This window comes from Ursus arctos, unplaced genomic scaffold (assembly GCF_023065955.2).
Source record: "Ursus arctos isolate Adak ecotype North America unplaced genomic scaffold, UrsArc2.0 scaffold_33, whole genome shotgun sequence".
Classification (NCBI taxonomy): domain Eukaryota; kingdom Metazoa; phylum Chordata; class Mammalia; order Carnivora; family Ursidae; genus Ursus; species Ursus arctos.
In genome coordinates, this window is record NW_026623019.1 from 22684639 (window position 1) to 22755722 (window position 71084).

Below are 71084 nucleotides of genomic sequence, written 5' to 3' on the forward strand. Positions count from 1 at the left end.
AGGGGCAGAGGGAGAGGGAGAAGCCGACCCTCCGCTGAGCAGGGAGCCAGATGTGGAGCTCAATGTGGGGCTCAATCTCAGGACCCGGGATCATGATCTGAGCTGAAGGCAGACGCTCAACTGACTGAGCCACCCAGGCGCCCCAAGCTCTTTGCTTAAATATCCCACTGGCTGTTGAGCGGCGCCCCCCCCTCCCCGCCCCGGGCCTGGGTTAGGACACCCAAGGCCATTCCCTTCCTCTCTGTCCTGTACAAGTTTTAAGTCCTCCCTGTAGGAAGACTTAAAACTGGGACACTGAGTAAAGCCTAGAATAACAGGATGGGGTCTTTTTCCTTTTAAGTTTAGCTTCCTCTTAGGACGGGAGAGGGGGGAGCGGAAGGGGGGGGCTTGTCCCCGTCTCCCTTTCTTCCGACTATCCTTCATTACTAATGTTCCATCTCCGCCAGAAAACTGGTTTAGTGACGGTAATGAAGGATAGAGGAAACCACCCTTAAAGGATTGTATACCACCCTGGAAGGAGCCCTCTACCCTTTCCCACGTGATAGGTAGATGACAAAAATCTGATTGGGTGACTGGCTCATGGAGAGTTAATCAGATGAAAACAGCCTGCCAACAAGCCCATAAAAACCCCCAGACTTAGAAATGCCAGTGGCAGCCCTTACGGGTCCCCCCCCTCTTCGGGAGTTTTGTACTATCGCTCAATAAACTTTGCTCCGCACCACTCTTTGTCTGGTTTATCTCTTCATTCTTCCAAGTGGGGTGACCAAGAACCACAGGCTCTGGAGGAAAAGAAATCCTGTAACAGCAGTAAACCAAGGACCTCTCTGGATGGAGGGCTGTGATGAGAGGACTCCTGGAACTGTGCACATTTTCATTAACTGTTTTTTAGAGGGTGTGCGGAATGAATCAACACCACCAAAAAAAACCAAACCAAAACAAAACAAAACCCTTTCCAGATTCTATTTTAATATTCTCATCTTCCAGAATGCCAACGGCCAGCTCCATGTTCATTATGTTCCCCCAGACTACCCTGAAATCCATTGAGGGATTATCCTTGCACAGACCCACAAAACCAGCAATGTTAGGACCCGGGATCATGATCTGAGCTGAAGGCAGACGCTCAACTGACTGAGCCACCCAGGCGCCCCAAGCTCTTTGTTTAAATATCCCCAATGAGATAATAGGTCTGCAAAATGATCATCAGCTGTTAAAAGCATGAGGTGAAATGTTATTTAAATTCTTAGCCTGGGGGCGCCTGGCTGGCTCAGTTGGTTAAGCGTCTGCCTTTGGCTCAGGTCATGATCCTGGAGTCCCAGGATCAAGCCCCATGTCAGGCTCCCTGCTCATTGGGGATTCTGCTTCTCCCTCTGACCCTCCACCCTCTCGGGGTCTCTCTCTTTCTCTCAAATAAATGAAATCTTTAAAAAAGTCATAAATTCTTAGCTTGTTAACAGGTATGAAAATCATAAAATCCATGCATGGTGGTGAAAACTTGCCATTTGCCAGTATCCATCCATACTTCATACATAGTTTAGCTGGTTACCCAATGCCTGCAAGAGAGACTACTTTCCTGCCCTCCCTGACAGTTAGTTGTGGTCATGTGACTAAGTTCTAGTTAGTGACATGAAAGCAAAAACACATGTGGTAGCTGCTAGAACCTTCCTGGCAGCCCCTGCCCTCTTCAGCTTCATTGCTTCTTCAGTCCTGCTCCCCAGATTATAACTCCATTTGGGGTCATGAGTCCAAGCTATGCTCAGTGGCACAAGAGAAAAGACAGCTGTGTCTTGGACACAAAAGAGCACCACTGGACCAACTTCCCTGTCCTTCCATGATGGATTAGGAAAACAGGAAGCCCAGAGCTGGCTGAGACTGAAGGAGGAACGAGAGAGGGGAGAGAAGAGGGAGAAGTGGGAGGAGGAAGAAGAGAGAAAAAAGAGGAAGGGGAAGGAAGGGGACAGGAGTAGGCAGGAGTGGGAGAGAGGCAGGAGGGCGGCAGGAGTGTCCTGAGAGCAGATTAAATTGCAAACTATTAGTTTTGATGCTTTCTACTGTAAGTTACAGGAGACTCATTGAAAATGGTGGCAATCAGGTAATGTGTTTATCAGCCCAGGAATGAGGTCCGCAGCTGGGACAGGGGCAGCAGGACAGAACAGCCGGGCGCTGGCTCCACACAAGTGCTGCTAACAGCTTCAGGCATCACGTTCAGACAGAACACGGCTCAGAGGAAGAGGGACCTTCTCCTCTACCTCTCTCTTCAAAGTGAAGAAACCTTTTTCCAGAAGCTTCCCCCAGCCGACTTCCCCTCCAGTGTCACTGGCCAGGAGATTATATACCCATAACTAAAGCAATCACGGGTGGAGAATAGGATTATCACCATTAAACATATTAATTTGGTCTTTCACCAAGATGAAGGTGGATCACCTTCCCTGAGTCACAAAGGGGAGGGATAAATACAAAGCAGTACTTACGGTGGTGCTAGTTGTGCAGTGCACAAGGTGGGGGGGGGGGCAGAGGGCAAGGGAGAACGGGGGGGGGGGGGGGGCAGGAGCCTTCATGTTCAGTTATTGTCATTTGTAAGGTTAGTATGACAAATTATCAGCAGATGGCAGTAAAGTGCTTGGGGAAAGGATGCCTTTTCATTCGCGCAAAGTCACAGTGAGCTGACAAGGTGGTGGCTAACAAAAATCAAGATTATGTTAGAAGGAAGGTGGCGGTGAAGGTGGGAAATGAGTGCTTCGTAGGTAACGAAATTTCTGCAACATAAAGCAAATAATCAAATTCACTTAAAACTTTTTTTTTTTTTTCTAAGTAGGTTCTACACCCAGCGTGGAGCCCAACAGCAGGGCTTAAACTCAGAACCCTGAGATCAAGACCTGAGCTGAGATCAAGAGTTAGGATGCTTAACCGACTGAGCCACCCAGGTGCCCTTCACTGTAAATCTTTTTAAATTATATGTGGTAAATTCTATTTTAATAAAATAATCCATCCCAGGTTTAAGAAAAAAATTTAAAACCTTTATTCAATTTCAATACAGTTACACTGGAAAAAAAAAAAGGAATATTAGATAGGTTTCCTAAACTGAAAATCACGATGTACAAAACCTCTTGTCAATATCAATAAAAAGCTTAAAATAAGCTGTCAAGATTGATTTGTACAAAAGACGCAGCATTCATTCAGACCCTACCCCCCATATCAAAGGATTAAGGTATGTAAGAAATTACTACATCTTGAGAAAAGATACCAATTGAACTTATGAAATATTATCACTGATGACTAATCGCATTATAAGGCATGATTAATTTTAAGAGATGTGAGATTTAAAGAGAGCATTACAGTTCCTTCATTATTCCTGTCATGTGCCCGCAGAAAGGGAAAATCTAATCAAAAGTCAACAAGCAGACAAAGGACAAAGTCGGGGATACAGAGCGGTAGGTCAGGAGACAGTTTTTAAATGAGACTGGGTAATCACGTTCCTTGTTGCTGTGACGCCTACTACATTCTCTTACTATCAAGGCAAAACTGTACAAATGCTTATGTGAGACAAAAATGCAAGTTTTCTTCGGATCCGTTTGCACTTTGGATCAATAATATATGCAGCGCGTGTGATGAAAGGGAATTCCCTTCATATCTTCCCTGTGGTCGCGGGCGTAGTCCCACAAGTAATAATCCAGAAGAACGGAATTGATCTCCCCGCTAGTTTTTTCACCCTTTTTTTCAATAAGCTCCAGAAGACAATCCCGGATCAGTTCAACACACCAAAGTGAGCACCCTCTGATTTCCACCTCTTGCCTATCCCCGTATGAGAGCATTTCTCCTGCAAGGGGGAAGAAAACAGAGCAAGAAGTACCGAGCATCAGTGACATAAAATCGACTCAGACTTGATTTAAACCACTTCGAAACTCAGGCATGAATTTACAATCGCACCTTCCACAAGGGCAGGGGCCGTGTCTGGCCTGCGACAATGTTCCTGGGAGGTGGCAGAGCACCTTGCACATACCAGCTCCCCGATAAACAGCTGCTAAATGAACATGGGGTGACCGGAAATTTAAAAATATGACAGCAAGATTATTAAATTCTTGAAAACAAAGGATTTACAATTGGATCTGATGCCAGGAAAAAAAACATTGCAAAATTTGCAGGACTCCAAGGGGCCAAATAAACAATACCTCCCTTTCTCGCTTGAAAACTGAACACTGTCTTAGGTACATCCTAAGCGCATCAGGAGAACCTAGGAAATCAAAGTTGTTAACCTGAGCAAGGGAGGCCACCACTGTTCTTTGGATTCAGGATCCTTCGGTCAAGCCCTCCCTGAATCTGTAGCTGAGAGCGCCACAGGCCCCGCAGTCTCTTCAATGCCCACCTCCCCGGTGTAGCTGATCCTGCAAGATGGGCACTGGCTGTGCTTTGCCACTGAGCCTAGAATTGGGCTCTTCAACTCAACTGCCCATAAGGATCAGGGAGCCAGCGTAAGGGAGCGCCGCAGCCTTCGTCAGCAAGCTGTCGTCAGCTACAGAATGTGTGCTGCCTGGTCTAACGGTAGACCCAGTGTTCCCATATTTCTCCCCTTTTACAAGCCAAGTCAGAAAGTTTGATTTTTGGGGCGCCTGGCTGGCTCAGTTGGTAGAGCATGCGACTCTTGATTTCAGGGTTGTAAGTTCAAGCCCCATGTTGGGCGTGGAGCCTACTTTAAAAAAAAAAAGGTCTGGGGGCGCCTGGGTGGCACAGCAGTTAAGCGTCTGCCTTCGGCTCAGGGCGTGATCCCAGTGTTCTGGGATCGAGCCCCACATCAGGCTCCTCCGCTATGAGCCTGCTTCTTCCTCTCCCACTCCCCCTGCTTGTGTTCCCTCTCTCACTGGCTGTCTCTATCTCTGTCAAATAAATAAATAAAATCTTAAAAAAAAAAAAAAAAGGTCTGATTGTTATGTGAAATCTCATAATTGTCAAGGGTTAGTAAGTAACTAAAAGTGCTTAAAACACTAGCCAGGCCAAACAAAACACACCTGCAGGTTGTATTTGGCCTCTGGCCACCAATCTGCACCCTTTCACAGAGCTTCACAGTACCTAAGAGGCCCTGTGATCCACTGAAAAGTAGGGCAATGTCCCAGCCCCACTAGGTTCCGCTGTCACCTGGTATCTTAAATAGCATTACTTATGTCCCCTCCACCCAGTAAGTAACTGTAGTATTGAACTGTGTCCTCGAAAAAGTCACATTTAAGTCCTAACTCCTGGTACCTGCGAATGTGGCCTTACTTGTTAATAGGATCTTTGCAGATGTAATCAAGGTAAGATAAGGTCATACTGGATTAGGGTGGGCCTTAAATACCATGACTGGTGTCAGCCCTAGAATCACAGTGAAGAATCTAAATTTAGCCAAACTGTATTGGCAGTATTTATAATTGGCTAAAAAATACACCTTTGGTGAAGAGATGGGTTAAACATAAAATGGACAGAAAAAACAAGTAAATTCATACTAAAATAAAGTGAAAAGACTGTATTTACCACTGCACTAAAAAAAAGATAAAATGGACAGAAATCTGGGTAGGTCTTCCAAGGGCTAACCTGGAGATATTCAGAAGAGGAGAGAGGAAAAAATATATATATAAGTGTAGTGCATCAGTTAAGGAAGGTTCTAGCTCATCTAGTCGAGCTACCTGGTTCTAGATTTCACTTTAGAATTTTTTTTTTTTTTTTTGAGATTTTATTTATTTATGTGACAGAGAGAGACAGCCAGCGAGAGAGAGGGAACACAGCAGGCGAGTGAGAGAGGAAGAAGCAGGCTCCCAGCGGAGGAGCCCGATGTGGGACTCGATCCCAGAACGCCAGGATCACGCCCTGAACCGAAGGCAGACGCTTTAACGACTGTGCCATCCAGGCGCCTCACTTTAGAATTTTTTTTAAAGATTTTATTTTTGTTTATTTGTCAGAGAGAGAGCGCGAGCGAGCACGCACAAGCAGGGCGAGCAGCAAGCAGCGGGAGAAGCAGGCTCCCCACTGATCAAGGAGCCTGATGCGGGATTCGATCCTTGGGATCATGACCCGAGCTGAAGGCAGCCACTTAAGCAACTGAACCACCCAGGCGTCCCCACTTAAAATAGTTTTTAAAAATTAGTGTGCTATACTTGTGTGTACTACTTTACGTTTATACTTTCTGCTTCTCTAGTGTGCTAGTGAAGTACTTTCTGAAAAAAGAAAATCCAACTTTGCTTAAATAAACTAAGAGGCAAAGAAATGAGTTCACGCTCTGGACATAACAGAGGCAGTAACAACAGCTGCCGCTGGACATCTGGAAAGGGGCCTCTGCAGTTGCCATGGGCGGCAGGAGAAAACTCAGACCCCTCTGTACAGCTGGGCTGCAAGCTCCCTTCTCAGCAGGGTTTTCCTCACAGTAGCAGAGACAACTGGGCGCTACATTCAGAAGGAGAAGAGGCACAAATCATGGAAAGCTGGAAAAAAGCTGTGTGGAGGAGGTAGCATTTGCCAAGCCCTCGGGGACGTGTAGGATTTGAACTGGAAAAAAAGAAAATTTGGGTGAGGGAAGCCAGGCAAGAGAATGTTTACGGACAGGAACAAGCAGCGTACACCAGCCAAAAAAGATCGGCTGCATATGGCTATGTGGAAAAGAAGCCCCGGATGCTGAAATGTTTAAGGTATCCAACAATTAATGATCCGGGACATGAGCATTACAACAGAAGGCAGCTTGTTACTTTTCAAATGAAGAAACAGAGGGACAAAATGGATTGCCCAAGGCAGCATAAAAACGAGTTAGAAGCAACCACAGCAATAATGGTATCTTTATATTCTGTGTTATTCTTATTTGGGTGACCGAAACCTATTTCACAAGAGAAAACTATTCAGTCATAAAAACTACTTGTTTTGGGGGCACGTAGGTGGCTCAGTCGGTTAAGCGTCTGCGTTTGGCTCAGGTCATGGTCCCAGGGTCCTGGGATTGAGCCCCACATTGAGCCCCACATCGGGCTCCTGGCTCAGCGGGGAGACTGCTTCTCCCCCTTCCTCTGCCCCTTCCCTTGCTGTGTGCACACACTCACTCTCTCTCTCTCAAATAGATAAATAAAATCATAAAAACAAAAAAACAAAAAACACAAAAAACCCTACTTGCTTCTAAAAATAAAGAAAAAAATAGCTGAAAATACTGCACCCAAAAGAGAGAAACTAATGTGAAAATTATGTAATTATTTTTCTTATATAAAGACATGTTTAAAAACAAAAAGCTAATCATTAAATTCTACTCCTGAAACCAATATTACACTCTGTTAACTAATTAGAATTTAAACAAAAACTTTTTTAAAAAAGCTAATTTTCACACAAACATAATTTTCTATGCTCAGCTATTATAACAAGGCTCCTGCTCTTGAGAATCAATAACTGAATCCACTAATGGGAAATAAGTGAGCCTAGGAAAGCAAGTGACTCGTGCAAGGTAACCCCGTGGCAGACCCTGGAGCCCCCTGACTTGAAACCCACTGCATGTTACCTATCTCTCAGGCCACCTTTGACACCATAGTGTAGTGTGCTCTTCACTGCTTAATTTACACTCTTCAAATGCCACCCTGAGGGACCTAGCGGCCATCACACACCTTCAGGTTAAGAAACTTTGGTTTCATTTTATTATGAGGCTCTGAAACTATCATGACTAAATAGTGTAATTTCCAGGGCGCCTGGGTGGCACAGCGGTTAAGCGTCTGCCTTCGGCTCAGGGCGTGATCCCAGCGTTATGGGATCGAGCCCCACATCAGGCTCCTCCGCTAGGAGCCTGCTTCTTCCTCTCCCACTCCCCCTGCTTGTGTTCCCTCTCTCGCTGGCTGTCTCTATCTCTGTCGAATAAATAAACAAAATCTTTAAAATAAATAAATAAATAAATAAATAAATAGTGTAATTTCCTACATTCTATAGTAAACAACAACAAAAAGCAATTTTCTCTTACTTCAGTTGCCCCTGCATTTTTCCTTACATGTGCTTTTAACAATAAACAGTGTTTTTGTTTTTAAGGAAAGGAGAACTTCTGTGAAAGAAATGAGATAGAGACTCAACCACAATTGATAGTATAATAAAGAATGTCTTCATTAAGCTGGCAAACCTTTGAGAAGCTTTTCCAGTAGTTCCTTGGAGTATTTCAGGGCTCCCAGGTGAACAAGAACCTGAGGTAATCTATAGTCAGCAAACATGGTGATACTGGAGATGTCGTCAAAGCAGCCGTCTCCTTTCCCCTCTAACACACTCCACGTATCTGCCACGAGGATTTGGGCCCGTTTGTAGAAAGAAATTCTTTTCCCCTGATGAATGAAGAGAATATAAATGTTACCTGGGTATCCGATAGCTTTTATGTATGCTATAAAAAAAGGGCACACACTGAAAACATTTCTCAAGGGTGCAATAATTTTAGTGTTGGTAGAATTTATGGACCTTTTATAGAAAAAAAGGGAGTCTAATAACATTAAATTATCTCTTTCACTCCGAATTTACTTCCTATATTTTTCAAGGCACATAAAATACAATTGTGGTAATTGTGGTAATTGTGGTATTATTTAGTGTTCTTTTCCAATGACATTACCTCATATATATATATATATTTCTGTGTCACTATAACCCACCCACTTATTCTTTTTAATGGCTAGACAGTATTCCTTTAGGAAGCTTCTTAAATTTTTCTGATTGTAACATAATTCACATTAATTGTATAAAATGCAGAAGAGTATAAAGAAGAAAACAAACATCCTTCAACTCATCTCTGAAGAGAAACACAACATTCAATTTTTAACTGTCGCCTTTCAGATAATATGATAAACGTACTTCAGAGGTAAAGACATACCTGGTCAACAGCCAGAATTGATCAAGTCTACCTTTTTGGAAATGGTCAAAATCAATATGTAAGCCCACAGAACAAAATAAACTTCCAATTATATTTATACAAGGAAGAAACAAATTTAACCAAGCATTATAGGATAGCAGGTTATAATTTAACTCAAAAATTCTCTATAAAACTACAAACACAGATCAGCATAAACTATGGATAGACACATAATGACAATCTAATCCTAATCCTAATCCCAAAGGTAATAATCTCAAATCATCTTTTATAGCTGCTTGTCTGCTAGAGGAGAATAACCAGTATTACTGACTCCCAAAATTTATCCTGACCACCATGGAGAAATGTTTTAGTAAGTAAATGACATAAGTAATTAAATAAAAAATGAAATTAAATCCTTCAAGGAAAGGCTCCATGTGAAAATTCCTTAAGATGATAACAAAGATTCCTTTATTTACTAAAACAAAACTCCAAAGATACTCTGTCCTAATGAGAAATAACGTCATATTGCCTAACCTTAAGGTGTACCTATTGCAATCAACCCGAACTACTTTTACTAAGTAAACTGCCTAAGACCACCTTTAAGAAATTCAGTATCTTCTTTTCCGGAGCAAACACATATGCTCATTTTTTGACATGATGTAAAGTCTATAAATTACAGTGCTGGGGGGAACAAATCACCATTAAGTATTCCTAGGGGCACCTGGGTGGCTCAGTCAGTTAAGTGTCTGACTTTGGCTCAGGTCATGATGCCAGGCTCTGTATTCAGCAGGGAGTCTGCTAGTCCCTCTGCCCCTCCCCGCACTCCAGCTCACGCACAGGCGCGCTCTCTCTCTCTCTCTCAAATAAATAAAACCTTAAAAAAAAACTATCCCTACATCAAACTATCCCCAAACCTATCAAAATATGACAACCTGACAATTGTTGGACTGGAAATTACATATGGTAACTGGGTTTATATTCGAGTCTAGCGTATTAAAGAGTAAGACATAAAACTTAATATAAAAAATAAAATTGTATATCAAACACAATTATTACATTGTTTACTGTAATAGACAGAAGCTATCATCTCCTATTTTTAATTAGATCCATAGATCAAACGGGAAGAATACAGGAACCAGACTTATGTAACAAAATCAGTGCTAGCATCTTACAAAACATAAATTGTCACATCATGACCACTGTTTCCATGGTAGCCAACTAGTATATCACAAAGATTAGATTATAATACCCTTGAAAAACACAAAACAAAAAATAAGATTTAAGTGAGGAGTCTAAAAATAAATTCAAGTCATCTATAAAACATTTTCTTAAGCTGATATAGTTTTAGTAATCAAATGATTTTAGTAATCAAATTCTTCATCTCTAAAATATTAACTGATATCACTGAAAATACCAGCAAATCCCAAAATAACAATTCCCTTCATGTTCCATAATATTGCTTGCTGAATAAAATATTTTCAAAATAGTACCTTTATAAAACAATTATTATCAATGAAAAAAACCCATGACCATGAGTTGATTTTCTTCAACAAATTTATCATGAACAAATTAGAAAGGTCAAGAGCTACAAATGCTTAAGAGAAACCTAAAATGTTATTGATTAAAGTATCAAAAAAGACCACGTTTTTCACGCACATTTATCAGTATGTCAGAGTGAAGACAATAGCCTGAGGGAAGCTGATTTCTTCATTAGGACTTTTACATTGTTACTCTATCTTCTAAGTCAGAGTTGCTTTGGAAATATATCTGAATTTTAAAGCTTCCTGACTGATTCTGGAGTACAACCAGGTTGGGAAATCCCTGATCCAAAATCTGTTCGAATTAAAATTTTCTAATTTTATCAATTTGTTTATAATGTTTAAAAACGAGTGATAGGCAACCCTCTTGGGTCCCCTCCCTCCTTGGGAGCTTTGTATTATCACTTTGCTATCGCTCAATAAACCTTGCTTTGCTGCCCACCAAAAAATAATAATAATTAATTAAAAAATAAAAATAAATAACACAAGTGATAATCTCAGTAAATAAATATACATTAAAAACAATTATGACTATTTTATGCAACTTGTTAAATATTAAAAAACACAGCAACCAATACCATCAGCATGTTATGAAAGGGCTGGGAAAAGAGCACTCGCCTATGCTGCTGCTGACACCTTCATAATCATCTTTCTGGAGAACCGTTAGCATTTTTATGTATTACAAGCCTGAAAAAAAAAAAAAAAAAATATCCAGGCCATGCTGACTCAGCAATTCCACTACCATGATTCCATTCTAAGAAAATAATTACAAGTGTTAAATGATTGTGCAATATTGCTTATTATCACATAAAACTAAAAACAACATGACATAAAATTCAATTTAAAAAATAAATGTGTATCAAACACAATTACTGCAGTAAGATAGTTGGGCAAATAATTATGAAATTGTACATCCATATATAGTAGAATACTGCGAAGTCATTAAAAATGGTACTGTGGGGGCGCCTGGGTGGCTTAGTCGGTTAAGTGTCTGCCTTCAGCTCGGGTCATGGTCCCGGGGTCTCGGGATTAAGCCCCATGTCGGGCTCCCTGCTAGGTCAGGAGTCTGCTTCTCCCTCTGCCTCGTGACCCAGTTGTGCTTTCTCTCTCTCAAATAAATGAATTAAAAATCTTTTTAAAAAATGGTACTATTGGGGCGCCTGGGTAGCACAGTCGTTAAGCGTCTGCCTTCGGCTCAGGGCGTGATCCCGGCGTTATGGGATCGAGCCCCACATCGGGCTCCTCCGCTGGGAGCCTGCTTCTTCCTCTCCCACTCCCCCTGCTGTGTTCCCTCTCTCGCTGGCTGTCTCTCTGTCACATAAATAAATAAAATCTTAAAAAAAAAAAATGGTACTATGAAAAAAAAATTGTGCTGTGAGAGAATTATTATTACTATTACTTTTTAATGGGGCATCTGGGTGACTCAGTCAGTTAAGCATCTGACTCTTGGTTTTGGCTCAGGTCAGGATCTCGGGGTGCTGGAATCGAGCCTCAGGCAGGGCTCCCTGCTCAGCAGGGAGTCTGCTTATTGCCCTCTCTCTCTGCCCCTGCCCACCTTCCTGCTCTCTAAAATAAACAAATCTTAAAACAAAAACAAAAAACATATGCTTTATTTTAACACCGTCTCAATTTCAAAAGCAGTCCTAAAAAGCCTCAGAATTCATCTTGATTTGGAGTTAATTGCCCAAAGTACTTTATTTATGTATATTTTATTTAATTTTATTTAAAAATATTTTATTTTTAAACCCAACATAGGGCTTGAATTTACAACCTCAAGATGAGTCGCATGCTCCACAGAATAAGCCAGCCAGGCCACCCCTTATTATTTACATATCTTTTAAATGAATATGGAAAGATAACTGTAAATTGACTAATCAAAACATTAAGTGAGCACCCACTATGTGCTCAGTACTATATTAGGAATCATAGGAAATATGTTTCTTTTGGGTAACTAATGATAATTTTTTGGAAAAAAATAAATGAAAAAATATAATACTCCTTTAAGAAAGTGTCAGAATCCTTAAGTATGATTTTTGTTACATTTTGGGGATTTCTCTACAAGAATGTTTTTAGAAATGAGTACTGATGGGAAATGGTTCAGGTACTAATATTCATTTAGAAATATATCAGCCTTAAAATGAATCTATATCCTGGCAGTTTTTTAAAATAGAACTTTTCAGCAAAGCAAATCAAAAGCACTGTGCTGTAATAAAATAGAAACTCAGCAAATTGCTTACTAAATTGGTATTATCAACTACAAAAAGTTTACTCTCTCTTCCACAAAAACAAAAACTCAGGACTACTTCAAAGCAAACAAACTACACGATGTCATGACTTTTATTCCATCCTGAAGGCATCCTAAATTTACGCTCAGCTCTTCTGCTACAACCAATGTTGATTCTGGAATACATGGATTCTTAGCCACATGAATAGCAGCTTGATTTTTTTATACACTACACTTAGATGGCCTGAATGATGAACCAAGGAACTTAATCCACAATTTCTTTAAAAAAGGCTGACATGACATACTTTAAAGACAAAGATAAATCTCAAAGTAACATCTGCACTAGCAAAACGGTAGTCAGAACAAAATGAAATTCAGCAGGGGCCTAGGGCCTCTTTCCTAGGAACTGCCTCTGCCCCACCCACAACCCCTGCAGCCACACTTCATTGGTCATACTCCCTGCCAATCCATCTGATCAGTGTTTGGCTAAGAATTTTAGAACGGTACCTGAGAGGGTGTCTACCCCCCCTCCGCCCCCCGCCCTGTCGTTGAAGCAATAAGATGCAAAATTCATGAACATCTTCTACTTCATGGAGAAAACTAGTCTGCAGTCACGAGAAATATGGAGCCAAGAGAAGCAAAGAGAAGACACTGAATCCTGACGGCAATGAGTCCTTGATCCTAGATGTTCCTATTCCCAAATTCTTCATTTTGCTTAAGGTTTTTCTAGTTTTGTGTCTGTCACTTGCAATTAAAAGAATCTTAGCACCTGGGTGGCTCAGATGGTTAAGCATCTGCCTTTGGCTCAGGTCATGATCTTCAGGCCTGGGATACAGCCTCACATCTGGCTCCTTGCTCAGTGGGGAGTCTGCTTCTTCCTCTGCCTCTCCCCCCTGCTCATGCTCACTTGCTCTCAAATGAATAGAATCTTTTAAAAAATAAAATAAAATAATCTTAACATACATAATCAGGCATCTCTCACTTTAAGGAACTGAAAAGCTAGCTATTTATTTCCTGACTAAATGACCTAAGATAAACCAGTTAACCTTTCTCTTTAGACTTTGGTTCCTGGTCTGCAAACAGGACAATAATGATCTTTGTCCTTAGGTCCCACGGAGCTCTTCTGCGGATCTAATGAGAGTGTACATGCAAACACCTTGTAAATCATAAAGAGCGATTTAAACAATATTATTGGTAATTTTTGTTAGTTGTTGAACTGTGATTTCAAAAGGGTAGCTTTAAAATTTCAATATGATTTAAGCATTCATAAACTTATTCAATAGATTTATATTACGTGATTTCTCTGAAGTTGCTTTCAATTCTTTGTCACGGTTAAAACACACAATGATAACGAATTCTAAAAGAATTTTACAAAAACAGAACCGAGGTGCACAGGGTAAGGTATCCTAAATGTTTACCATTTTAAAAGTACATGTGTTTAAGAAAAAGAAAATAACGCTGTTCAAGTATTTCGTGTGTGTGTGTGTGTGTGTGTGTGTGTATATATATATGTATATATATATATATATTAGAGCCTCAAAAAAATACTTTTTATTAGAGAATTTAGAAATACATTGATTTTCATCCAATAAAGTAAATTTTTTGAAGTTGTAAAAGGACCTCATTGTCCCTGAGTAGCATCATACTGAAAATTCAGTGTTTTGTAGGTTTGAAAAACATTTTAAAAGGACAAAGAAAAAAAGAACAAAATAAAGGAAATACATTAATTACAAAACTAAGAGAAGTAAAGTCTTTGAAACACTAAACAATTTTGTTACTGTTCCTTGTCCACAAGGCAGGAACTTCAAAACTTAAGTTTTTATTCCCAAAAGGAGTTCTGGAAGTAAAAAGTTAACTATGAGAAAATAGTTAAGAATTCTAAAATCCCCAACAGAAGCAGCTCACCTCAAACTGAGTCACATCTCTGTAAGAAGGAAAGCTTTCAACTACCAGGTGCATTAACTTCTGTGCACTTCTTTCACTTTTTCGGACGCAATTAAGAAAAGAGCCTTCGAACTTCTCAAGCAGAATCTTCCCGGTTTCATTAAGAATCCGATGCCTCTCCTCGATCAAAGGCATGGGAACGTCCGTGTCAGAACGGAATATATGCTGAACCTGATCCAGGGTCACGGTGGCATAGTAGGAAGCACTGGTTATAGGTATCCCTTAGGGAAAAAAGAAAATGCAGAGGAACAACGTCATACTTTTTATTTATCAGACCCTTGCAAATGAGTGTTACAGGAATGCACTAAAAGTGGGTGAAGAATTAAAAAATCAGAAGCATACCCTTCATTTTCTACTTAGTCGTCTGTACTTATTCATCCGTTTCTAGCAATTGTTATATTACATCAGACGTCCTTTGACTGCCTAAAATGTGTTATACTTGTCCCTTTGTTCTGCAGATGTCATCAAAGTGGCGTTCTTTAGAAAACTTTTATACTTAGCTGCTACGATGATAAACATTAGGATCATTTCTCACTGAACACTTAACGCCAGCCCCTCTCACACTTTTAAGCAATGAAGAACTTCAAGTTCGCCTTATTAACACGTATGCCACTTCCCGACTCGTTCCTCGGGACCCTCCCGGGACACCGGGGCCTCGCAGGCCGTTTGCTGGGTCTGACCGGGAGAAGGCACCAACCTTCGTCGAGGGCTCTGTTGAGCGCGGCGCACAGGGACCAGTACCCGCTGTACGTTTTCCCCCGGTACCCCACCAGACATTTGTGCTCGTCGTGCTCCGACCAGAAGGAGAAGTTGAGCGTGTCTGTCACGAATACCCAGTTGACCGCGGCCTCGTCGGCCGCCCGGGGATTCAGCTCGTGAAGGGCCTTCCAGCCCCCCAGGTGCAGCTCGGGCCCCGAGGCCTTGGCGAGCAGCAGCTCGGCCACCCTCCGCACTCCTCCGCCGTCTATGAACACGTCCCGGCTCTTCTCTGCAATGAATTTTGCGGACTCCCTGGGAGTTAGGGGCCCGTCCATCCCGCCCCTCCCTTTGGGACCGGTGAGCCGCGCTTTCACCCGCGGGCTGGCCAAACTCGCTTCTCTCTCGGGGCGGGGCAAGGGCGCGGGTCTCTCTGCAGCGCTCCCTCCCTACCCACCGTGGGATCGCTGCCCTCACAGGGTCCCGCCCTCCCCGAGCCGCACTGAAACCCGACTGCGCGGCCGACTTCCGGGTTCTGTTCCTCCACCTCGCAACGCTGCCAAACCGCCGAGGCCGCGGAGCCGTGCGCCCGGCCAAGACCGGAGGCACTTCCGGGAGAGCGGCCCCGCCCACTCTCGCCCGGGCGCGCGCCTGGGACCCGTTTCCGGTTCCGAAGGTCCGGAAACTGGCTCTGGGGGTCCGGTGGGAGTCCGCCGGCAATTGCGCTCCCTCCGGTCCAGGCGTGCCGCTCCGCCATTTTGTGCAGGTTTCCACCCTCCCTTCGGGCACGTGGTACTGCGACTCCCCGCCGTGGCCCGGGTCGCGATGACTCCAAGCGCTGTACGGTGTTGCCCTCCCTCGACTCCCGCCCCTCTCCTCTCCCCAGTGGGCGAAATGTGGGCAAGATGCCCTCGGCGACGCTCCGCATCCGGGTTCCTGGGCCGCGACGAACCTGATGGCGCCCATTCTGGTGCTGGGGGGCTGAATCACCCCCAGGCTGTGACACGGGTTGGCGGGTCCCCCACAACCCCATATCCTAGGCTGGCCTCTTGTGCTAAATTACTGGCCCATCCGGAGGCCACATGGACGTTTAAGGTTATCTGAGACGTTTGGAGAAATGGATGAGAAAACAAATGCATGAAATTGTTATATTAACATTGTGTGCCTGGAACTGTGCGTTCCCACTGAATCTCATACAGTCCTGGCCGTGGCAACAGCGGTGGTTGTACTCCTCGTTTTGCAAGAGGAGCTGTGTGGTTCAGTGGTTAGCCCCTGGTCACAGCAGCAGTCTGGGATGGGATTCAATCCCTTGTTTATCAGTCCCCAAGTCTGGGGTACTTTTATGAATGAAACTCACCAGTGCCAACCATTCTGGTCAAGTGGTGACAATACTAGTGGCCCTGATGAGGAAACATTATTAGAAAAAATAAGTATCACCGTACAGCCCCACACTTTTTAATGGGTGAGGAGAGGTACCCAAGTCAATTAGTGATGATCTAAATTTGCCTATTGATGGAATTTTAGTAGAGAAGCAATGTATTTGTGCTCTTCTTCAGAGACTTAAATCTTCACGGATAATATGAAATGTTCATGCCTTTTTGAAAATCAACTATTAAAAATAACAGTAGTCATCTCTAGTTACTGACAATAAAGAATCTTGGAATTAGGGAATTTTTGAAGGATTTCGAATTTTTAAGTTTGACAACTGTGCCCCCAACTTACCTCATTTTGGTAAGAAAAAGAAACTTTAAGGATTTCACTATGATTTGCTTTTCCAGAAGAAGTCACTAGTACATTAATACATTGTTGAATAAGTGTGAATCTGTTGACTTGGGATTTTTCTGTCTACCCCAGAAGCTCTAAGTCTTGGGAGTCAAATTGATTAGCAAAAGGGGTGCCTGGGTGACTCAGTTGGTTAAGCGTCTGCCTTTGGCTCAGGTCATGATCTCGGGGTCCTGGGATTTTGAGCCCCCCATGGTGCTCCCTGTTCACGGGAAAGTCTGCTTCTCCCTCTTCTCCCTCTCCCTCTGCCCTTCTGCACCGTGCCCCCCCCCCATGCTCTCTCTTGCTCTCTCTCTTCTCTCAAAATCTTTTTAAAAATTGATTAGCAAGAAAATCTGGCAATCTACAAAAGAATTCAGGAGGTTATATAATTTAGACCATTTTCTCTTACCGAGACTTACTGACAAAAGAAAAACAACTTACATTCCTACTATGTTCAGGATACTGAGTTAGATGCTAGGAATAGGATAAATAAGAAAATAAGCTTCCTTCTCTCAGCTTATTGTTGAGATAGAGCATAAATTTTGTATGGTAGTTTCGTTTATTTTTTCAATATGTGTACAATGTGTTAGGAATACAAAAAGGGAGTTCTTTACCTACTCAGTATTCTTTCCCTCCTTCTTCCTTCCCAACAGAATCCTGGGATTGTTCAGGAACCCCTCTTACCAACAGCTATTATAGCTCAGCGTCCTGAGCTCCAGGAGTGGTCTGGACTGGTCTAACGGTAATATCACCCACCTGCAAGGGACTGGGTTAGGATCATCTATGGTCCCCAGTTCACCTCAGTGAATTGCAGAGATAGGTTTGTAGGTGCTTCCAGAAAAGCTTTTCCAGGAGAACTTCAGAAGAGATGCACGCTCCCTCTGGACATGATTAAGCTTGGATATGAGGTGTGAAATTGCTACCATCCCTTTGATGGCAAACTGTATATGCGGTCAACCCATGGGGGAGACCAAAAGAATAGCAGAGAAATGGAGCTGGAGTAATGGGATGATGTCCGCTCTTAAGTCTGTCCCATTTTTGGATCTTCCTTATAGTTTAAAGCAATTTTGAGTTGGTTTTTCTGGAACTTGCTATGAAAGCTTCCTATCTTGCACAGGTAGCAAATACAGACATGGTCTCTGACATCTTATGATCTAGTGAGGAAGGCAGACAGTCAAATGGGGAGTATTATACTTCAAGCAACAGAAAACTAGTTTATAGTGACTAAATACAAAGGGGATTGTTTTTCTCATATAATAAATCCAGAGGTGACGTACCTGTTTGAGAATGTCAGCAAGGAGCCAGGCTCCTTGCTTTCTGTGTCACTAGGGATACCTAGTATATGACTTTTGTCTTTATGGTTGTAGGATAACTCTACCCTTATGGGCATTATGTCCGCAGAAAGAAGGATGAAAATAAAAGGGGCAAAGAGCCAAAGGAACATGCCTGCTGAGGTTGTTTTTTCTTTCTTTCTTTCTTTCTTTTGACAATCTTTGCCATAAGCTGTACTCTGCAGGCATAGGCTTTTGAAGAGAAGACCAAGATGACCTCTAAATGGTCCCTAAACTTGTATTTTCAGGGTTAACAAAGGGAGGAGGCATGATAAATGATGTTGTGCCCCTATCACCGTCCCCCCCCCACACAGTATCTAAGCTAGATTATTCCTGTCATCAAGAAAGCCATCATTCTGAATAGCTAAATTAAATGTCAAGCATTGGCAACGATCAGTGCTACATCTGCTATTTTCTGTCATGATAGGCTATGGCAGAAACTTTAAGAAAGAGTGGGTTAAGAGGTATTCTTGAGGAAAAGTTGCCAGAGTTGGCAAGAGCAATGCATGGACAGCAGACATTGCTAGAGAGGAGGCTGTCGTTTTTCATATATGCGGAAGGAGGAAAGCAGAGAAGTAAAATGGATTTTTGAAGATAGGACATCTCAATTATTTTCATTTGCCCCCACTTTCCTAAAGTGATCAATTGACTAAAGCCCCAAGACGGCTTAGCAGAAAAGAGATACGGTTCACTACTGTGTAGTCATTTTCCTCTGTTCCTGTTCTGCTTTATTTATCTATTTATAGCATTTAAAATTGACGACTTCCTTGGAATTCACTCTTGGCTTCTGGGGCATTATATTATCCTGGTTTTCTTAGTACCATTGGAAGCTCTTTCTCTTCCTACTCTCTTCTTATTGTGTACGAGCTTTGGCTTAGGGAAAGAATGGTCTCCCTCTGGTGAAAACTGTGACTCTTAAATAATTTCTGTTTTAAAATATTTAGTTATGGAGCGCCTGGGTGGCACAGCGGTTGGGCGTCTGCCTTCGGCTCAGGGCGTGATCCCGGCGTTATGGGATCGAGCCCCACATCAGGCTCCTCTGCTATGAGCCTGCTTCTTCCTCTCCCACTGCCCCTGCTTGTGTTCCCTCTCTCGCTGGCTGTCTCTATCTCTGTCGAATAAATAAAGAAAATCTTTAAAAAAAAAATATTTAGTTATAACGGAATAAATATATTGTCTCCGTTATATATCATTAACATTATTACTACAGTTCAAAATCAATTAGAATTTTTGAACCATAGTTTGCCTTTAACTAGTGAAATTAATATTTCCTACTTAGGAGAACATCATAAAAAACAGCACAGAGCTTCCTGTTTGACAAACACTTAGAGATTACGGGAGAATGACAGGCTCAGAGAGCATGGAAGCTCTGTGCCCCTTCCCAGGTAACTTGCCCAATACATCTCTCTATCTGGTTGCTCCTGAGTTTATATCCTTTTATAAAAAACCAGTAATCTATTTGTTTTCCTCGCTATCTAAAAAACATAACAGAGTTGTGGAACAAACTACACAGTCCTTGAGAGATTCTCTGAGTTCCATGAATGTTCCTTTATAGGTTATGCACAAAATTTAAATGTCATCAAAGAGGTGATTTGAATGATGTTGCAAATCATCAGTTCGTGCCTGACAGACTCTCTTCACCACAATCCAAATTTGGTGCATGCACTGCTTTACAAATGAGATCTCTTTGAACAATCTTGGACTCACCACTTCAGGATATAATGCAGAATTACTGATCTGCTAATCACCTTCTTTTGCTCAAGGTTGCTAGAAGCTGAAACTGAGCTGTTAATGGAATGGATCCTGGAAATTATAGAGCCAAGAGATTGTTGCATAGACAGGCTGAAGAAATTTCCAGAACTGAAATTCAAATACGTAGAAGAGGGGCAGCAGGCCTTCTAGTTATTTTACTTCTGGGAAACAGTAGACAGATTGCCTGGTGTATCTTCTATTAAAGAGGATCACGCAAGTGTATTTCCCTTGCACACTTTGATTTGGAGAATTGGTGCCACTTGGCAATAGATCACTCAGCTAGACTGTAGGGCTAAAAGTGAGGGAAGGGAACACAATAATAAATGTAAAAATCTGCTTTTTAAAAAAGTGGCTCAGTTGGTTAGGTGTCTGCCTTCAGCTCTGGTCATGATCCTGGGGTCCTGGGATCAAGCCCTGCATCGGGCTCTCTGCTCAGTGGGGAGCCTGCTTCTCCCCTGCCTGCCGCTCTGCCTGCTTGTGGTCTCTCTCTCTGTCAAATAAATACATAAAATCTTTTTAAAAAATAAATAAATAAAGTAAAAATTAAAAAAGTACAGGGGTGCCTAGCTGGCTCAGTCAGTAGAGCCCATGACTCTTGATCTCAGGGCTGTGAGTTCAAGCCCCACGTTGAGTGTAGAGATTACTTTAAAAATGAAATCTTAAAAAAAAAAAGTATGGGGGCGCCTGGGTGGCTCAGTTGGTTAAGCATCTGCCTTTGACTCAGGATATGATCCCAGGGTCCTGGGATCGAGTCCCTCATCGGGCTCCCTGCCCAGCAGGGAGCCTGCTTCTCCCTCTCCCTCTGCCTACTTGTGCTCTCTCTCTCTGTCAAATAAATAAAATCTTAAAAAAAAAAAAAGTACAAAAAGTAAACAGATACAAAGGGATATTTATCTTGAAAAGGGGCAGGGCTTTATCTGAGGCAGGGATTAAGTGCTGATGTTTTATCTATGAGGTGCCGTGTGAAGACATCAGTGAAGGAAAGGAAAAAAGAAGGTTCAGATGGAAAGTAATACAAGGGGACGTGATATTGTGCAAGCCATTGCTTCATGGTGGGCCTTGAGGAGACACAACTAGTCAGAGTGTAGGAGTGTTGTCACAGTTACTTTACACTGGACAAACTCGACAGAGAAACTGCCTCAGAGCAGTTTGAGAGGAAATTCTCCTTTCTCTTTCTGTCTGTCTCTGTCTCTCTCTCTCTTTTTAGATGTTTTAGGATTTTAATGTCCTCCACATATTCAACATAAAACACTGACAGTGGATAAACAATAGGGGAAAAGAATCTTTAGCAAAGATCTTCCAGAACTCATAGTATCATTCTGGTCAAACACTATAAAGAGAACCGTCAAATGAACAAAGGATGAGGAAGTTTGACAGAGAATTTTAGTTCAACGGCTTAACTAAAAAATAAAGAACCAAACATACAGCCTTCTCTCTTCTACCGGTTGGAAGGAAAGCAAAAGTGAATCAGAGAACTCTATCTTTTTTGTGAAGCAGCTTAAAAGGTGGGGTGGGAAAGGGTGGGATGGGGACCACAACTGTTGCTAAGGTAAGGTTATAATGCACAAAGTCAAGGATTCTGAGAACTGTGTTACTAGAAATATAAATGCATAAAAATGTAAACTAATTGGTATCGAAAACAGACCTTGCTATATAAACACACGTATGTCTCTTTTATCTCTTTATGAAAATAACATGGTAAAGAAAGTTCCCCAGTTTGCCCTTTAGCCTGGAACCCCTAAACACACACCACACAGGCAGTGTGGATGTGGACCTGAATTAACAGGTGCAGAACCCAGGAGCCCCCACTGCTATCATTTTGGAAAGGATCAAAATTCAGCACCCAGAGGACCCCATTCACCCTCCATGCTGTGTGTTTGTGTATCTGCAAAAGCAATTAGCTACAATTTGCATAATTAAGTTCACAGACAAGTTTGAATACTGAAATCTAGCTAGAAAAAATAGCAACAAAGACATTAAAAAAAAAAGTAAAGACAACGTAAGCTAGAATTTGTTAGAAAAGCAAAAGGAAGATTTTTAAAATCCAGTTCAAGTCAGAATTAAGGTGTCTTTTGAGGCACCTGTTTGGCTCAGTTGGAAGAAAATACAACTCTTGATCTTGGGGTTGTGAACTTGAGCCCCATGTTTGGTGTAGAGATTACATTAAAAATATAAAATCTTAGGAGCGCCTTGGTGGCTCAGTTGGTTAAGTGTCCAACTCCAGATTTCTGCTCAGGTCATGATCTCAGGGTCATGCGATCAAGCCCTGCCTTGGCTCTGTACTAGACATGGAGCCTGCTTACGATTTTTTTCTCTCCCCCCCCCCTTTTTGTCCTTCCCCTTCCAGCTCTTTTTTTCTCTTAAAAAAAATTAATTAAAAATCTTAAAAAACAAACAATTAAGGTGTCTGTTAAGTCCCACCAGCTTTGCAGAGCTGTGAATGTTTTGCTGTTGTTCTTTGAAAAAATTAGAATCTATAATAAAATGTTCATTGAAGAAAAATGTTTGTTGTTTTCGTAGCCATTCCCAAGTTACTCTAAATTTTGTATGTTGTTCAGGGGCAGAATACATATTGGTCGAGATGTGTTCATAGCTGGTGCGTCTCCAAAGAATTTTTCATGGATGCTGCCAGATTCTAAACACCTTCTATCCTGTCAGCATTATACAGAGAGGCCAGATGACTCCCACAGACCCACTTCCTTTCAAGGAGATCATATTGAGTTCAAGAGCTTTAGCAAGTAATCTTTTTTCCTAAAGCATCATCTCCTTTGGCATTGCCACTGCAGAATGTGCTATTCGTCTTGCTTCTATTCTGGGATCCACTGGATATACCTAGAATCCCTGAGGATTATCAACAATATCATAAATCATTTGTGCTTTGATGGAGCTGAGCTTCTCCAGTGGCTGCACTGCCTTGTTCTCAAACGACTTTGGGACCAGGCCCATGTCATAGATGCTGAAACACAGAGGTGTGTTGTCTGAGGAGTGGTTTGGGGCCCGTACTTTGTATTTAGGTTGGAGGGGTCCTCCCTGAGGGCAAACCCCAGGGGTCATCACCAATGATCACGAATGTGATCCCCGCAGAATCAACATTCTTTTGAGCACCAGCTAAAATCACACCAAACTAGGAAACATCCATTGGCTTGGATAGGAAGTTGGAGGACATGGGGCAAACCACCACTGCTCCCTTGACGTCAGAGATAAAGCCAAACTCCACTCTGTGCACGGTCTCGCTGGCGCAGTAATGCACATAGGAGACACCCAGGCTGAGGTTCCAGGGGCTTGAATCTGGAATTTTTGCATAACTCCCAAGTTTAGGGTAGACAATATTCACGTTCCCAAACTTCTAGGCTCCTGCCGCCTTGGCTAACTAAGCTCCTGTCATCTCACGCGTAGCACACCTTCTTGCTTTCAGGCCAGTCAGGTTTAAGAGGACAGCAGAGAACTGGCCTTGACACACCTCTGTGCCCAAAGGTCACCTCGTAGTTGTCCGGAACAGCAGGCAACTTCTGCCCAAGATTCTCTGTGTTATTAATCATCTTAGGAAAAGCTGACGGCCTGTGGCTCATTTCAAGAACACTAGTGCCAACTCCTATTGTAGTCTAATAATTCTTTCTGTATCTTTAAAAACACCAAGCGTTTTCGGACAGGTTGGCGACCAGGGCCAAAGTGACCACCTGCCTGGGCGTTGGCGGCGGGCAGGGCTAGGCGGCGGGAGGGGACTGCTCACCCGGTGGCCTGTCTCTCTCCTTGCTTTTATTTCCCTTTGGTCAGAGTTTCCCCCTCTGGAACTGGCTCCTCTTTCCTTCCAAATGGCATCGTCCAGCCCTTTTGGTAGCTGCTCCAGAAGTCGGTTCTCTTCTCTGTGAGGTGTGGCATTTTATTCAAGTCTGAAAGTGGAGGCAAAAGCCCCCAACTTGAGGCATGTTGCCGGTTGCCTTGGATGTTCAGTGGGCAGCCTTGAGATAGGGCCTGGAAGTCCCCCAGAAAATGACTGATTTATGCCCCAGATGGCATAACGGTGAAGGCCCAAGTGACACTGGTTGGTAGCAATGGCAGCTGAGGGGAAGCAAGCGGCTGCCACCCAGACTTTTGCTGTCCTCCCTGAAATCAGCGATGCTGCCTGTACCAGATAAGCCTCCGATCGCAGGGCTGCAGACAACAGCAAGCGACTGGCTAATTAATGTAAGCCAAAAGAACTTTCTGAAGGTATGGAAGAGCTCTGAGTAGAAGGAAAGGCTGGGAATAAGACTTCTCAACAGCGGTTGGGCAGTTCTGGAAACTGCCCAAAGGTTTCTTCTACTAGTGCTGCTGAAAAAAACTTACCATGATCATTGTAACTTGCCTGCAATCATTCTGCTCAAGAGTCAAATTCCCAGGACAAATTCCCAGGTTAGGCAAGCCTGGGGAAAATGCCTACTCTCTTGGTGTGAGGAGGACTCTTTGAGGACCAGGATTTCGATCTTGTCAAGTCTACATACAGCTGCGAGAGAAAAACTGCAAAAGCACAGCTGGGTACTATTAGAAAGGGCAACGCGAAACTGTGTTGTTTAACAAAAGGTCCATTATAATTCACCCCATGGCTATTTTGTTCACATACATATACTTAAAAAAAATACTGCCTAACAGAATGCAGTTATTCTCCCTAAAATGAAAAACTCTCACCCCTTCCTCAGAAGGAAATAACTGTATGTCTCATTACTTCCTGCATCAACATCTAAGTCAAGGATGTCTGGGTGATGTGAATCTCTGCTCTAGCTGCAGCTCAACTGTCTTAGGTCATGTCCCTAAAAGCAGAGCCCCAGCCAGGGACTCTTGTGCAAGTGATTCACTAGAGGAATGCTCTCAGGTGAAAAGGAAGCCAAGGTAGCAGGATAGGCAGGCAGTGAATGAAGCCATGATTTGGTCACAGCTGGAGATTAGTGTCAGCCTGACCCCACAGAGTTCTGGAGTCTGAACTGTACACAGAATAGGTACCAATTTGAAACACACCTGATCTACCAAATGAAGACCCCAAGCCAACTGGGGCCACCTCCACCTAGAATTTATGATTTGGTTGTATTGGCCTCACCTTTCTTGCTTTTATGGGGACTTCGAGAGCTCTCAAATTCCCATATGCCCTCTTTTTTGTAAGTTCCCATTCCCAGTGATGGTAGAAAAAAACACATAAACTTGCCAAGTTAAATTCAAATTGGTCTTTTCCAGTTTTAAATGGTCTAATTTAAGGGAGATAATTATTCAGTTAGAGGTCAGACCCCTTATTAGCACTGTTTTCTAAAAGGTCTTTCACTTCCACCTTTCCAAGACCAGCGAGGTTACTGCATGGCTGGGCTATCTACATTACAGCCTCTGCTATGCAGTAATCTTCCCCTTCACCATAGTGACCCCACAGCAAGCCCATTAGCTCTCATACGTCCCTCTTATGCCATATGGGAATCAAAGCAAATCCTGTGGTGTGTGTGTGTGTGTGTGTGTGTGCGCACATAATATCTCAGGGTCTCTCTGTGCCAAAACATGATATGCCTCAATTTCTGCTGTGCTTTACTATTTACTAGCCCATGTGGTCATAGGGATACTTTACAGGGCTCCAAATAGAAGTGAGGTTCAAGCCTTTTTGCTTTTAGCTTCCTATTTAACGTACCTGGAGTTCCTGCTCTCACTTATCATCCGCTACTTGTCCAGCCTCAGGATGAAGCCTAGGACGTCTCTGAGAAATCTACTATCAAAATGACTTCTCCCCCTTTTGCTGATAAGCAGCTGTCATTTGTTCCCCCCCAGACCCTGACTTTTTGTTCTAGGTGAACTGGCCCTTCCCTTCCATGAAGCCTACCCTTAAAGACAGGAAGACTTCAGGGGGAAAAAGGGCAGGGAGGATAGGATGACCAAAAGGGTAAAAGACTTGTGAAAGGATTCTGGAAGTTTTGAAGTTCTGCTGACTTATCATTTATTCCTCTCATAACTACAGGTCTGGGGGTTACAGGTCTGAGTTTGGGGGAGCAGGGGAAAATGGGTGGAGAGGTATCAAGTGGTAGGGCAGGTTCGGGACAGAAAAGGAGGTGGCTAGGAAGGCTAAGGAAGTTTGAAGTCACAGGATAGCTGGTGTATCTGTTAACCACAGCCCTGTTGCTCAGGCCAACAGGAACCCAAGCCTATAAAACATTTGCATCTTAGATTTTCCAAAGTCCTCGACTCAAATTAACTCATTTTAGATAAAGACAAATGTAAAATGCTTAATTTTCTAGGTATTACTTTTTCCCCTCAGGTCAGATTTCTTCCCTAAGGGCTGAGGCCTGGTTTGGGCAAATGATGGCTACCTGTGTACACAAGCTGTCTTTATTTTTTTTTATCTGTTAAGAGGAGCAGGGGACAGAATTTTGGGTCAACACACAGGGATTTTCCTAGTTTAACTCTACAGTGTTTCAAACATGCTTATGAATGTGTATACATATATGTACGCACACTGGTTTCCGCTTTCCTAACACATCTCACAATACTGGTTTCTTTTTTATTATTGGACTGTCTCTTCAAATGAATGATTCCTAATCACTCCATCTTTAGGGCCTACCACTATACCGGTACACCTGGGGAACTAAGTATGTGTGAATTAATGAAAAGTTATGGTAATATACTTAAGATCTTTTATTTATTCATTTCAGAGACAGCATGAGCCAGGGGTGGGGGCGGGAGGGTCGAAGGGAGAGGGAGCAGACTTCCCGCTGAGCAGGGAGCCTGACACAGGGCTCAATCCCAGGACCCCAGGATCATGACCTGAGCCAAAGGCAGTCACTCAACTGACTGAGCCACTCAGGCACCCCCATACTTGTTTCTTACTAATATTGCTCAATTATATTATACTCTTAACTTGGGTTTGCGGCACCTGGGTGGCTCAGGTGGTTGAGCACCCACTTCTTGATTTTGGCTCAGGTCATGATCTTGGAGTTACTACATCAAGCCCTGCATGGGGCCTCCGTGCTCAAGAGCCTGCTTGTCCCTCTCTGGCTCCTCTCCCAGCTCGTGCGCACTCTCAAACTCTTAAAAAAAAACCACCATTAACTCGAGTTTGTTAAATATGCAGATTCTTGGTACCTCCTAGAGATTGTGATTCAAACTGAGGTATGGTCCAGATATTTTCATGTTTCACCAGCACCACTGATTTTAAAGGTGGTCCTAGGAAGAGTCTGAGAAACACTGATAAGCTTTCCCTAAGTTCAGTGGTTCCATGAACAAACAGTCCATTTCACCTCAAACTTGGCAGCCATGAGCAACCCTTAATAAATGGGAGATGCAAAGTATACTTATGATTGATTAATTTACTTAGCCATCGATTGAAGCCCTTTCCAAAAAGCTGATGGCATTGAACACTTAAAACATTTTCATTGGCCAAAAGAGAAAATGTAAAATGTCTCTTTATCCAGCAGCAATCTTAAGCAAATCACCTTTCATGTTTGTAAAACAGTAATTCCATTGAGTACTAACAATGGAAGACATTATAAACAAAGCACTAACATGATTTTTGAGAGAAAAATTACTGTTCATTTCCTCTTCAGTCTCTAGGCATTCCAGTAGAATCAGTGATCAGACCTGGGAGTAAACTACTGAATTTAATAAAATTATTTTGTAGTTTCATTTTTTAGATTTTTTATGAGTGAGCGTGCACAAATGGGAGGAGGGAGAATCTGAAGCAGCTTCTGTGCTGAGCATGGAGCCTGACAGGGAGCTCAATCTCACGAGATAATAACCAAACTGAGCCACTCAGGTGCCCCTGTAATCTCATCTCAAAGGCAAACTTAAAATTTGAATAGCACAGGTTTTAAAATCCACATTCCTACAAAAACTGGTGCAACCTTGTTTTTAACATGTCTGTTGGCATTCTGGTAATAACTTTCAAAGTTAAGCTTAAAACATTTTAAGAACTGCATTTAAATTTGAAGCTTCCATAGATCAGGATATGTACTAGTTCCTTCTTATAAAATTGGTTCAACGTTCCATTTAGTCAATTTTAAGCATGTTTTACTGAGAATTTCCCAACTTCAATTTCCAGCCCACATTCAAACACCATTTACAAATAGTGCAAACACAAACGGCCTCTCCCTTCTCAAGTGGTACACACAACTTTTCGGTGCCAGATATTCTCCCATCTATTTAATTTTTAGTAAGTAATATTCTAGATCTGAATTTGTTAAAAGGCAAAAATGAAAACCCTTCTAGCTAATAATCTATGTACTTACATCACTTATTTTTGAATGGCCAATGACTGCTTTAAACCCAGTGTTCTCTCCAGGGATGCTATCCGCCAGCAAAAGTTTAACACATTTCACTTACTTTTTCTCTAGCAGAAAGGCTCTTATCAACAGCCATAGGCTATACTACCCTAAACCGCTCCAGCTCACCTATACTTAAGACACCCATGGGGGATGCTTAAGTTCCACTCGTGTGGCAATGCAGACTTATTTCTCCTTTTGGGAAACTATACCACAGGTAGCACTTAACAGTTTTAAGTAATTTGTGACAATTTATTTCACTTATCAAGAGAACACTCAATTTCTCTCCCTAAACTAAAAGGGGAGTTTCACCAAAATCCTGCCTTAATGAGGCTTGCATGCATGTACTACTTATGTATGTTCCAGAAAAACTACCTACTTCATCTTCTATTACATGCAAGTCTTTTTCCTAAACTTAAAAAAAGCAGAATTGCATTAACTATTTTCCATACAACTGAGCTGTTCTCATGCTTTCTAGACAAGCTGGAAGTTAACAGAAATTTTTGGAACTTACGAGCCAGGAACCATACTCTGCAGTTGTTACATCTATCAGTCATGATTTTCAAACACTGAACGAGAGCTATCTTAAAGATAACCTAAGGAACCTAAAACTCCTCATAGGTAATGTGAAAATAAGTCTTATTAAAGAAATGGGTAATGACTCCAGCTCTTATCATGCTAGACCTCCCCCTTTAACAAATGAAGAGCTTTAAGGTTGGGATTTTATATTTACCACCCCTACCAGATTCATAAATTCTAGAAACACACTTCACACGAAGAAAATGTAATTTAAGATTACTGTATTTCCTTACAAGAGGAACGTTTGAACAAATTTTACAGGTAGTCAATCAACCCTTGTTCAAGTTGGGCACACATCAAATCTAGCATTATGGGAGTTTCATTTATTTGGAAGTGAACTTTTAACTATCAATACAAATGCCAAGATACTACACAAAACATCCACAGGAACTTTTTTCATCGTTTTTTTTTTTTTGAATTGTTCACAAACATTTCCTACATAATCCAACATACAACAGAGAAATGGTACATCTTTTTCCTTCAATTTGCATACAATGGAAAAACAAGAATATATATATATTTTACAAAGTTTAACTAATAGACACTAGCAGGCCGACAGTTTGTCTATAGGTGAGAAATTATCTAATAAAAAATAATAAGAATTTATTTAGCATCAGTCACTTCCATAACCAAATATTATTCTGATTAATAAAACTTGCTGCCATTAGGCTTCTGGCATATCCTTATATCATTACTCAATTTGTAGTACTGCTCCCCACCTTGGCTCTCCTTCACAATTACTAACATAGAAAACTGTTGCAGAGTAGGGGCAAGCATTGCAAACAAAAATATCCCCAGCTTATTATAAGCATAAATGTATGTGACGGAATTTCTTCCCAAGCAATGGACTTTCAAATCATCAAGAAATCACCAGAATAGAATTTGCCAAGATATTATGCCTATGTCCAAGAAGAGATGCATTTATTTATATCCAACAGAGGAGCTGAAAATCAAACTTAGTGTTTAGTTTGGGGTGGGTTGGGGAATCCAGCCATTTGAAAAATGACTGTCTTAAAAAAAAAATGACCACCAAAAATAGGTTCACTAAATTTATTTTAAAAATCATAAAACGTTTCTTACAAAAGAGCATTACATTCTGCACACTGCTCTGAATAGATGCCAGGGACAAATGGACTATTGTTACTTTTCCTCCCTGTCCCACCCCCCCAAAATGTTACAGTGACCACAAAGCAAAGTGTTCACAATAATTACATGGGGGGAATTTTTTTCTTTTAAACCACCAATGAACAAAAATTAAAATTCACTCACTCTGCTGCTGTTTCAAAATTTCAATGTTAGTTTTTGCACGCCCTTCCCCCCCCCACCCTGTTTGTAAGAACTAAAACATTACATCTGGTGAACAGCAAAGATTTCACTACACCTCAAATGCAGAACACCTATGAAGCAGAGGAATGTTGGCTTTTTAAACAGAAGCAGATAAAAAAAAAAAGATGCAGGACTCCTTCAGTTCTTCACTAGTCTTAGAAAAACTTTCCAGAATACTGCTTCACACTATAAAAAAGAAAAAATATCTTGCATTAGAATCCTTCAACATCTGCATACTGCTTCACACTATAAAAGAAAAGAAAAAAAAAAGTACGAATTAGAATTTTTGTTCGTAACATCTTAATCAACATTAAGACAATTTCAATGCTAAATTAAAATGATAAACTTGTCCATTACAATTAGAAGAATTAAAACATTAGCAATTACAAAATTAGAGCAATGTAAAATTCAAGAAAAATGATTAATAGTAAATCAGACATTAGTAGAGCAGAATTAGGAAAATGAAATTAAAAGTTGTTAATACTTGGTAGAAAAGACAAAGAAATGCCAGTAAGGTGTGAAATGCTGCATTTTACAGCACCAATCATTTGTCCTGTAGAGGCATGGCCTGTGCCATATGGCAGACTGTGATTTGTTGTCGATTTAGTTATCTAAAAACAACAAAATCACTAGTCTTCCACACAGAACTAGACCAACATCCACTGAATCTTCTATATTTTCTACAGGCTCTGTATAATTTATAACAAGTGGTTTTGGCAGCAGTTTTCACCAGAGAAATGAGAAGTTTGCTTGGTTAAGGCTTCTTCCAGCAAGATTAGTATTGAATGTCTTCGTTTTTAGTAAGAAAGCAGAAGAAAATTAAAGCAAAGCTATTAGGATGTTTAGAAGTTAGGTCCCCAAAAGGTTGAGACACCATGGCTTCTAAAAGAAAAATCAATTGAGAAGGAAAGCTTTTTAAAGTTTTAGTATGGGTACGCTAACATAAAGCTAAACTCAAACTGACCTGTTCTGCAGCAAATACTGTGCATTCTGTATCTGGTCCTGTGTTCCTGTAATGGTAATGATCCGATCTTCAGACCCTTCTAGAGGCTCATCAATTTTGATCGAAGCTCCTGACTCATGACGGATTTGTTTAATCCGCTGACCACCTTTGCCAATAATAGATCCAGCCAACTGAAAAAAAAATTAGAAACAAGTGTTTATGATATACTTTAATTAAGCATATTACCAGTATTTTCAATGAATGTCGAGTGTTAACACTGCACAGTTCATTCTAGGATTAGTTAAAGACCTCTAAACCTGTCAAGGTTTGAACTAAAATGCGTTTACACGGGAGATCAACATTTCCTTCAATAAACAAATCAAGGGCTCAAAACCGTCTGCTTTTAAAAACAGTACAAGACTCAAACCAGAGAGAAAGACACCTTGCTGAAGTCTGTAAAACACAATTTTAACCCTAAGATTCAGTACTTCATGATCTTTTATTAAAAATCAGGGAATTTAAAGAAAATGATTCATTAAATGTTCCTTGTTACATTACAAAAACGTAAAAATTTAAAGAATACTTACATCTTTGGGAATAGTTACTTGTGTAGTAATAATAGGTCCACCAAGATCACCATATGAGCCACGACCCCCTGCATAGGAATAATCTGATTTAAATAATGAGCATTAAGTTCATTTAGAAAGCATGAAATAATGTTTTGATTTCACAAAGGAAAAAACTTACCATATCCGGAGCCACCCTAAAAATGGAAAGAAAAAATAAAAAATTACTTTGCCTTCAGAACTATTCTTCGGGTATTTTAATATTCCTAAAACCTTAGTTTAGGAAACTAAAGTCCTCCCATATTTTCCCTAGTATGTTTCAGAAGACAATTCTTGGGGAAAGGAAACCCTTCAGGTACATAGCACAGGAGCAAAAACATTACAAGAGGGGAAGTAAAACACTGGCAAACAGAAACACATTTTAAATTATTACTGATACAAACATCCATGATACTCAACCTGTGGTTCATAAGCCATCTGCCACTCTGATGGGCTCCATGTATCTATTGCAGAGTCCCAAGTTTCATCAGCGCTGAAACCAACCTGTGTCAGACATAGAACTATTAACATAGAGCTACCATTTTTATATGCCTGATTTCTAATTTGTGTCACTAAAATATGTATTATTGGCAGCACATATTCTCCAGAAACAAAAATAGCTAAACAAAGTCTTGATATTCCAGAAAACAACCAAAATTGATTTAACTACTCATCTAAGAAGTCCATTTGTGAAGCAGGTTTCTAATTAATCATCTTCAACAAAATGTCAACTATGTGACTTTAAGACCCCTAGAAACCCATATATATGTTGATAAATGAAGAGTTCTTACCATGCCATCGTAGCGGTCTCCAGGTCTTCCTCTTCTGTCATAGGCCATTAGATCTCTGCAAGCATAGTACTTGTTGTAATCTTAGTTTGCTTACATGTCACACACACCAAATAAAAATCTACCCTATCTGCCCATAAAATGAAGCCTCCTACAGATTAGCAATGTGTGAATGGAAGAAACTTACCCTCCTCTAGGTGGTGGTGGTGGAGGAAGAGGAAGATTCCGAGCTCTGCTACCACCCCGGCCACCTCGTCCGGGAGGAGGTGGAGGAGGTCCCCGACGAGGGCTCATATCGTCATAATCTCTTCTAGATGGAGGCATAGGACGTCCACCCCGACCTGGAGGCATTCTGTCAAAACCACCTCTTCCCCGCATGGGAAATCCCACAGGGCGTCCACGGCGGTCATCAAACATCATTGTAAAACCACCATAATCGTAGGTTTCATCGTAAAAATTGGGATCATAAGGCTGTGCACGTCCTTTGATTGGAGACTAAAACAAAAATACAGCAACGTTACAGGCTGAACAAAAAGAGCCTTGTTTCATACCAAATATTAACAAGCCAAACGTTTCAAATCCTTTTATTTCTCCTGGGAGGTACTGGTTACAGGGAAAGGAATGCAGGCAAAGATTAATAGTAGGAAGGAAAGAATTAAAAAAAAACAACAGTATTTCAGGTGAGTCCTAAACAAAATTTTAACAGCCTGCTTTTATTGTTCCCTTAAGAGACGACAAACCGTGTTCATACATTTCACAATGGGGTCTGTAAAAAACAAAGTAACCATCTCAAGGACTGAGGGAATCAGTATCTTAGGTAAGCCCGTTAACTCACGCTGAAGCACATCAGTTGGGAAGCTGTGCAATGGTGGTACTATAGAAAACTACAGAAACTTCATTTTTGAAGGACCAAAGGCTATTAAAAAATCCTCGTCAATGATCAAATGACCACTCTCCCAAAGAATTTTTCAACTAAAGTGACAGTTAACAAATTCACTAAATAGTAAGAACAAAACCAATTTGTCTTAACACTGTGAAACTAAGTCAGAATAAAACATTTGTTTCACAAAATTAAACGTAAATAAAATATTCTGAAAGTACCTCTGATATAAGATCAAGGATGATCTTGATGCACTCTACCACCCTATCAGGTTTTCCTCCAATAAGAACGACTCTGTCAGTGGAATGAGGACAGCATTCCTGGAAAAGCTTGATTGTTGTCTGTGTGTTCTGTGGTAAGTTTACAAAAAAGGGAAAGCGTTAAATCAGGAAGAAAAAAAATGTGGTTTCCTGGGTTCAGAAAAATTTACATTCACATTCAGGAACACCCCCCACCAATATAAAAACCCTGTTAGTAACTTTGCCATGGTATTGGCGGAAGAACTTGTCCTAGCATGTCCAGGCCTTTCTGCTGTGTTTTAAAAGTGAACTAGATAAACACAGAAGTGATAAGGAATTTTAGGGAGCGAACTCAAAAGGGGGAAGGAGAGAAGCCCACTGACCCAGCCCTATATGAAACACTATTCCCTAGTAATATGGCAAGAAAACAACTGCTTTTACCTCTCGAAGTTCTTTGATTTTAGCACCTTTGACCCCAATAATTCCTCCTGCCAGACTCTGATGAATCAACAGTCTCAACTCGCAGTCAAAGTCACTTCCTTTATAGTGTTGGTACTGCAGAGGGAGAATTAGAAGATTTTAGTCCCAAATCAAGGAATCCCCAATAATACACACTTATCTGCTATAAGCATGACAATATACTGTTGCAGTGAGCAACCTGAATTTATATTTCAATAACTTTACCAGTTATGTGCTTATTATCCTCAATAGCCAGGCCCAAAAAGGACATTCTGCACCACCTTAAAAAACTATTTTATTTTCAGGTCCTGCAACACCATACCCACACTGCAGCCATTTAGCATGTCGCTGTTACCACAAAATTATTATTAACATTCAAATAACACCATAATAAAAATGACTGCAAAGCACTTTGCAAATGTAGTTAATTCCCACTGCAGCATGGAGCAGGGTCAACAGTGAGTTGTAAGACCATTCACTTATCATGTTTTTAAGCCTTTTTCTATAGAGACGGGAAAAGTACGCTATGTTAAAAATAAAATTGATCCTATGGGCCAGGCTCCATACTTCAGTGGGGTTCAATGGCACTATGACATACATTTAAGCATTCCACAGCATCAGATTCGAGCGGGAGCTGGCTGGTTGCAGTGGGTGATGGCAACTGCAGGCCCTGAAAGTAGAAAAATAAGAGTAATAGGTTAAGTGTCTAGTGTGATCAGGCTATTGTCGCATATATTGGTAAAGCTACTACAACATATTTCATATCTATACCATTAAATGAAAAATTGCTTATCTACTCTTAAGAATCAAAGTGTAACCTCTTCCTATATACCCAGTAAATACATGATTACACAGAATTAAAAAAACCCTTGAACTAGATCATAATTCTTTTCAACAGTCCCACAATCAATGTTCTAATTAAAAAAATACCTCCCCTGTAACCACAGCCCATAAAATACATGCTAAACCCATGTGCATGACCACAGGTGGTTCATATTTACTCTGGAGTGGCCAGACATTCAAAAAAATTTTTTCAGATTACATTTTAAAACAAACAATGTAGACTAGTAACTGTGCAATTATGTAGTATATGATGTTACTGCTACTAACTGTTATAGCCACTGTCTCTCCACTGCCCCCATTAAGCCCCAATAAAACACTTCAACAATCCCCCCTCAATTGCCAAATACATTAAAAACAACAAAAAAAAGAGCCTACCTCTTCCAAGGTAGGGATGATTTTCTTCAGAATTTCTCCAATTGTTTCAATATCAGCACTGATACTCAATATGCTGTCAAACATCACAAATACCAGATAGTACAAAAAAGGTGGAAAAGAAAAATGAGTTTTGTGTTCATCACCAGTAGTCATACAAACTTTTACAGAGAAGTAACATACAATTATTTAATCTCCCCATTTAAAGTAGCCTATTTATAGATTTTTCACATGCATTTTGTTTTATGCCCAATACAGACATGATAACAATATTAGGAGACTTGCAGAGAGACAGAGAGAATGGGCTCTTGGAAGGGCTCAGATTAAGTGGGCAATAAACTGACCAGAACTGAAGCAGAGTTGAATATTTATGTTCCCCGCCACCACTAAGTTAATTAAGGATACCCTCGCTGTTACATTGGTAAAACTGGCACACCTTCTCTTAGGCAAAAGTGGGGGAATATGCAAGTGGTGAACATTATATTTGGAGTAAGGTTATGGATACCAGTTAGAAATTAGATCACTAATGGGCTCTGCAAGAAAACAAATACAAATGCGAGACAAAACAAAGACAACACAAATGAGAAGTGAAGGAAAGTGAACCAGAGTTAGCATTTCATCAGAAAAAATTATGAACAGGCAATGTTGGGAAGCAAGGTGGGCCACAAAGACAGAGCGAGAGACTATTTTGGTAACAATTTGATTTACAATGCAGCAAATATGCAACACTTGAAGCTGTGCTCCTTCCATCGAAATAAAATTAGTGGATCGTTTGGGTGGGCAACTCACGGTAAAAGTTCAGTGACAAAAAGACTTAATGGGGAAAATAAGACAGAAACTTGAAAAACAATACACCGTCTAAAGGGGATACTATTTAATTATATAAAAGGCAGGTAATAAAATACATTTCTCTCTTTCTAATCAGGCAGTGAGGCATAAACTGTTGGGACATACCGCTCGGGGCCACTGCTGTCTGGGACTGAAACACTGGCATTGTACTGCATTGGTCATTGGCGTTCGTGGATGTTGGCATTGGGCATGGGCATTCAATCAGAAGTTGTCAAGTATGGTACCCGTTTGGCAACGAGCACATTTTTGGGCATAGCCAACCAGGGTTTTCACATGGGCGTTCAGGGGCGGATGGGCCAACGTCATGGTGGGCAACGCAGGGGTAAGTCGATCCAGTACATGGGCAACGGAGATATATGGCCAAAAAAACAAGGAGAGGGAAAAGGGGGAAAAGCAATAAATTTTAATTTAATACAAACTATACTCATACTCTCAATTAATGAAACAAGCTTAAGTTGTTCTGAAGACTAACACAATAATGGACTTCTCTATATCTGACTGTGGCTTAACATTTAAGGACCTTAAATGATGGTACTAGCTATTTTTTTTTTTTTTTAAAAACAAACGATGTTTCAGTAGCAGGCTGGCTCATGAGGGTAGACACAAAACCTGTCATGACTCAGTTTACTGAAATTCTTGAGGAAATGGGGAAATAACCCAGATAATTATATAGAACATCTGGATTAAGAGGAGAGAGGTTTATAAAAGACAAAACAAAAATTCCCACACCACCAAAAACCCTAACTCTTAAAAGACCAGTTTGGTTTCCTGGAGGTTTAAAACGCATTCCTAGATCCTAGCAGGCAAGTAAAATTTAAAACAAAATTTCAAGTTCAGTTTACAAGAGGAACATACAAAGATCTGCGACCAAGAGAGAAATGAAATACTATCAAATAAGTATTCAACACAAAGTTATTTGCCTCAACTATAGCAAGGAAAACATTAAAAGAGTGTGTACACTACGAGAAAAAAATTTAGGAATTTTGGTGTAGCCAAGTCCTAGAAATATGCTCACTTCGGTGATAGCAACATTTAATGTGTCTAATCACAAGAGTCAACCCACTATAAAATATGAAGACTCCAACAATCATTGGCACTGACAAATGGTTTCCCAATTATTAAGTGTCTACTCTATTTTTTACCCGTATTTAAATCATGCAACCTCAACATTAATCTGTGCTCCATGTGCAAGCTGTTAAACAGATGGACGATTAAAAAAGGAAATAAAAATTTGAGTTTAATCAGCCACCTGCAATGGTTTTGAAATACTGTAATTGATTCACACACAGTAAATGGTGCAATTAAGGGTTTTTACACTGTTATTTTCTAATTAAAATGTTATCTTGAAGTGAATAATTTGGTGGAAAGTTATCAGAAAGTGAAGAGGTTTGATACAGACCCTCCCCTCCCCAAACTCAATCTGGGCTTTGTTAAATCAGGAATGGCAAACCTTGAAATCATCTATGTAATCAATTATTACAAATGGCTTGTATCTAGGCTATTAAATGATTTCTATGATGCAAAATCTTTCTACACACACATAAACTGAAGCTGCTCGTGTAGTAGTTTAAACTCTTTAATACTTACGTCTGTACGGAGAGCCTTAATATTCTTGCCTCCTTTTCCAATCACTGCCCCAGCATTCTGGAGGAGATAAAGATAAAAAGATAAGCAGCTTACTTTTCTTCTTCCTTACGTCAATGTCTTCCTATGCTCTTAAACTGTAGCAAAAACCGCCCAAAACCAGAAACCTCTCTTTTTAGTCATAGAGTTGAAAATCTATCAGAGATAACAAACTCAAAATGATCAGGTTAAAAAAACAATCAATCACAAGTGGTCTGTGCTTTGGGGGCTAAACATTCAAACAGCTTTGGAATATTCAGCATGCCAGGAAGTACATGGAGCATGAAAGTCAAGCACTGATTAATTTTACAGTTTCCTTCTGGGAGACAATTTAAACGTATCAGGTACCTTCACCTTGTGACATGCAGTAATATCAATCAAGTTAAGCAGCCAACTAGGATGTTTTCCCCACAATGCAATCAAGGTATAAACTTTAGCCCATCAATGCTTTAAGCATCACCTACACCCTTTCTGCTACTTTGACCTGTATGCCTCACTAAATTAAGTGCTTTTGTTTTGTTATCTAAATAACGTGGTCTACAAATGTGTTTAGAAAAAGCCACACACATCTTTTATATTCTTCAATCTGTAGGGCTTAGAATGCTTCCCAGAGGGCCAAACCAGAACTTATTTTTAATTTCTACTTTAGCTAAGAACCACTTTCAAATTTTCAAGAATATAAATTTATACCTTGCTCTGAAGCAAAATGCGTAATTCAACCATCTCATCAGTGTTTCTAGATCTTTTAAAAGCTTGTTCCTCTTCCATATCTTCCGCAGGACGTTTACCTAGAAATTAACAGTTCAGATTTCAAAGAAAGCACCAGTTATCAACAAGAAAAAGCACCTTTAATTCAATTACATTTTAGTTTCAACCCACAGGTCAGAGAAAGCAGCTCCACTCTGTTTGGAGATTTGTTGCTAACTCAATCAAAGCATGTTCCCTTCCAATAACACTTTCTAAACACAAAACAATATGACAAAATACTTCAAAGGACTGAAGTTACAAAATGCAAAGAAAGGTATTTTTATTGTCTCTATCTTAAGTTTAGAGTCACCAACGTTAAGTGACAAGTACATCTAGTTAATAAATAAAAGTGGAGAGAAAACTAACAGGGATGTCACACCAAACAGTTCTAAATAATGAAACTAAGAGAATGGAAAATCCAAAAATTGTTAAAATTAAAATGTCTTCTCACCAAATTCACCATTGGTTTCGGTGTTGGGGAAGGTTTCCTCTGGCTGTTCAGTTTCCATTTTCTTGTATCAAATGGATGCACCAATCTGTTAAAAGATAAAGAAACTAGTACATTTGGTTTACTGGAAAGTAAGCTTTGTGTCTCGCTAAATAATAAAAAAAGGCAAAGAAATGACTCTGCTTCTAGAACGTACCAGGTATTATATATCCTTGCAGAGCAGAACTGAAGTGTTCTGGGCGGGACCAACTGACACCCTAGTGCTGCAGTAGCCTATAAAAACCAACATAAATCAGTTTTGCTTTTTGGTTGCTTATTACTGAATACTAATGAACAGTGATTTGAATACAAACTGAACAGCTCTTTCTAAAACTGGGTCTAACACTCTCAAATGACTGCCTTAGGAAAAACCAAAAACCAAAGGACCCTATCTGATTTTTTGCAAAAAGGAAATCATGCAATTTTTAGCCACTGGACAGAGTCCCACCAGGATTAACTCATTGTTTTATACAACAGAGAAGACCAAACATCTGTAAGACACATACATAAGCCCAAAAGCTTTCAATTTTGTCCCTAGAGGTACACATTTATAGATGTATAAAATTAGTTTACTGGATTTTAAAATTGTGTGTGGGGGTTTTTCCCATTGGTGACTTGAAATACCATTCTCTGAAATCTCTTAAGTTTGCAAATACGAAGGCAAATTCAAGCTATATCCAACAATCACGTCAACGTACTGAAGATTAAATCTTAAAACCTTGTTCAGAAGCAGACTCCAACTGCCAATAACCGACTATTCTAACAGAGCTAATGAAGCCCTAAGACGCTAATACTACCACTACAAGAATATTGTTAGGTTAAAAGTCTACAACCTAATAATTATACCTTCAACGCCAAAGTGATGGGACTGAAAACAGCCTTTCACCAGCCCTCACAGAACTGGCAGAAAGAGGCGACAAGTGGCCCCTGGTAGGTAGAAGACGGATAGGTAGACAGCCCAGAGCTACATTTATGGCTCCCGTTCTTCCGTAACGTTTGTCGATAAACCTCTTTTAACGACTTAACTGAAACGCTATCCTCACCGCCCATCACCCAACTAAATATTGAGGTATGACAGATTTAGATAAAGGAACTTAAAGACGTCGGGCTCTACTTGTACGGAAAACGTTGCCGCGGTTCATCGCTCAGGTCCTTTAGTCACCACTCCTCAAATCGCTAACATGGGAACGACCAGACGAACGCAAACATGTCCCCCCAACCCCAGCCCCGCACGGTACCGGGGATCAGCGACACCCGAGCAACAAGAGTAGAAAAAGCCGAAGGAGAGAGCAGAAGCGCCGCTCCTCACCAGGACCCGACAGGAAATGGCGGCCCGCGTAATGGCGACTACGTGCTACTAGGCGGAGCCGAGCGCGGACCCCCCTCCCCCACCCACCACGCGGTCCCGAGATCTCATCCCCCGCACCCTCCCCCCACCGCGGGAGAGACAAAGCAACGGAGGCAGCCTCGACCATTCCACCTCCCCCGCTCCAGCTCCAAGCCTGGGCCGAGAGGGCCCAAGTGCGGCGGAACCCACACAAAGAGCGCAGCGCCGTTCTTCACTGCCCTCGGGTCCCGCCCGCCGGCCGCTTCTCCTTCCTACACAAAGTGTCTAGTTCTGAAAACTACGAAACTACAGACCATCCTACAGGCACATGCCTCGCAATTACCCGAAGCCCGTAGCACCACAACGCGGACTGCGGATATACGCTCAGGGAAATGGCGGAGGTGGGGGGAGGGGAAACCGGGCAACGTTCCCTCTCTGAGAATCGGCCAACCACCAAGCAGCCCCCAAACACCTCCCTCAAGCGGCAATCTTGGTCTCTGACCCTCGCCCCCACGCGCCGTTCGTCCAGCCCCGCTCCTCACCGCGCGAGGCCGCCGTCTCTGTGCCGCCGCGCCGCCTCAGCCGGTCACAGCTAGACAGAGAACAAGCGCAGGCCCCCGCCGCCGGCCCCCGCCTCCCCGCGCTCTCCTACCCCGCCGCCGAGCCCAATTGGTTGCCCGGGGTTTAGCGGTGGCGCGAGGGCAAAGCGATTGGCCCAAGGCCGCGTCAATCAAAGCGCCGAAGGAGGCGACGCCACGCCTCGCGCCGGCGCCTCCCTTCAGATTGTGAGGCCGCTAAGGGCCCGAGAAAAGCCAGGCTTGAAAGAAGTCAACGCAGCCTTTAGGGAGGCCAAACCCATGCCTGAATCTATAATACCCTAGCGCCGAAAACCCCAATTACCTATAGGCCGCAAGAAAGCGGGACGTAGGCAAGACGTCGAGGTTGCAGCAGCAGAGAAACAGAGGGTAATGGCGTCTGCAGTGCTTTCGCCTGGAGCGCCCTCCTCCTTTCTCGTTCGCGCACTCACTAGCGGCAGAGGAGAGGGAGGGGGGGGGAAAACTCGCGAGAACTGAAGGCTACCCAGTTCACGCGCACTGGGAGGGGGCGGGGAAGGGGCGTTTTCAGGGCCAAAGGAGTCTTTTAGGTTTGGAGGAGGGGCGTCAGCGCGCGGGAAATCGGGCGGGAAGAGGCAAAAAAGGATTAGGGCGCGCACCGTGGCGATTCCTGTTCTTACAGTCGCGCGGCCCAGGGACCGCTGTTGCGCGAGAGGAAGGCTGGACGCCCAGGTCGGTGCTAGGCCCAGAGGAATTCTCCCGTTTCCACAGTCCACACTCGCGTCTCCCTCCCACCCCTCACCCCGCTTCCCGCCCGGCCTGCGGGGCGAGCTGCGCGTCGGTGAGTGCCGCCCGCCGGGGAAACCCGCTGTTTGTAACGGGTCGCAGCGCACATCAGGCGCGGCCCGGGTGCGGGCGCAGCTGGCGGTTTGCGGCCCGCCGTCCTCCATCCGGCTCGGGCGGGATCCCGGGAAACGCGGGCGGGTCCGCTGGCCTGCAGCGGGCCAGCGTCGCAGTCCCAGAGAACCGGTCCCCCTTGCTTTTGACCCTCAGCAAGCGCTCGCTGGAGATCCCAAGCGTCTTCACGGGCGTTCTGACGAGACTATTCTTTTTTTTCTCGTTTTCTCCCCCCGCCCCCAATTTAGTTAATGGGGCCTACGAGAAGAGTATTTTGTAGTGTCATCGCTGCAGTTTATCTGTGAAAATTTTCCTGGAAGTATTGCATTTTTTCTCTCTAAATGAATGCAAATCGCACAATAAGTTGTAGACGTCCGCGTTCTGTTCATTCAGCTGTTTGAAGCTCCGACCGAGTGTTCGGAGTCGGTGTTCGGCAGTGACGAAAACAGACCCAAAACGTCGTCCTCAAATATGTTACTGTTGCAGCGTGTTCAAGTTTGTACTTGCTTTGTGTTCGGTTACTTCTAAGGTCCCTGTGCCAAGCTTTGATGATTTCTTTTGTTAAGGCCCTTAAGGTCACTTCGAATTCGTGACGACCCTGGGAAATCGCCTGGCCGCCAGTATCCACATCCTTACCCTTCGACCATCTCCCCAAATACGTGTTGAAGCATAAGGATGTTATTATAATTTACATATAAAGCTAAGTCCACCATTAGCAGAATACACATATATGTTTTGTAATGATGAATTTGTGCTGATTCATTCTATTGTAACTTGATTTCTCTCTTAAATAATTCTCAAAATGGATGTAACCAGCATCGTTTATTGTATGATTGCGTTCATCCATTATCTTTTACTTGCCTAGTTAGGAAGAAACTCTTGTTTGGGGGAAGTGAGGACTTCATGAAGCATGAACTTTTACTAGCTAGGAGGATAGTTAAATACTTTTAGAGCACATTGTCTGGGATTGTGGAGTTTATAGGTCCATTTAAATGATAATGTAATTTTTTGTGACTGTCCCCTTCCATAAAGAGTGTATCTTCATGAAGAGTCTTGTTCGGAGGTGAAACTCAGTTCATGTTTTGGTTCTATGTTACATGGCTCAGGTCTTTTTTAAATACTCAACCAAGAATTGATGCATGCATCTATGGGTTAGGAATACTTAGATTATAGAGATTTAATCTGCTAGTCAGGATTTGCAACGTTTAATTGCCGTTTAAAATCTGGGACATTTTACCAATACTAACAGGCACATAGAGGGGTACTGTACCACTGCTGCTTTCTTTCAAGCTAGTATTTCTGGTGTAGCCATTATATTCCACCTTGATAAAGGGAAGAGAAGGAATACAAAGTAAACAGCCCTATCTAAGAACTTCCTCCTCCCAGCTTCACGGTCTTCGGACTGGACCCTAACTGGTGAAAGCTGTTACCTTTTTTAGATGCCAGTGCCCAATAGGGTTTTTTTTTTTTTTTTTCTTTTGAACGTGTTTCCTCCTTAACCTGTTTTAATTTACTTTTTAGGGTTATTCTTTAAATAACGGGAAAGTCTGTCTTTTCACCATTTTTTCATCTATTTTCAACTAAACTACTGTATTGTACTTTTGCTTATTCAAGGACTTGCCAATTTGATAGATACATTGAGTGGCTCCTGTCTTGTATAATTAATTTTATGGTCATTTTGAACTCTCAGTCAATTTAGAGCTAGTATTTACTTTACTTTAGATAAACTAACATAATTGAGATTGTACACTAGCCAGCTGGATGATTATTTCAAATATTGTAACTACCATTTCCTGAGTTCCTCACTATCTGCCCTACCTTGTGCTTGCAGTTTAAAGCTTACTACAGTTCTGCGAGGAAGTTGTGGTTATCTTTGTTTTATGGATAAAAAAATTAAGACTGAGAAGTTAAAGAATGTGTCTGAAGTCACATAGCAGAGATGGGATTAAAGCTCCTAAACCTATTCTCTTTCTGTCTTTTCCTTAGAATAGGTTATGGAGGATCCACAAACATCCCCACTGATAACTTCGTTCTAATTTCAGTCATTAAATACACGTTTCCCCCCTAATTTTCAGAAAATGTCTTTTAAAAATTTTGAAATTATCCCCAATGAGTTAAGACACACTTAAATGGTACTTCTGCCATTTGTTCAGTTTTTTAAAAATTGGAATAGGTGAGGCTGATGGAAAATTAACTTATAAATCTAATAGGTCAGTCTTTGTGGTGACTGATAGGATTTTTCTACTTTATTCTTCCCTGGTCAGTTCCTGCAGTCAAGAACTTAAATGTCGATTATTGTGTTAAGTTTAGTGTGTATAAAGTCAGTTTTTTAGAAAACATTTTTTCATGATTATAAAATTAATGGGGATTAAGACATGTTAATTTTGTATCTGGCCTTTTTCCTAACAAAATAAAATATGAACATATTTTCATGTTATTAAATAGGGTTTTAGGAATTTTTTTAAAGACTGTAACCTTCCATTTCAGGGACCCGACGCAGTGTAATTCCCCCCCTGTTGTTGAACATTTAGATTGTTTCTCTTTTTTTCCATACTATACAAAGTGATAAACACTCTGGCACATAAATCTTTGTCCTCTTTTCTGATTGTTAAGATTCATTTTGGAGAGTAAAAGAAGTGATGTTATGAACATTTCTTAATGGATAATTTAAAAAACATACCTTTCCATATATATATTTTTTTTCTTGGACAGTGAGAATCAGGGGCTGTTCATTTTGTATGAGCAGTTGGGAAATGGTGCTCTCCAGCTTATACCTCCCCTCTTAAGTTTTTTCTACCTGCAGTGACTGTGATTGCTCCATTTCTCTCCAGAAAGAGAGGAAGGAAAACCTTAAGAATTCTCAGGAGTAGATGGAAGTAATACAATTTATTAAATTATTAAGAGGCTTGGTTATTGAAACCCAGTCTAAACTTCATAATAAATATAGATCCTATTTGATAATACTTTTTCCATTTAATTTAATGTTTATTCATTTATTTTTTAAAGATTTTATTTATTTATTTGTCAGAGAGAGAGAGAGCAAGAGAGACAGAGAGCACACAAGCAGGGGGAGCGGCAGGCAGAGGGAAAAGCAGGTTCCCCACTGAGCAAGGAGCCCAATGTGGGACTCGATCTCAGGACCCTGGGATTATGACCTGAGCCACCCAGGCGTATCTCCATTTAATTAAATTTTTAAATGAAATTTTCTTTCTAACCTGTAGGAAAAAATCCTATTATATATAGAATCCTCTTTTCATTACATTTGTTATAACATGCAGTTGGCGGGGGTGGGGCTGGGGGTAGGGGGACGACGACACACACTATATCCATGTCTCTCTGATCAGTGTACCCTACACTTACTTTGCTTTTAAATGAGGAATTCTGTGTAACATGTTCATTTAGCAGTCAGTTTCCCCCCCAAAGTTCTTGACAGTTTTGGTAAAATATTTGAGATTAGCTATATTTGAGTGCTTGGCACAATGTTAAGGATCTCTTAACACATTTACTTGTGCTTTAAATATGTCTTGGTTATCTTTTGGGGTTTTAGTCATCAGAATTTTTTTCTTTGCCTACTTATGGTAACATTATTATAAAATTATAGTATGTCAGTTAGGTCGAGAAGTGGAGATTTAAATCCAAAAGGATAGTACTTGGAGAGAATTATTAATTAGGACTGCCACACAGTAATATAACAATTTAGTTGTGGTTCACTGAGCAGTGTTTCTCAGAATTTGTCCCAACTGTCATTTGAAAGGAGTTTGTCACTTGTCATGTTAACAACACTAACAAGGAAGTGCATGTTTGAAGTAAAGGAAACATAAAAAAAATAAATAGATACATGTTTTAAAATATTAGTTTGTAATTTTTAAAAATTTTGAAATTGTTTTATGTGGTATTTTTGCAGAGTTATAGCAGAGGAAAAGTAGTAATTACCCATGGCACTGTTGTTTTGAAGCTGTTACAGATAGATGCAGTGGGTGATGTTAAGTTTTTCTTTCACTTGACATTGCAAATGAAATAATTTAGAATGCACTAGATGAGCTTATTATTTAAATGAGATCTGAGAAAAGTCTGTTCATTGTAATAGCAGTGTAGTGCTCTTGTAGAATGACTTTTTATGATTGCGATTTTGTATGTAAGTGGGTTTTATATGTAAACGAGGGACTGGCCATACTTCCTCTTTTCACAGAAGTCAACGGGGTCTAGCAAAAGGCCTAGGAACGGATATTAGAAGAACTTATGTTCTAGTTCTGGGTCTGTTACTACATATGATCTTTATGTTTTAATCTTGCATCAGTTTTATTTATCTTAAAAAGATGAGAATACTTACTCTTTCATATTATTATTTTGAGGTTTAGGTGTACTATTACAGATGTAAAAGTATTTTGAAAAAAGCTAAAAATCTTACAAATAAAAAGTTTTAATTTTTATTTTCATCAAGCCCTTATCTTTATCTCTATTTATACAGCTGTACCTACTGGGATATAGGATGGATATCTCTGAAATTCATCCTTGTTCATTTCGTTTTCTGTCCAGCCTTGACCTTTTCAGTTCACAGCCAGTCAGTCTTTCTTCCTTTCTCATTTGTTCCTTCCTCCTCCCAGAAGTATCCATAGTATTATCTCCTAGTATTTAACAGGTTCAGCTAGAAAGTAGCATTTGTATTTATGTGGCTGTGTGTCATGATTTTAGGGGTATATTCTGTACCCAGAGTGATTTATAGTACAAAACATTCTGCAAACAACTTAATTGTAATTGTGGCATTTATGCTTGATAATTTACTTAAAACAGTTTATAACTCAACTGAAAGTACACTTTGTCCTAATTTCAGTTTACTTAATGACTGTCATTACATTACTACAACACCTTTGCAAATTATACTAGGTCCATCTGCCAATGTGTTTAAATTTTAGTGGAGGATATAGGTAACTTATTGAACAAACACACCTAAGAGCCACGGATCTGGCTTAATTTTCAAGGTTAAAAAAATGACAACAGATGCAGTAAAATAGCACTTTGGAATCTTAGGTTATGTAAGTACAATTGACCCTTGAACAGAGCTGGGGTTAGGGATGCTGAGCCCCACACAGTTGAAAATCCCCTTACAACTTTCGACTCCTCTGTTACTACTAATAGCTTACTGTTGGCCAGAAGCTTTGCCCATAACATAAGTAGTCAATTAGCACATATTTTGTGTTACATGTACTATATGCTGTATTCTTTTTTTTTTTTCCTAAGATTTTATTTATCTGAGATGGAGAGAGCATGAGGAGGGGGGTAGATGGGGGAGAGGAGAGGGAGAGGGAGAAGCAGGCTCCTCGCTGAGTAGAGAGCCCGTCATGGGGCTGGATCCCAGGACCCTGAGATCATGACCTTAGCCAAAGGCACTTAACTGACAGAGCCACCCACGCGCCCTTATATACTATATTCTTACAGTAAAGGAAGATGGCGAAAATATTAAGAAAATCATAAGGGAAAATACATTTACAGTACTAAAATTATTGAAAAAATCCTCCTAAAAGTGGAGTTCAAACCCGTGTTCAAGAGTCAGCTGTACAGATCTTTTAGTCTTGAAGATAAGGTGTCATTAAGCTATGGCTTTGTGGAATCATGCTTGGAGGTTTTAACATGCTTTTAATTAATTTCATATTTGATGTTATTTTGTTTTAGGTCTGTCTTTTAAGCATACAACTGGATTTGGTTTATTCATTTTGAGAATATTTCTTAACAGGTGAGTTAATCTATATTCATTATGATTGCTGATCTATTTAGATATGTTTCTACTATTTTACTGTTTCTATTTATAGTAGTTGGCTGTTCCTTTGTGCCTTCTGTTGGATTGTTTATTTGTTTTCCTCGGCTAGTTTGGAAATTATTATATTTCTATTCTTTTGATGTTTACCTTCAGTTTTTTTATTGAGATACAATTTATATACAGTAACATTTCTGTTTTTCTTGGTGTATAGCTTTGTGTGTTTTAACAAACGTAGCCATATCACCATTACCACCACCATCGTGATATAGAACAGTTTCATCACCCCCTCCCCCCAATTTCCTTATGCCTCTGTAGTCAGTCCCTCTTATACCCTCAATCTTGGGCAACCATTGAACTGTTTTTCGTTGCTAATGTTGCTTTTTCTAGAATGTCTTATAAATAGAATTGTGCAGTCTTTGGCGTCTTTCACTTCACATACTGCATTTGACATTTGTCTTACAGTCTAGTTTGGGTTGCTCTAAAATATCATAAACTGGGTGGCTTAGAAACAACAGAAATTTACTTCGTGGACGCTGGGAAGTCTAAGATCAAGATGTCAGCAGTTTCAGTGTTTGGTGAGGAGGACCCACTTTTGTGTTAGAGGACGGCCATCTTTTCACTATAACCTCCCACGGTGAAAGGGGCAAGGTAGCTCTGTGGTGGGGGTGGGGGTGGGGTTCTCTCTTTCATGAGAGCCATAATCTCTTTCATGAGAGCTCCACCCTCATGACCTAAGCATGTCCCAAAAGCCCTACTCCTAATACCATCACACTGGGCATTAGGATTTCAACATATGAATTTTGGAGGGGGGGAGATACAGTCTGTAGCAACATTCATCCATGTTTTTGCATCTGTTAGTAGTTCATTCCTATTTATTACTGAATAGTATTCCATTGTAATGAAGTACCGTAATTTATCCATTCACTGGTTGAAGGACATGTGGGGTTGTTTTCGGCAATTATGAATAAAGCTACTGTAAACATTCACAAAAAACGTTTTTAATTAGTGTAAGCTTCAATTTCTCTTGATAATTACCTAGTAATGCAATTGTTGGGTTGTTATGTTAAGTGTGTTTTTCTTTCTAAGAAACTGCATATCTGTTTTCCAAAGTGGCTGTGCCATTTTGTATTCCCACCAGCAATGTATGGAAATTCTAATATTTGGTATTCTCAAGTTATTTTTTATTTTAGCTGTGGTAGTAAATGTGTAGTACCACACAGTGATTTTAATTTTGCATTTCCTTAAGGTCTGATAATATTGAACATATTTTAATGTGTTTATTTGCCATCTGTGTATCTTCTTTGGTGAAGTGCCTATTCAGATGTTTTATTCATGTTAAAATAAGTTTGTTCTCTTATTGAATTTTAAGTATAGATTCTTTATATATTCTGGATACAAGTCTTGTCAATTCTCTCAGTCTGTGGTTTATCGTGTGTGTGTGTGTGTGTGTGTGTGTGTGTGGTTTTATATTCTTTACAGTGTCTTTCACAGAGCTGAATTTAAAAGTTTTGTTAAAGGCCAGTTTATTAATTTTTTTTATTGTTTTTTAGATTGTCCCTAGGAAAACTTTTAAGAAACCAAGGTCACAAAGATTTTTCTCTTTTCTTATGGCTTTTCTATGGTTTCATTTTTCACATTTAGGTGTATGATTCATTCAGAGTTAATTTTTATATAAGGTATTGGTTGAGGTTCATATTTATGCATATGAATGTCCAATTGTTTCAGCATCAATTGTTCAAAAGACTGTCCTGTTTCCATTGAATTGCAACTTCGTATAAGTTGCATTGAATCTGCAACTTTGTAGAAAATCAGTTGGTTGTATTATGTGTGGGTCTGTTTCTAGACTGTCTTCTCTTTGCATTGATTTATATGTTAATCCTTTTGCCGATACCTCACTCTCTTGATTATGAAATTTTATATTAAGTCTTGAAGTCAGATAGTGTGAGTCCTTTAACTTTGTATTTTGTTTTCAAAATTATCTTGACTATTCCAGTTCCTTTGCCTTTCCTTATAAATTTTATTGTTACTTTATTTTTTTTTTAATTTTTTGAATCAGCTTGTCATGTTTTAAAAAAAAAACAGATTGCTGGGATTTTGAATGGCATTGCATTAAATCTATAGATCAGTTGGGGAGAACTGAAACCTTAAGAAAGAGTCTTCACCACAGCAGGTCTCTTCATTTTTTTTTTTTCTTTTCATTTGTTTTAGTCATCTTTGATTTCTTTCACCAGTAATTTGTAGTTTTCAGGATAAATATCCTGCACGTATTTTGTTAGATTCATTTTTTTCCATTTGACACATTGCAGCTTTCTTGCCCTTGGGAACAGAAGACAGCACTTCAGCACTATGCTGGGGGCCATTTGAAACAGTGAAGTCGGCAACAAAAAAGCACAAAAGTGTGAAAAATGTAGCGCTAAATAGCAGGGAAAAGATGAATCTTGCTCACTCATTTATTAGGCCATGTAGCTATTTTGTAGATTCTTCAGTGCTTTCTTCATAAACATTCATGTTATCTTTATTTTAGAAGTAATTTCTTTTTTCTCCTCATCACTTTTGATTTCTCTTTCTTACTGTAGAAAACACATAAATTTACCCTCTAAACAACTTTAATTGTACATTATGATATTGTTAACTTACATACACGTTGTCGTACAATAGATCTCTGGATTTTTTCATCCTGCATGAATGAGATTCTATATACATTGAACAACAACTCCCCATTTTCCTCCCCTCAGTCTCTGGCAACGTAGAACCACATCTACATTCTATTTTTATGAGTTTGATTACTTTAGATACTTTATGTAAGTAGAATCATGTACTATTTGTCTTTTGTGATTAGCTTATTTCACTGATTATAACGTCCTTAAGGTTCATGCATGTTATAGCATATGATGTGATATTCTGCTCCCCCCCTTTAGGCCAATTAATATTCCTTCTTATCTATGTACCATATTTTCTTTATCCATTCATCTGTTGTTGAACAACTAGGTTGCTTCTACATCTTGTCAATTGTGAATAATGCCACAATGAATATGGGTTTGTAAATGTCTCTTGGAGATTGTTTTCAATTCTTTTGGATATATACCTAGAACTGGGATTGCTGGATCATATGGTAGTTCTCTTTTTCATTTTTTTGAGATACCTCCATACTGTTTTCCATAGCTACTGCCCCATTTTACAATCCCAAAGGTGGGTAAGGGTTCCAATTTCTCCACATCTTCACCAACACTTGTTATTTTCTTTGGTTTTGGTTTTGGCTAGTTGCCATTGTAAGTGGTCTGAAGTGATATCTCATTGCATTTTTGATTTGCATTTCTCATGATGATGATGGTGGGCATCTTTTCATATGTTTGTTTGCCATTGGTGTATCTTTGGAAAAATGTCTGTATGTTTTTTGTCCATTAAAATTTTTTTTTTGTATTGAGTTGAGAAGTTCTTTCTATATTCTGAATATTAATCCCTTATCAGATTATGGTTTGCATATGTTTCTCCCATTTTCTCTTTTTTTTAAAGATTTTATTTATTTATTTGAGAAGGGGAGAGAGAGAGAGAGAGAGAGAGAGGTGAGCATGTGTGCGCACACACGAGCTGGGGGATGGGCAGAAGGAGAGGGAGAAGCAGATTCCCCCCAAGCAGGGAGCCCACAGGTGTAGCTACTAGCTGTCCCAGTGTAGGGCTATTATAATTCATACCTTTAATTTTAAAACATACACACTTTTGTACTATTTTATTTCTAATAGCAGAAATGAAAAACTCAGTAGAGCACATGGAAGGTAGTTAATATCTTCTTCCCAAGTTAAACATCAGTACAAAGAAATCAATGGAAGAAGATTAAAAAAAAAGTTTTATATATATTTAAAAATAAAACTTTAAAGAATTGTTTTGAAAAATAGCAATTCCTTGCCTTCTTCCTTTGTTCCCTTTCCCCAAAGTAACCACTTTCAACTCTTCCAGCAGATTCTTTTTTGTATTTACTTCTGTAACTCTGGAAACCATACAGATATTGCTACATCTTGATTTTTCAGTTTTAGTTAAAAGTCTTGACTTTTACTATAGAAATGAGAATTTAGCTCTCTCTACCTACCTTTCTCACTCACCCCTTCCCTAACACCCATATTTTTCCATTTTGCTATTAAATCTGTATAACTGTATTAAAATTTCTGTCAGATAATTATTGAGAGTGACTGTTATTACTACACACGTTATTTAGAACTAAGCAACGTAGTACAGAAATATTGCTTTATCTTTCCTGTACAACATTTTCTTTTGTCTTGTGACCTTTTTTGGTTTTCTCTACCATTTTTCATCAGATCAACCCCTAACTCCTACAGTTACTTAAATTTCTTCTCTACATTGAGATACGTTAATGCTCTAACTAACAGATGTGTAAACCAAGAAAGAGAAAGACATGAGATCCTGGAAATAGTGGTCTCATGTGATTTTATCTTCTTGAAAAATAATTTCTCCTCAGGCCTTCTGAGCTGTTTGCTTTACATCCTGCAAATACTTCTCACTATAATGCTTTTCCCCTCACCTCTTCCTCTTTCTTGGTTTATTTCTCTGTTATGTTAGAGCATATCCTCCATTACAAAAATTGCTTTAGACAATGCTGATCTGAAAATATTTTTATTTCACTGTCATACGATGCTTCGCCTGGGTAGAAGTCTATAGTTTGGAAATAATTTTCATTCAGAAATTTGAAGGAATTGCTTATTTACCTTCTAGCTTCTATTGAGAAATATAAAACCATTTCATTTATTATTGTTTATCATCCTTCTCTGGAAGCTTGCAGCATCTTTGTCCCTGCATTCTAAAATTTCGTAAAGATAATGCCTTGTTGTATGTTGGTTTTATTCATTGTATTGCGTTCTTTCCATCTAGAAGATCTTATCTTTAAGTTCTGGAAATTTTTCTTTTCCTTTCTTTTTTCTTTTTTTAAAGATATTTATTTATTAGAGAGCACAAGCAGGGGGAGCGGCAGGCAGAAGGAGAAGCAGGCTCCCCACTGAGCAAGGAGCCAGATGCAGGACTCAGTCCCAGGACCCCAGGATCATGACCTGAGCCAAAGGCAGAAGCTTAACTGACTGAGCCCCCCAGGCGTCCCTGGAAATTTTTCTTAGTTTATTTTTTTTGATTATCCCTTCCCCCTCCCTCCTTTGTTTTCTCTTTTTTCTCCTTCTGGGACTCCTAGTCTGTTAGACTAACTGGGCTAGTCTCCACCCCCTCCATCCCCACGCCGTGTTCCACTGATTTCTTTGTACTGATGTTTTACTTTTGGAAGAGATTTTCTTAACTTTATCTTCCATTCGTTCTACTGTTTTTCATTTCCACTATCGTGTTTTAAATTCCTAAGAGTAGTTTTTTGTCCTATGAATATTTCTTGTTATAGAATCGTATTCTTACTACACAGATATTAATATCTTTCTTAGGATATCAATGATAGCTTTTTTGAAGTTTTTGTCTCCATAGTCACTTTATTGCATTTTTTTGTTTGTTTGTTTGTTTGATGTGCCTTATTGTTAGAAGCTTTTCTTAGATATCTTGTTCTAGTTAAGAGAGGGGAACTAGAAAGCTGGTTGAAACTGAGTCTGTGTAGGCAATCTCAGATGGGCTGTTTAATTAGAGAACCTCTTACGTTAATATCTTTAGGTCTTTTCTGTTAAGGTAGTAAGATTGCTCAGAGAAAGGTTTTCTAGTCCTCTTTCTAGGAGAGTATAGGCCTAGTCGGTATTTCTGGGTGCTTTGTAAGGGAAGAGAGTAGTATGTGTTCAGCATGTAGAAATTAGGAATTTATTTGTTCCCCCTAATTCCAGCAAGTTATCTCCACTTCAGCTGTACTCTGGTATCCCCCAGTCCAGAGATCTTTTTTACGCTCTCTAGGAGCAGTCTCTCTGACTTGGGATAGGGATGCCATACTCTTAAATATCTTAAAGAGTCTTTTGATCAATCTCTACATGGTCAATTTTTATCACAATGGGCCAGGAACCTTTCCTACCTTTGAAATTTTATGTTGTTTTTTGTATGTAATTAAAAAAATATCTATATTCTCATTTTTTTCACTCTAAAGATATTCACCAAACTCACAACTGTAACTCCTTTAAATTGTAACCATTTGTTAAATTAATAATGTGATCACTTGTTTAGGGTCACAAAGTTTATAAGCGTGAGACAATTTGGCAGTTATACTCTGAATCACTAGACTATATACTGGCTCTCCCATCTCTTATTTTTTTTTTTTTATTTTTGTGCATGATAGTCTTTACTTTTAAATGATTATCAGTATACCCAATAATAACATGTAATAGCATGTAACCAGTTCTTGAATTCTGTCATCTAGTAATTTTGATTAAGAGGAACTGAAAGCAGCCCAAACAATTATACTAGTTTGTATGTATGTATGTATTTATTTATTTATTTTAGAGAACACGTGTGCATGTGTGCAAAGGGCAGAGGGTAGAGGGAGAGAGAGAATCCCAAGCAGGCTCCACACTCAACATGGAGCCCAAAGTGGGGCTCGATCCCATGACCCTGACCCAGGCACCCCTATTGTTCTAACCCTTAGTCAGAAAAGACTATTTTAAGGCTGTCTGCTGCTTAACACAGGTTACAAATAACTACTTACTACTTTCTTGTAGATAAAGCCGCTGACCCTCAAGAAAGCTTTAAGGGGGAAAAACCCATTTAATCCGTTTCTTTTTTCAAAACATTTATTTTACATCTAATAAAGAAAAAGTCACTATTGATATATATGTTGCTTGAATTAAAAGATATAGGGACCCAGACAATGTATACCCATTAAATTTCTAAGAAATACAAGGTAAAAAAATGAAATCTTTAGGTAAGCTCTTTTTTTTTTTGGTGTTTTTAAAAAATTGAGGTATAATTGATATATAGCATTATGTTAGTTTCAGTGGTTCAACATAGTGATTTGATATTTGTATACATCGTGAAATGATCACCACGATAGGTCTAGTTAACATTCACCACCATATATAGTTACAGAAGTTTTTTTCTTGTGATGAGAACTTTTAAGATTTGCTCTTTTAGCAGTTTTCAAATAAGAAGTACGGTATTATTAACTATAGTCACCGTGCTGTACATTAGGATAAGCTTTAAGTTCACACAAAGAAGCTAGATTTGTTATTTTCCAAAAAGTGAAAAGACCTACTATATGATATACAGAAATAATTTACTGCCTTTTCGAGAGAATATAATTCAAGCTTTGCTAAAATTTCGTATTCCATGAGGGCATCCAAAATTCCAATCCTTGGAATAGGCGCTTCTTTCTTCTTCCCCTGTCCATTTATGCGGTAGTTTTCATGGATTTCTGTTCTGGTTGATGTCTTAAAGGCCAAGAGGTTATCTAGGACTTAATCCCTGTTTTGCCGGTATTAGGTCTGGAGAATGGTCATCATCTCTTGAATCTCCTTCACTTCAGTACTGCCCCTGCCATGGGATCCCAGAGCTGCAATTTCCTCAGCCTTGGACACTTTTCTCTCTTTCCAGGCTATACCATTCTGTTCCAGCTTGAGCTGCTTTGACTTGCTTCAGCTTCCATTTCTTTTTGCATGTGGACCTTGGACACTTTCTGGGCACCAACTTCTCGGCCTATAGAAGCTGCTGTAAACCCTGTGACTGACTGGCCATGGTGGTGGGGATGCTGAGGCTAGCTGGATCACCCCCTTGGGTCACCAGACCCAGCTGCCCAAGATACGTGCCTGTGCCAGTGCCTTGTGGACCATCCTCTCCTATCTTTTTAAATTTTTACAAGTAACCCTATGAGGTTAAGCATCTAGACAAGGAAACACACTTAGAGAGACGTGAATAAATTTCTCATGATCACTTCTGTTTAGCTCACTCCAAACCTCATGTTTTTATTATTTTACCTCCACTCTGCCCTGATTGATAATAGGAACCCCCAAAACCATACCACCGAACTCTTACACTCATGCAAATAGACCAGTGATTCTTTCTGCAGCTCCGCCTTTTAACCCTTACCGCTTCTTGTCCCAGGGCCATTTCTGAACAGTAGAGGTAACAGTTACTCCACTGAACAACCAGTTCCAAATCCTTTCATCAAATCCTATGTTCCTGTTCCAAATGGTAAGTTTTCTTGTGGTCATATTAAAACTTTTATAAATTTTAACTCTTGGATATTTTCATCTGTGGGAGGAAAAAATATACTTTTATGAACACAGGGTTAATTGGTGTTTAGTGTTTTGAGACCACTTTTATGCTGAGAAAATCAGAAGTTGAGATTTATTTAGCCAAACAAATAATATACTTTACATCAGCTCAGAATCTATTGTTATTTGTTATATTTTTATCCATAGACCACATGTTTAAGTACTAGATGGACAGACAGAATGGTAAAAGTTTTAATAGAATATGAATTATAGATATGAAGAGAACCTTAGTGACTATTTTTTCTTGACTAAATTTTAAGTGATTGGAATCTGATTATTAATATAATAATAACTACCATTCACCGGCTGTCTTTCATAGGTTTGACATTGTGTTTTACAAATGTTAATCATATAATTTTCACAACAACGTTTGAAGATAGATGGTGGCATTGACATTTTACAGATAAAAAAACTGGGTTAGAGAAATTAAGAAATTTATATTAAGTCACAGAGCTTGTGATTTGACAGAGTTCGCTTTTAAACCTAAATATATCTGTCTTAAACCTTTTGCTTTTCTCATTGTATCATCTGATGACTTGTGATATTTGAATTTTGAGCATGTAGAAAGTCAAAGAATTTTAAGACACTAAAGAGAGAAAAATCTAAAGGGTGTGGTTATATCTGTGGGTTGTAGAAAATTATAGAAACTATATTTAAATGTACTGAATTATAATTTTTTTTTGTTTTTTTGTTTTCAGGTAATACATGCATAATATTTCTTTTATTTTAAAAGAAATGAGTGTAACTAATATTGCATTAAGAGTTGAAACCTGGCTTTTAGCTACTTGGCATGTTAAAGTACCTCTAACGTGGCTGGAAGCTTGTGTTAACTGGATCCAAGAAGAAAATGATAATGTTAATTTGAGTCAGGCACAAATGAATAAACAAGTGTTTGAGCAATGGCTTCTTACTGATCTGAGGGATTTGGAACATCCTCTTTTACCTGATGGCATTTTAGAAGTTCCAAAAGGAGAACTGAATGGATATTTTGCTCTGCAGATTAATTCATTCGTTGATGTCAGTCAACCTGCGTATTCCCAGATACAAAAGTTGAGAGGAAAGAATACAACAAATGACCTAATTACAGCTGAAACACAAGTAACCCCAAAACCTTGGGAAGCAAAGCCTTCACGAATGTTGATGCTACAGCTAACTGATGGAATTGTACAAATGCAGGGAATGGAATATCAGTCTATTCCAGCTCTTCATAGTGATCTTCCCCCAGGTACAAAAATTTTGATATATGGAAACATTTCTTTCCGTCTTGGCGTTCTCTTATTGAAACCAGAAAATGTGAAGGTGTTGGGAGGAGAAGTAGATGCTCTTTTAGAGGAATATGCCCAAGAAAAAGTACTTGCAAGATTAATTGGGGAACCTGATCCTGTAGTTTCAGTCATACCAAATAATTCTAACCAAAGCATCCCTGGAATTACAGATGTTCTAGATCCTGCATTAGGACCTTCTGATGAAGAACTCTTGGCAAGTCTTTATGAAAATGATGAGCTCCTAGCAAATAATGACACCGCCTCAGAAAGATGTTTCAGTACAGGTAGTTCCTCAAATACTATTCCCACAAAACAGTCAAGTTTTGAACCACTACATATTATTTCTCCAAAACCAGTGGAGAAACCACCAAATCAATCTATGCATTTCACTGATGGGGAATTAGATGACTTTACACTGGAGGAGGCTTTGCTGTTAGAAGAAACTGTCCAGAAAGAACAAATGAAGATTAAAGAATTGCAGCCATTGACTTTGAACAGGACACCAGATGAAAGTATGGAGAGAGTTTCACATAAACCTAATACTCCGGATAATTTTTCTTTGATTTGCAAAAGTGGAAACAATATTTGGAATGAAAAAAATTTATCTGTGCAAACGACTAATGAGAGCAAATCTTTTAGTTGTCCATCTGCTGGAGACCAAAACAGTAGTATTTTTTCAGTTCATAATGTACCCCGTCCCCATGACTTTACAAATAAAGATAAGGACTCAGAGACAGATAATAAAATAAAACAAACCTTCAGTAGTGCCGATGGACATTCCTTAAATAATAAAATACAAATATCAAATGGAGAGCTGGTAAATTATGTACCAAAAAGGAGTTCACACATTTCTAATGAAAATGATCACCATTTACAGACTTGTTCTTTAAGATCATCAGAGAACAGCACTTATCTTTCTATTGCCATGGATTTATATTCTCCACCCTTTATCTATTTGTCTGTTCTAATGGCCAGCAAACCAAAGGAAGTTACAACAGTGAAGGTCAAAGCATTCATTGTAACCTTAACTGGAAATCTGTCAAGTTCTGGTGGCATTTGGAGTATAACAGCGAAGATTTCCGATGGTACTGCCTATCTAGATGTAGACTTTGTAGATGAAATACTTACTAGTTTGATAGGGTTTTCAGTACCAGAAATGAAACAGTTAAAAAAGGATCCTCTTCAATACCAAAAGTTCCTGGATGGTTTGCAGAAGTGTCAGAGAGATTTAATAGATTTGTGCTGTCTAATGACTATTTCATTTAATCCCTCCTTGTCTAAAGCAATGGTACTGGCATTACATGATGTTGAAATGGAACACCTTGAGAACCTAAAGAAGCGACTGAATAAATAATTTACTAAAATAGTATTAGGAAACAATTAAAAAAAAAAAACCAAGAAAATATTTAGAATTAAATTTGACCTTTTATGTTTGAAATTTTTTTTTTGTAAAAGGGAAAAAGGAAGTCGTGTAACTTTTTTCAATTTAATTTTAAGAATGTTTAATCATGTTTGTGTATTTAGGTTCTTTAAATAAATTTTTTTATAGTAACTGTTAGACAAAAGAATTTGGTCACCCATTGTTATTGAGAATTTTGTTTTTCACTTGTCATTCCACATAAGATGACTGCTAAAATATTGTGTTGTTGTCGACTGATGAGTCATATCGTTGGTTATAAATAGGTAGTTGTACTTCTAGTATGTTGAGTACCCAAAGAGATTTTTTATATTATTAAACTTAGGAAAAAGTTAAATCCAGTGGATCAGAATGTCAGGCTTTCAGATGCAAAAATGCTTTGGTTTTTTTTTATTTTGCTGATAGTAAATATTTGTCTGGTATACTTAAGGCAAATATTACATTAACTAGATGCTATTTCAGAGATTATATTGAATGGTTTAATTATTTTCAAGGATAATTTATTTCAAATGGCATATTGAAAACTTGAATATAAGATTCAGTAAATACTTCTTTTTTTGGATTAAAATAAGGTGTTTTGTTCGTGTCTTAGGTATTATTCCCCTCCCCTCCCTTCTTAAAAATTTTATTTATTTATGACAGAGAGAGGGCACAAACGGGAAGCTGCAGGCACAGGGAGAGGGAGAAGCAGGCTCCCTGCTGAGCAGAGAGCCTGATGTAGGGCTTGATTCCAGGACCCTGGGATCATGACCTGAGCTGAAGGCTGACACTTAACCGACTGAGCCACCCAGGCGCCCCTATCCCCTTTCTGAGTTAGTTCTGTATGTAAGCCTACATTTAGTTTTGTTGGGAGTACTGAATTTTTTTCTTTTTTAATGGAGACTGTTTACCACTTTTCCACTTTGCTGTTAAAAAGTCACATTTGAAAGGTAAAGTTACTTTTATTAATCTTTTGTCTTTAGAAATTTAAAGTGTCTTCAGTTTTTTTTTTTTTTTTTTTTTTTAAGTCACCTCTACACCCAGTGTGAAGCTTGAACTCCCGACCATGAGATCAGGAGTTGTATGCTGTATGGACTGAGCCAGACAGGTGCCCTTAAGTGTCAAAAATTAAACAAATACTTAAGGAAAAGAAAACATGTTTTGTTTTAGTTAAAATAACATAAGTGGAAAATATCTGGAAGATAAATACATATATACAATTATGATATAGATGTAGTAAAAAATATTTTAAAATCTTTGCCATTGTGTTTGAAGGATGATAGTCAGAATTCAAGGCACAACACTGATTTTACCTCTTTTGTGTACTTGCATAAATCTTTTACTGTAAGAGCTCTGAGTGAGATGGCATTATCTTTTGTGATCTTTCTTTTAAATGTTCTCCTGCACATTTATCTCTGTGACTAGTGCTTGAAAGCTGGGATTGGACCTTATTTTCTTTTTTTTTTTTTTTTTTTAAGATTTTATTTATTTATTTGACAGAGATAGAGACAGCCAGCGAGAGAGGGAACACAAGCAGGGGGAGTGGGAGAGGAAGAAGCAGGCTCATAGCAGAGGAGCCTGACGTGGGGCTCGATCCCATAACGCCGGGATCACGCCCTGAGCCGAAGGCAGACGCTCAACCGCTGTGCCACCCAGGCGCCCCTGGACCTTATTTTCTCTTCATATTCAGTCACCAAAGACTGGGTACATCCTTCTATATTGGTGCTGTGATTTTAGCTCTGGTCTTCTCTGGCCTCAATTATTCCAGTAGGTTTATTTATTGATCTGTGACTTATTTTGTCCTGAAACCTTTTCCCATAATTCTGCCTGATGGTCTTTCTAGAATAAATTTATTGTTTTCTCTTTAGTTAATCTTTAATGTTAACTTTCTCCTTCCCCCTTACTTACAGGGTGAAGTACAAACTCTTCACCTAGTGTGTAAGATCTTTTGTGATCTGACTCTTGCCTTCTTTTTCAGCTTCATCTTGCTCCGTTACTCTCCACCTACCTAGTCCCTAAATTTTAGTCATATCAATTTGTAATTCCCCAAACGTGGGGGAATATACCTCGTGTTTTCATATTGAAGCTCATAGTGATCCCCCTCCCTCCCAGATTCATTCATATGGATTTCCAACTCAACTTAAGCTTTAGGTGCCCATCGAAGTATTTTCCTGCCTACTTTCATGCTGTCCTATACATTGTACAGACTAACATTATGTATGCTTTACTGTACTTATTTGCTTCTTTCATTCTACTGTTGAATTTTTGAACAAAAGTCAGTAGGGAATTAGAAATTAAAAAAACACAAAGCTAAATTAAGAATTTAGTGAACAAGCTTAACATCAGGTGAAATATAGCTGTAGGAATAGTGAATGAAGTTTGGTCAGAAGAAAAAAATTCAGAATGATGTATAGAGAGTCCAAAGGATGGAAAAGAACCAAAAAAGAATATAACAGAGAGATGGGCTAACTTTAATGTAACTGTAGTCCCAGGAAGAGAAGAAAGAATATTTGGAGTTACTGCTTAAGAAATTTCTAAAATTTAGGAAAATCATCAAGTTACAGGTTTTGGAAGCCCCACAAACCTCAAATGAAATATATTCAGAAAGTCATACTTATGCAAATATTACCATTATTGAAAAGTAGAAAAAGTCTAGAGCAGTGAAAGGAATAAGGCATATTTCAAATGACTAAATATATGGCAACTGATTACTCAGTAAAAACAATGGCAATCAGAAGACAATGGAATGGCAACGTCAACATGATGGAATAAAATAACTGCTAGTCTAGAGTTCTGTACAAAGCAAAAATGTCTTTAATAAGAGTTCGAAAGGTAAAATAAAATTTCACACAAAACAATTTTTACTAACAAACTACACAAAAATGATGTCATTAAGCAGAAGGAAAATGATACTAGATAGAAGCCTGGAGATGCAAGAAGAAATGATGAACGACAGGGTAAATATAAGGACTTAAATTAATAGTGATTTTAAAACAAAAATAATGTCTTGAATGTTTAAAAAAATGGAAGACTAAAGTACATGGAAACAGTTGCATGTAAGTTGGGAGGGGGATAAATGGAAAAGTGTTTTAAGGTCCTATGTCTAAGGAAAGGTTAAGCTGTCATTTTATATTAAACTTGAGTATTCAGAGTTGCATGTTGTAATATTTAGGGTTACCACACTGAAAGATTTGTAAAAGTGTATTACTATATACTAATGGTATAAAATGGAACAACAGGAAAAAAAGGTACTCAACTCAAAAGAAAGCAAGACAGAAAAAAAAGGAAAAGTGACAGGAAAAACAATTGGCAAGGTGGTACATTTTAAATCCAAATGGATCAGAAATTGCAGTAAGTGTAAATGGGGTAAGATTCTCCAATAAAAGACATTTTCAGATAATGATACAGCCCAGTTATATACAAGAAGAAACAAAATGTAAAGATACGGAAAGGTGAAAAGTGAAAGGATGTAGAAAGATATATAAACACTAAACGAAAGATACTGGCTATATTAATATCAAACAATTTAAGGTAAAAAACTAAACAGTAGTAAAGAGAGACAGTTGATAATAAGAAAAGGACTAATTCACCAGAAAGGTTTAGCAATTTTAAATTTAGAGAATTAAATAGCTTCTAAATTCATCAGAAAACAAGGAGAAATAGAGAAGTGCACAATCGGAATATTACAGTCATAAAAAAATAGTTGGTGGGTAATAGAAAATACAATAGAGCCGAGGCGCCTGGGTGGCACAGCGGTTAAGCGTCTGCCTGCGGCTCAGGGCGTGATCCCGGCGTTGTGGGATCGAGCCCCACATCAGGCTCCTCCACTATGAGCCTGCTTCTTCCTCTCCCACTCCCCCTGCTTGTGTTCCCTCTCTCGCTGGCTGTCTCTATCTCTGTTGAATAAATAAAAAAAAAAAAAAAAAAAAAAAAGAAAATACAATAGAGCCAACTACCTTGTATAGGCTGCTGTACTCAACCAATACATAATAACATGTTTTTTTCTTGTACGTGTTGGATATCTCAAAAGTTGGCCACATGCTTAATAGAAAGCAAGTCTAAAGTGCCAAAAAATTATTAACCATACAGAGTATATTCTCTGACCACAAATAAACTAGGGGGGTGCCTGGCTGGATCCTCAGTAGAGCAAGCAACTCATGATCTCAGGGTCATAAGTTTAAGTTCCATGTTGGGCATAAAGCTTTAAAAAAAAAAAAAAGAAAATAAGCTAGGAAAACAAAGATTAAAAAAATCTCATGTTTAGAAACTACAAACCATACTCCAAAGTAATCTTGAGTTAAGGAAGAAATCACAGTGGAAGTTAGAAAAAATTTTATTATTAGAAGAACATCAAAGTTTGTGAGGGATAGATGAAGCTGTGCTTAGAGGGGACTTAACGTCTTAATTTATTAGAAAGGAATAAGGCTAAAAATGAGCGAAGCATTTATCTCGTTATAAAAACTGTAAATTAAGCACAAAGAAGAAAGAAAAAAAGAGCTTAATTTATTGGAGTAGAAGGCAAACATGATAGGATTAACAAAGTTAAGAATTGCCTCTTTGAGAAGAGAAATCTCCAGCAAAACGAAGAAAAAAGTGTACAGGCACAAATACCAGAAATGAAATGGAGACCTCACTCACTGCTGCTGCATTCATTAAAAATCTTTCAAGAAGGTACTATGAATAACTTCATGCTGATGCATTTTAAATTTTTAGATGAAGTGGGACTCCTGGGTGACTCCTTTGGTTAATCGTCTGCCTTTGACTCGGGTGATGATCCTGGGATTGAGCCCCGCGTGGGGCTCCCTGCTCAGTGGGGAGCCTGCTTCTCCCTCTCCCTCTGCCTGCCACTCCCCCGCTTGTGCTCTCTCTCTGTCAAATAAGTAAAATCTTAAAAAATTTTTTTAGATGAAGTGGCCAAATACCTGAAGAAATACAGATATAAGAAGAAAAAATCTAGAGGTGCCTGTCTGGCTTAGTGGAAGAGCATGTGACTCTTGATCTCAGGTTTGTGAGTTTGAGCCCCTATGTTGGGTGTAGGATTACTTAAAAAAAAAAAAAAAAAAAAGAAGAAGAAGAAGGGAAAGGGAACATCTGAATAGCTCCATATTTGTTAAAGTAGTCGCATGTATTTGATGAGCAAAAATAAGTCTTTTCAATAAATGGGGCTGGGGCAACTGCGTAGCCACATGACAAAGAATGAACTTGAGGGGCGCCTGGGTGGCACAGCGGTTAAGCGTCTGCCTTTGGCTCAGGGCGTGATCCCGGCGTTGTGGGATCGAGCCCCACGTCAGGCTCCTCCGCTATGAGCCTGCTTCTTCCTCTCCCACTCCCCCTGCTTGTGTTCCCTCTCTTGCTGGCTGTTTCTATCTCTGTCGAATAAATAATAAATAAAATCTTTAAAAAAAAAAAAGAATGAACTTGAATCCCTACCTCACACTGTATCCAAAAATTAACTGAAAATGGATCAAATACCTAAATGTAAGAGCTATAACTGCAAAACGCTGGAAGAAAATCTAGTTGTAAGTAGTCTTTGTGACCTTGGATGAGGCAGTCATTTCTTAGATATGTCATGTGAAGTATAAGCAACTAAATAAAAAATAGATAAATTGGGCTTTATCAAAATTAAAAAAAAGTTGTGCTTCAAAAGACACTCAAAGTGAAAAGACAGCCTTCAGAATGGGAGAATGAAAGAATGGGGCAATGGGAGCAAATCACATATTTATGAGTCTAGTATCTGGAATATATAAACAATTCTGCAACTCAACAGTAAAAAGACAACGTAAAAACAGGCAAAATAATCTGAGTAGAGGAAGATAGTTTTCCAAAGGACATATAAAAATTGCCAATAAATACATGAGATGATGCTCACCATCATTAGTCATTAGGGAAATACAGGTGAAGCCATAATGAGATAACATTTCATACCCACTAGGATGACTGTAATTGAAAAGACAGACAATGGCAGTCGTTGGCAAGGATGTGGAAAAATTGGAACCCTCATATGTTGCTGATGGGACTGTAAAATGTTACAGCCACTTTGGAAAACAATCTGGCAGTTCCTCAAAAAGTTAAACATAGTTACCATATGATTTAGCAATTCCATTCATATCCAAGAAAATTGAAAGCATATGCTCACACAAAAACTTGTACATGAGTGTTCATAATGCCATTACTCATAATAACCCCCAAATTGAAATAACCTAAATGTCTATCAACTGATGAATGGATAAACAAAATGTGGTGTGTGTATATATAAGATATATAATGGAATGTTATTCATCCATAACAAGGAATGAAGTCCTGATACTTGCAACAACATGGATGAATCTTGAAAAACATTCTAAGTGAAAGAAGCAACACAAAAGACCACATAGTTTATGGTTCCACTTATATGAAATAATGCATAATAGTTAAATCCATAGAGACAGAAAGTAATCAGTGGTTACCAGGGACACGAGGAAAGATGATTGGTGAGTAACTGCTAATGGATATGGAGTTTCTTTTTGGATAATTTAACTGTTCTAGACTTAGTGGTGATGATTGCATAATTTAATGAATATACTAAGTGCCATTCAATTTTACATTTTAAAAGGGTGAATTTTATGGTATGTGAAATATATCCCAAAAAGTAAATCTGTTATTTAAAATCTTTCCACTAATTCCAGGCCTTGATGGCATCCCCACTGAATTCTTCCAGATATTAACAAGTCTACATAAATTCTTCTGGAGACTAGACAATGAGAGAACATTTCCTAACTTTACCAGGCTGACATAACTTTGAACATACATTGGAGATTGAAAGAAAGAATTACAGACCAACCCTTTCATGAATATAATTTCAAAATACAAGTTCAACCTAAATACAATATTAGTAAATTAAGTAGAAAAATATGAAAAAGAATACATGACTAAGTGGTGTTTAGTTCAGGAATGCAAGGATAGTTTAACCAATAAGTGTAATTCGTGTCAAAAGAAAAAAGCTGTAAGGTCATTTCAATAAGTGCAGAAAAAGCATTTGATAAAATTTATGTATTCATAATAAAAATTCACCAAACTAATAAGAGAGAACATTCTTATTCTAATAAAGAGTATCTACATAAAACCTACAGCAGACATCATACTTGAGATTGGGAACAAGATCAGGATGTCTGCTATTACTATTACTATTCAACACTCTTCTGAAGTCCTAGCCATAGTGAACAGCAAGAAAAAACAAAAAACAAACTTTATTGTTGAAGAAGAAATAAACCTCCTTATTTGTAAATGACAGAGTGTGTATGTAGAAAATCTAAAATCTATAAACTACTAGAAGTATTAGAAGTATTACTTGGCAAGGTTCCTATATATAGAATAATTGAGTTGTGTTTAAGAAAAAAGTGGGGCAGACGTCTGGGTGGCTCAGCCCTTAAGTGTCTGCCTTTGGCTCAGGTCATGATCACGGGGTCCTGGGATCAAGCCCCGAGTAAGGCCCCCTGCTCAGCAGGAAGTCTGCTTCTCCCTCTACACCTCCCCCTGCTTGTGCTCACTCTCTCTCTCTATCCTAAATAAATCTTTAAAAAATTTTTTTAGAAAAGTTGTGTTTTTATATGCCAACAACAATAATGAAAAGAGAAAGTACAGCAGCATAAAAAAATCAATCTTTGGAATAAATACAGTGAACAATATGCAAGACTTGTACACTAAAAACTACAAAACACTGAAAAACACTGAGTAAATTCAGTTATGAACTGAATACTCAATTGGAATACTAATATCCTGAAGATGTCATTGTTCTCCCCAAATTGATCTGTGGATTCAATGCAATATCAAATTCTCGACAGGATGTCTTAGTGTACATCAAGCTGATTCTAAAATTTATATGGAAATGCAAACTCAGGTCATATTACCTCCAAATAGTTGAGCAAGCACTTCCCATAAACAGTTGTAATAAGTGTACGTAATCAGAATAGCACCATCAACATCAGGAAATGCTATGTTACTACCGTCTAACTCTCAGACTTCATTCCAGTTTTTTGTTTTTTTTTAGATTTTTTAATTTATTTGAGAGAGAGCAAAGGGAGCAAGAACACGAGTAGGGGAGAGAGGGAGAGGCAGAGCAATAGGGAGAAGCAGTCTCCCTGCTCAGCAGGGATCCATGCAGGGCTCAATCCCAGGACTCTGGGATCATGACCTGAGTGGAAGGCAGACACTTAACCGACTGAGCCACCCAGGCACCCCAGTTGTCATTCCAGTTTTGCAAGATGTTTCAATAATGGTGTTTTTTGGTGTTTGTTTTTTGTTTTTGTAGCATATAGATCCTTCCCTAGTTAAGTCTCAGATGCAACAAGCCCTTGGCCAGCACCTTGATTGCAGTCTTAGGACCCTAAGCTTACAACCCAGCTAATCCGTGCCTTAGTCTTCACCCATAGAAATGGTGAGATAATAATTGTGTGTCGTTTTAAGCCACTAAGCTTAAGTGTTAATTTGTTACACAATAGAAAATTAATACTCATCCCTTTCCAATTGATTTTAGTTGTTTTTTTTGTTTAAGCTTCTTTATTTTAGTAAACTCTACAACCAACATGGGGTTGAACTCACAGCCCTGAGATCAAGAGTCATGTGCTCTTCCAACTGAGCCAGCCAGGCACCTAGATTTTAGTTGTGTCATTGCTTCCTGTCTTGGTCCCTCTAGCCCCAGGGCGTTAGCGGCTTCCTGCCTTCTTTACTCATCTCTGGGTTGCCTCACGATTCCCTCAGGCTTGTCAGCATTTTCAACTCCTTTGTATCTAGTTTTCGATATTAAGTTTTTCTGTTGAATTAACCTGCCTTGAGTTCTGCTTTCTTGATCAGCTTTGACTAATACATGTGGTTAAGAATCACTATTCTCTTGGGGCGCCTGGGTGGCTCAGTTGGTTGAGCATCCAGCTCTTGATTTTGGCTTAGGTCATGATCTCAGAGTTGTGAGATCAAGCCCTATTTTGGGCTCTGTGCTGGGTGTGGAGCCTGCTTAAGATTCTCTGTCTCCCTCTGCCACCCCCTGCCCTCCGCCAACCCCATTTGCACTCTCTCTCTCAAAAAAAAAAAAAAAAAATTGCTGTTCTCTTACAACAATTAAAAATTTAAAAGTGGGGAGGGGAGGGAGAAATAGCTATTATCTACGTATCTATAGTAGTGGTTTGATAATAGGCAATATTCTTTTAAGTATTACCTCCAGAACACAGCTCCAATATATTTACTCTTTTCCACGTTTGAATCATTCTAACCCCGAGCCATCATTATCTCTTGCAGGTAATAGGTTTTCTTTTTTTTTTTTTTTTAAGATTTTTTAATTTATTTATTCGACAGAGATAGAGACAGCCAGCGAGAGAAGGAACACAAGTAGGGGGAGTGGGAGAGGAAGAAGCAGGCTCATAGCGGAGGAGCCCGATGTGGGGCTCAATCCCACAACGCCGGGATCACGCCCTGAGCCGAAGGCAGACGCTTAACCGCTGTGCCACCCAGGTGCCCCACAGGTAATAGGTTTTCTAACAGATGTTCTCGTCCCCTTCCCCCTTGCTAGTCTGTTCTTCATCAGCCAGTGCGATGATGCCAAGTAGCATGGAAGTGGTTGGAGAGAGAGAGAGATACAGAATTTTAAATATTCTGTGTTGGAGATGCTTCATTTAATTCAGAGTTACTCATATAGACCTGTCTTTATACAATAGATTAAAATACTTGACTTTGTTGATGAATGGTGCATTTCAATTATCTAATGAATATGAACTATAATATCAATTTATTTCCAAGATCAGTTGTAGCTCAGAGAAGAAACTAAAGTAGAATACAGACTGAACTGTATCCTAAAGAGGTAAAAGAACTAGTAAGGACAACCTGTGATTCTGTTCTCCAGTGTTGATCACCTTAAGTCATTTTCAATTATCTCTTTCCAGGGCTTATTTTGTTACATATTTGTTGCCGATATGAATCTTTATAAACTCAGAGATACAAGAGATCTTACATTGGTTACTTTCTGTGAAAAGATAATTTTTTAAAGAGTAAATTCAGGCTCCCATACAGATATAAAATCGAACACTTTATAGAGATTATTTAACTCAAGCAATGAAGAAACCAGGCAGATGTTATGACTGGTTGAGAGGAAAAGTTTAAAAAAATCACAAATTTATATGTAGTAAAGGAATGTTGAAATTAATGGACAAATGATGGCGAAACTGGTCTTTCCACAGTGCAGGAGGAGGATGAATGCCTCTGAACCTCTGTCAGGACAGAATTTAGCAGGTCTATAGACAAGAATTATTTTGCATTGCTATCAGTTATCTACAACTTACGGACTTGTAAAATAGCTCCTATACAATGATCATCATCATAACAAGGAGGGGTGTTCTCTAGACAAGACAATTTTCTATTGCAGCACACATTTTCTCCTGTATCTTTAATTTGACTTTAAGCCCCTGTCCTTGGGCTGGTAGAAAACTCAACCACAGATAATGGTTGGGTTTCCATTCCTTAAATTCATGTGACATTTCCAGAGAGCTTTAGAAAGAGCTGAACACTTGGTGAGGCCCTACTGATCCCTTACGCTCTTTACTGCTGATATATTTATGGCATAAACCCAAATGATTCCTTTTGTGCTATGCGGGGTACATCCAGGTTTGCCAAAGATAGAAGCTCCAGCAATAGCTTAGGGAATATAAATGATGCAGGAAGATGAAGGATAATGTAGTGGTTTTTTGTTTTCACCAGAATTTTTAAAGACTTGCTTCTTTTCAGCTTCCCCATAGATTGCCGTTAGGCTGTTTGACCCCCTTTACTCTGGTTTCTTTAGGTGTTTGAGCCCCACTGTCAAGTCTAACTTTCCTAGGTGGACCAAGCAGTCATTCCTCTTGAGTCCTGTCACCTGTTAGGGCACTGGCAGGAAGGGGGACATGGTCTCATTATTTGGGGTCCCGTACCCCACCATCTGCTTTCCAGTCTCAGGAAATTCTCTTCCCATTTCCAATTTCTTATTTTTCTCCTCTACCTCCCTCTAGCCTAATTCCCTGAATGATTCCCGGTACACTCTTAACGAAAGCTAGGAAGGGAAGCTGAAGCAAGGGAAAGCTTTCCTGGTTACTCAGGGGATGTAAAAGGGGAAAAATCCAGAGAACAAAATAAAATTGTTATGTCATTTTTTTGTTCTTTTACAAGTTAAATATCTTGCTACCGTATTTCCTCATTCATTCACTCAAACATTTAGCATTTATTGAACATTTCCTGTATTAGCAGCTGGAATTATAACAAATTCTTCATCTAGGTATCTTACAGTCTGGGAGATAGTCAAAGGAGTAATCAAAGTGACAATGCAATATTTTAAAATAAACATACAATAAGATCATTGTAAGGAAATTCAGCTGTTTAAGAGTTAAAAAGTACAATTACAAACATGACAAAGTCAGTTTGTATCACAGAATCTCTGCTATCTGGATAGGTTATAAATAAGTTCAAACCTAATTCCTAAGACCGATTTGTCATTTTTAAGAGGCAACACAAATTCTAGTTTTGTATTAATATAATTTTGGACAAATTCTCACTTGTTGCAGGTATGAATCTTACTCCACAAACTTGAATGTGTGAGATGTCACTTTTTTTGTGTTCTTAAAATCAAGTTAAATTTGACTGAGAACCTAGCAACGTCAACTACATGGGTATGTGACCTGTGTATTGTCACAAGGCTGCCTACTCAGCAGGGCTCCCTCCATACTTGGCTCAATGCTCTACTGTTGCTGTCATGAAATTTTGATAATTTTATCTTTGGGCTTGTGCTTTGTAACTGAATCCAATAGGACTGCAGAGCATGCACTGGAACAGAGGGGATAGGCACAATATGTATATCTGATGCTGTCCCTTGCTGCCCTGTTGGCACGCAGCATTTGAGGTGCCCGTGATTTCAGAATTCCAGTGGACACAATGCATGAGTCAGCAAGTCTCAAAGGAGTACAGAGGGTGTTAGGTCTACCTCTGAGTAAGAGGTGAGGTGGGGTGGCTGACAGGCCTGGAGCCCATGCTTTCTTTTTGAACAGGAACTTCCTTTGAGGAAAGAAGACAATAACATATTAAACACTAACAACCTAGGAATGTTATCGTCCTTTCTTACTTGTGTCACTTCCCTGTTTCAGAGAACCGCTTACCCTGAAAAAGATGACATAGAAGGAGAGAGAAACATAGTGCAACACATAGTTCTTTTTTCCATTAGTTTTTCCTTATTCAGCAGTAAACTGAGGGTTGAGTATTGATAGAATGTGTGCATGTTAAATAAAATAAAAACCAGTTGCAGTGTTTCCACTCTTCTGGTAAGAATAGAATAAAATACATATACATCAATGAGCTACAAAATAAGGATTATGTAATTTTGGTGATTCCACAGATGAGTTACATGTTCTTAATATTTGCATTTAAAACTGTCCTTGAGGATGCCTGGGTGGCTCAGTTGATTAAGCGTCTGCCTTCAGCTCAGGTCATGATCCCAGGGTCCTGGGATGGAGCCCCCACATCTGGCTCCCTGCTCAGTGAGGAGTCAATTCTCCCTTTCCCTCTGCCCCTCCCCCCTGCTCCTGTCATTCCCCTCCCCATCCCGCTCCTGCTCTCTCTCAAATAAATAAATAAAATCTTAAAAAAAAAATCCATGAGAAGTTG

At 39.5% G+C, this 71084-nt stretch overlaps 3 protein-coding genes and 2 pseudogenes across 15 annotated transcripts; 1 reads left to right on the top strand and 4 right to left on the bottom strand.

The window, feature by feature from the left end:
• Nucleotides 1-2992: 2992 nt before the first annotated feature.
• On the bottom strand, nt 2993-15754 carry QNG1 (Q-nucleotide N-glycosylase 1). Of its 5 annotated transcripts, XM_044391096.3 has the most exons (5): nt 15210-15546; nt 14474-14733; nt 8096-8291; nt 3925-4018; nt 2993-3814 (listed from the first exon to the last, which is right to left on the bottom strand). In XM_044391096.3, the coding sequence occupies exons 1-5, from the start codon at nt 15544-15546 to the stop codon at nt 3790-3792; spliced, it is 912 nt and encodes a 303-aa protein (XP_044247031.1). In that variant the 3' UTR covers nt 2993-3789. The 5 variants fall into 5 exon arrangements, with proteins under 5 accessions (XP_044247031.1, XP_044247032.1, XP_026374554.1 ...); XM_044391097.3 differs by lacking the exons at nt 3925-4018; nt 15210-15546 and adding an exon at nt 15666-15754; XM_026518769.4 differs by lacking the exon at nt 3925-4018.
• A 6888-nt stretch (nt 15755-22642) lies between these two features.
• Nucleotides 22643-25196, bottom strand: LOC113269867 (phosphoserine aminotransferase-like; annotated as a pseudogene).
• A 3903-nt stretch (nt 25197-29099) lies between these two features.
• HNRNPK (heterogeneous nuclear ribonucleoprotein K) lies at nt 29100-41393 on the bottom strand. Of its 7 annotated transcripts, none has more exons than XM_026518765.3 (17): nt 41284-41390; nt 39214-39290; nt 39021-39105; nt 38513-38610; nt 37787-37843; nt 36305-36348; nt 35354-35426; nt 34734-34805; nt 34118-34231; nt 33659-33787; nt 32745-33052; nt 32561-32615; nt 32190-32273; nt 31912-31927; nt 31752-31834; nt 31186-31355; nt 29100-30407 (listed from the first exon to the last, which is right to left on the bottom strand). In XM_026518765.3, exons 3-17 carry the CDS (start codon nt 39076-39078, stop codon nt 30377-30379), a joined length of 1392 nt encoding a protein of 463 aa, XP_026374550.1. In that variant the 5' UTR covers nt 39079-39105; nt 39214-39290; nt 41284-41390; the 3' UTR covers nt 29100-30376. The 7 variants fall into 7 exon arrangements, with proteins under 7 accessions (XP_026374550.1, XP_026374546.1, XP_026374547.1 ...); XM_026518761.3 differs by having other exon boundaries at nt 29100-30467; XM_026518762.4 differs by lacking the exon at nt 41284-41390 and adding an exon at nt 40926-41033 and having other exon boundaries at nt 29100-30467.
• A 21-nt stretch (nt 41394-41414) lies between these two features.
• Nucleotides 41415-58605, top strand: RMI1 (RecQ mediated genome instability 1). 3 transcript variants are annotated; one of them, XM_026518760.4, is made up of 5 exons: nt 41415-41669; nt 47505-47565; nt 55603-55692; nt 56474-57000; nt 57211-58605. In XM_026518760.4, exons 4-5 carry the CDS (start codon nt 56481-56483, stop codon nt 58392-58394), a joined length of 1704 nt encoding a protein of 567 aa, XP_026374545.1. In that variant the 5' UTR covers nt 41415-41669; nt 47505-47565; nt 55603-55692; nt 56474-56480; the 3' UTR covers nt 58395-58605. The 3 variants fall into 3 exon arrangements, with proteins under 3 accessions (XP_026374545.1, XP_026374542.1, XP_026374543.1); XM_026518757.4 differs by having other exon boundaries at nt 56474-58605; XM_026518758.4 differs by having other exon boundaries at nt 41507-41778; nt 56474-58605.
• Nucleotides 43040-55236, bottom strand: LOC113269807 (V-type proton ATPase subunit G 1-like; annotated as a pseudogene).
• Nucleotides 58606-71084: the final 12479 nt, after the last annotated feature.

What these genes read in the sequence shown, in the direction of transcription:
- QNG1 (XM_026518769.4), bottom strand. Translation starts at nt 15,546, where the DNA reads ATGGACGGGCCCCTAACTCCCAGGGAGTCCGCAAAATTCATTGCAGAG. An exon ending in GAGATGTGACTCAGTTTGAG is followed by an intron (nt 8,292 to 14,473) that starts GTGAGCTGCTTC and finishes TTCATTCATCAG; the next exon opens with GGGAAAAGAATTTCTTTCTA. An exon ending in ACTGGAAAAGCTTCTCAAAG is followed by an intron (nt 3,815 to 8,095) that starts GTTTGCCAGCTT and finishes TCCCCCTTGCAG; the next exon opens with GAGAAATGCTCTCATACGGG.
- HNRNPK (XM_026518763.4), bottom strand. Translation starts at nt 39,078, where the DNA reads ATGGAAACTGAACAGCCAGAGGAAACCTTCCCCAACACCGAAACCAAT. An exon ending in TTAAGGCTCTCCGTACAGAC is followed by an intron (nt 36,349 to 37,786) that starts GTAAGTATTAAA and finishes TGACCAATGCAG; the next exon opens with TACAATGCCAGTGTTTCAGT. An exon ending in CCACCACCACCTAGAGGAGG is followed by an intron (nt 32,616 to 32,744) that starts GTAAGTTTCTTC and finishes CTATGCTTGCAG; the next exon opens with AGATCTAATGGCCTATGACA.
- RMI1 (XM_026518757.4), top strand. Translation starts at nt 56,481, where the DNA reads ATGCATAATATTTCTTTTATTTTAAAAGAAATGAGTGTAACTAATATT.